This window comes from Malus domestica, chromosome 06 (genome assembly GCF_042453785.1).
Source record: "Malus domestica chromosome 06, GDT2T_hap1".
Classification (NCBI taxonomy): Eukaryota; Viridiplantae; Streptophyta; class Magnoliopsida; order Rosales; family Rosaceae; genus Malus; species Malus domestica.
In genome coordinates, this window is record NC_091666.1 from 2757011 (window position 1) to 2829099 (window position 72089).

General features: G+C 38.5%; 3 protein-coding genes, 1 long non-coding RNA gene, 1 other non-coding gene and 1 pseudogene across 6 annotated transcripts; 3 read left to right on the forward strand and 3 right to left on the reverse strand.

Annotated features, from left to right (window-relative positions):
• Nucleotides 1-2749: 2749 nt before the first annotated feature.
• LOC139197186 (protein PHR1-LIKE 2-like) lies at nt 2750-4258 on the reverse strand. Its single transcript, XM_070823970.1, has 3 exons — nt 3942-4258; nt 2944-2987; nt 2750-2790 (listed from the first exon to the last, which is right to left on the reverse strand). Exons 1-3 carry the CDS (start codon nt 4256-4258, stop codon nt 2750-2752), a joined length of 402 nt encoding a protein of 133 aa, XP_070680071.1.
• A 20884-nt stretch (nt 4259-25142) lies between these two features.
• LOC139197187 (uncharacterized) lies at nt 25143-26746 on the forward strand. The gene is made up of 5 exons (XM_070823971.1): nt 25143-25371; nt 25479-25612; nt 25733-26031; nt 26158-26257; nt 26600-26746. The coding sequence occupies exons 1-5, from the start codon at nt 25143-25145 to the stop codon at nt 26744-26746; spliced, it is 909 nt and encodes a 302-aa protein (XP_070680072.1).
• Nucleotides 26747-37460: 10714 nt separating this feature from the next.
• Nucleotides 37461-50775, forward strand: LOC139197188 (uncharacterized; annotated as a pseudogene).
• A 10212-nt stretch (nt 50776-60987) lies between these two features.
• Nucleotides 60988-61092, reverse strand: LOC139197269 (small nucleolar RNA R71). The gene has a single exon (XR_011582508.1). It is a non-coding gene; the product is annotated as a small nucleolar RNA R71 (small nucleolar RNA).
• A 95-nt stretch (nt 61093-61187) lies between these two features.
• LOC139197189 (uncharacterized) lies at nt 61188-62625 on the forward strand. The gene is made up of 4 exons (XM_070823972.1): nt 61188-61266; nt 61383-61438; nt 61522-62295; nt 62500-62625. The coding sequence occupies exons 1-4, from the start codon at nt 61188-61190 to the stop codon at nt 62623-62625; spliced, it is 1035 nt and encodes a 344-aa protein (XP_070680073.1).
• An 839-nt stretch (nt 62626-63464) lies between these two features.
• On the reverse strand, nt 63465-65018 carry LOC139196980 (uncharacterized). 2 transcript variants are annotated; one of them, XR_011581906.1, is made up of 4 exons: nt 64560-65018; nt 64366-64440; nt 64179-64273; nt 63465-63764 (listed from the first exon to the last, which is right to left on the reverse strand). It is a non-coding gene; the product is annotated as an uncharacterized lncRNA (long non-coding RNA). The 2 variants fall into 2 exon arrangements; XR_011581907.1 differs by having other exon boundaries at nt 63585-63764; nt 64366-64443; nt 64560-64701.
• Nucleotides 65019-72089: the final 7071 nt, after the last annotated feature.

Sequence of the window (72089 nt, forward strand, 5' to 3'; positions counted from 1 at the left end):
ATTCCAGAAGAACGATGAGAAAATATCATTTCAGAAGAATGATAAGAAAATACCGTTCCAGAAGAACGAAAAGAATTTGTCTTATTTTAATTCACGAAGCAATCAACATGAAAATGAAGTAAGAATAATTGAATGATGCAATGATACATCAATCAAATGCCATATGCATTTAATGATGCAACGAAAGTGATGAAATCACATATATTTGCTGCAAATGTGCTTACAAGAATTGATGTCCTTGTTGGACAAAATAATGAGACAGTAAATGATTTATTCGAAAGAAGGGATTTTTAGACTCAAAAGGTTCAGTTATTTGAAAAAAGAATAATATGGCACTACTGACCTATTGCATTCCCGAAGCATAACTGTTGCATGCCAGAAGCATGACAGTCGCCGCATGGATACACGTCCCAGATAGGACAATCCACATACATGGGAATATTGATGTCTCATGCATGTAGCATGATAAGACGTATAGGTTCCAATGACTCAACTCCCCGGAAGTGGAGATTAAAATCCAAGCTCTATAACGCTCAAGAGGAGGTTATGATCCACATTCTCTAAATTATGACTATCCTGGAAGAGATAGTGCATGCACTTGAAGAGGCAATGGATATCCAAAGAAATGAAAAGCTTTTATACATGCGCATGCACATGAGAATATGAGATCACAGATTGATGATAACCAATGGTAATTTTGGTTTTTACAAGTAGCTACTAAATTCATCAATGAGCTGTGTTAATATTGAGTCACGTTCTTTTGTTCGTTGACAAAAGGAAAACCATTGGCCAAAAAATGGAGAAAGGAAATTCCATTACAATTTTGTAAGAACGTGGAAAAATGGACCTATTTATATTTGAATACAATACAAATAGTCAGAAGATGTTGAACCAATGAGGTTACATATGGGCATTTGTAATACAGTGTAATACACTCACATGATATGACACAAGGTTACTAATTGAAACCTGATACTCCTGTAAACGAGTTCATATGAATAAAGAATTATATACGAAGGGTTGTGAGTTGCCCACATCATATCTCCATAAGTAAATCCCTCAAATATACATGGGAGCAAATAGCTCTGTATAAATTCTAAAGGAAAATGTAGAAGTGTAGAAAATCCCTGAAGGATTCAAATTGCTTGAAGTAAGCCCCCGAAGGGTAAAGCATAAAATATGTACTTAATACCAATAGATGGTATAAATTGCCTTAGTGAGTACTATCATTATGATATTGTTGCAACATACTAAAATCTCTTGCAAGAGTCAATGACATTAAATTAGAACTCATGAAGAGTTGATGATATTAAATTGAGACTCCTGAAGAGTCAAGAAAGATTATAAAGTGTTGAGAGAATTATTGTCTCGAGCTGCAGATCGAACAATCTACCAACACGAATCTTATCCATGATGTTTATGATATTAAAAGAACCATATGGATTGAAGATTATGAGTTAAATACTCAAATGATGTAGACACTAAGAATAATCATTTATCTTCGTGAGGGTAAAGATAAATTAATATTTGGTCCAGAAGTAAAATATCTTAGTGAAGTATATGCTTTATTGTATTTGGCACAATACATTGAATGAAATAAGGCTTATCTATTAATATCTCCAAGAAATTATAGATATGTACATACACATGAGTTAAAACAAACAAACAAACAGGATGAAGCCTTCACAAATGTTGCTCATGTGAAGCCTCAATACTCGGAAGTACCCCAGAAGGGGGCGGCACTGGAGATTGATCATGTGGCACCCCAGTACTTAGCAAAACACCAGAAGGGGAAGGCATCAGTTGCTTTCGGAATCTAGCAACGAACCTCTGGTGATCACTTTGAATCCAACTTTCGGATTCCTGCAGTTGGTTGAGCTTTCTTTTCATGCTCGTAGAGTAATTATTTGCAAGCACATGTAACACTCTATTCTCGTGCTTGAGCCCTTTGATCTCTTGTTTAAGACTTACCACCTCAGCCATCAATGATTCAACTTGGCGAATTTGAGCAAGTCGGCGTTGTCCTATATTGGATACAGAACCCGCACACTGAACACTGAGAGCCAAAGAGTCTTGAACGGCCGACTCATCAGACCGTTTTGAAAGGATCCTGTTATCCTTTGGAGTGAGAAGATTCCTAGCTACCACAGTAGTGGTTATGTTAGATGGGCAAGTCATTTTCAGAAATGATGAAGAAAAAAAAAAGGTCAAATAAAATTTCAGAAGTGCAAGATGGGGGAAATTTCTATAGGCAGCAACTTTCTGAGCATACTCTTGAACACAATTGATGTCTCTATAAAAGAAGAGGCAACATAGCCACTTGTTAAGAGATCGAAGAGGCACCGCTCTTTGAATTTCAAAAGCCAGATTTTCCTTAATAAAGTTCGTTGGCATTTTTCAGACGCAATCTCAGCTTTTTCGGATATCGCGTGCAACTTTGTCAAAGATCTCTGACAAAGTTGAAAACGCGTAAATCTTACTATTCTAATTACACCACAGTTGCTGACAAGAGTAAAGGCACAGCACCACTACTTGCTATTGAGAAATCTCTATATATGTCGACCTCTGTTCTCCATAACAAGGAAAACCTGCAAGAATGTCCAACTCTTCCTCATCTCCGAGAATGCATCTTCAACACAGCATCTCGAAATACTCAGTTTTCTTCCTCTCCGAGAATACCTCTTCAAACAAGTCACACCAGAGCCAGATTATCTCATATCTTTAGGGACGAGAGCAAGAGTATCTCATATCATGCAATCTCCCTGTCATTTTCTTTGTCCTTGTTCTTACCTGCAAAGACAAGGATAAAGAAAGTAATATGTCGAAACCTCCACTCAAACTCCCGGTCAGGAACTGACTGCCTGGAACCTTTCCTGATTGCTTACCTAGTATTGCTCTCGAGTAGCCATCTTCAACTGTTGTTGGAGCAGGATCTCCAGTCACCAAGAAGTGATGAACCATCCAAATGCAAAGGTTGCATTCCACTCCTGCATCAGAAGGCAAATATTACAGGAGAAGATGCCACACATGCATGGGGGAAAACCAGGGAAAATACTACTTAAGTAAGGGGAGCAATTAAGGCAAGTGAAAATGATACATTGAAGCATATGGAGACAAGCGCAACAAACATGTGTTGATTCATCCCCGACAAAACCGAAGATCATTTTCCACGTGAAGCTCCTCATGGTCCAATTTCATTCAAGATCAAGCTTCGAAGGTTCTTGAAGAAATCACAAGTCCGATTCAATATCAAGTGTCCAGCACCCTTGAATCAAATTCCGCTCCAGATAAAAGAAGTAAATTCAGACCTTTGGAGCAGGTCTAGTAGAAGCCCCTCCAGCCCAGTTCAAGAACAAGCCTGTGGAAAGTTACAACAAGTAAAACAGCTCTTTCGGCAACTCTTCTTACTAAGAGACTAAAGCAGAATGATCAACGATCAGCCTAAATGATTTGAAATCAAGGGGAGCATCCAAAGCAGATCAAGATTTTAACGAGTCAATCGAAGACTTGTGGCCATCCAAGGGGGAGTGTTGTAGAACAGTGGATGTCTACTTAAAGAATTAAATAATGGGGAAGTGGCCCTTCCATTGTCTGCCAAAACTTGCTTCATACGATTCCTATTTCCTATATATATACAAAGCCCACACAACACCAAAGTGGTTAGAAGTTCACAGGAAAGAGGAAGGAAAAGAAAGAAAGAGGAAGAGAGAAAAGGAAGAAAGGAAGAGAGAGAGAGAGAGGAAAGAAGAGGACGAGAGGAAGAAGGGGAAGATGAGGGGAAGATAATAAAGAGAGTTATCTTTGTACTCCTGTTATTCCAAATTATAATAAAAGCACCACTGCTGCCCCGAGGACATACTCCAGTCACACTGACTGTAGAAGAACCTCGTAAATTTTGTGTCTTGTTTCATTTATTTCACTGCACCCACCGTCGATTTTACAACAAGTTATCACCACGAGAAGCTCTCATGTCGGTGGAAAGCACAATATCTTTATTTTCTTCCCTTATTCCGTGTTCATAAATCTGAAAAGTTGATCCACTGTTCTTCTTATAAGCATCATTCATCATCTCTGTTGTGTTTCCTCCTCGATCTTGTTCGCTCATATTCTCCATAAAATTCGATAGAGCTAAATTGAAATCCGATAATTGGACTCTCGTTGCTTCTATATTATCGGGCCCTTTTAAGTCGAGGGCGAGGTCCTTTTGCGCCTTCTCCAATATGGCTTGCAAGTACTTCCCTTGAGCTTCAATTCTCATTTGCAACAACTTTTGAACCTATTTTAAAAAGTAGCGATAATGATTAGTAGATATGTTGAGGTTCTATCCCAAACCAATTAGAAATGAGAAGTTACCCTACTTAAAAGTCGTTGTAAGGTTTATTAAACCTCCGATGTAGGACTTTGCCTTCCACATCCATACAAGTGAAAGTTAGAATATTATTTGGCCACTAAATTTGGATTTAGGTAAACGATAGCAAAGCAACTTACCTCAAGCTGATCTTGCAATCAGTTTTGTACTTCAGTCTGACACTTGAGAGCCTCCGACAGTGGAGTTGTTTTATTATCGTTAATTAGTATCCAGGCGCTCATATGGAGAGCAAGGTATTAAATATCGATGATATCGGAAATATCGGTAGTTCAAAAACACGGAAATATCGATGGAAATATCGGGATATTATCGATATCGATAAAAATAATATGGAAACCACGGAAATTATAAGAAAAACTTGGAAATTTTTATTGAAACTTTGCAGAATGTTTATTTAGTCAATTATCTATTAGTTTATCACAAAAAATTGGAAGAAAATGCATTGCATGATGGATTTAATTGATTTAAATTGATTATATAGTGAGCTGACAAACATTGTGAGCGTAGATAATATGTAGTAATTATGACGTTTTTCCCAATTGGCTTTGGATTCTTTTGCCTTTCTTATACGTACACATTACCATGCCATAAAACTAACAGAGATCAGAGTGAGTGGTTCCCAGCGAATACAATTTTGAATCTCTAATTATGACTTTTTCCCAATTGGCTTTGGATTCTTTTTCCTTCCTCACTGATTTTTTTTCCTTTTCTATTGTTTTTGACCGTTGCTCGTGATTCACGCCAACCGTTTGATGCTGACGGTCATGGGCGGGGACTAGTAAGTGTATGTACACGTGTACGGTGGATGATGCTACCGCACGGGTGTTAAAAAGTCCCTTGGCATCACTTCTTTGTTGTTGCTGCCCGTGGATTCCTATATTTTTATACCCTCTCTCTTTCTCTTTCTCTTTCTCTCTCTCTCTCTCTCTGCATACTCTCTCTTCCTTTATTTGCTCACAGATGGCAAAGCTGCAGAAGCTCGCCGAGATCGGAAGTTGCAGATTTAGAGTTGCTGCACGTTTGGGATTTGGAATCGCCTAGATGGGTACGGTCCGGCCGGGACTTGGGTGCCCCGGAGCTTCACGGAGACGAAGGGAGAGAGGGTTGACGTCAGTGATGATTTTGGTACCGTCGTCGATGGGTGTGGGTGTGTAAATGGGTGCGTGAGTGTAGATCGGGGTGAGAGGGAGAGTCTGTGCGAGAGAGAGGGGGAGAAAGAAGGAGTGAGCTGAGAGAGAGGGAGATGTTGGCGTGGGTAGGGAAGGGGTGGGGGGTTGCAGGGAAGGGGAAGGGGGAGATGGGAATGGGTTCTAGGGATGCAGAGAAGAGAGAGAGGCGAGAGATTTAATATATCACGATATTATTGATAATATCGATAATATCGCGATATTATTGGTAATATCGTGATATTATCGATAATATCGCGATATTTGAACGAAAACCATTCAGATACCTATTTAAATATCAATTGAGCGAAAAACCGATAATATCGGCGATATTATCGGCATTTTCTTCCATGATGGAGAGTAAGTAGAATAATCTTAAAAAAAAAAAAACATTTTGTTAGAAAGGTGCAAAAATAAAAATAGGCCTAATGGGGAAATAATCCAAACTGAGAATGTGCTTATGCATATTTTGTGAATGGTTGACCTTTAAACAAATAAAATGTAAAAGAACAAAGACAATAGCAAGTAAATTTTGGGAGTGATCCGAAAGACATGGATTGCAATAATTGTATTGCAATTTTAATAGCAGTGAAGTACTGGTAATCCAAGCTATAATCGAAGCGGAGCTGATAAGTGTTGGTTTCACTTACCCTTGTTCGGTATTCCCACCTCTAGATGATTTGATGCTAGAACTTGTGCAATGATGATTACTAAATGTACATATTTTATTTTTAGAAAACTTCGACGCTATGAGGAGAATTTTATTGATATATATATATATATAGCGGTACACCTCATAATACTACAAAAAAGGAGAATGAAAAAGAAAGGGGGGACATAAATCTAACCCCTTGCAACATGAAAAAGAAGGGTGGACATAAACCTTACCCTTCTAGAAACAAAAATAACAAAGATGTTTGGATTAAAACTTGAACTTTGGGCTAAAAAAGGAGCTGGCCCAAAGGGAGGCCTAGAAGGAGAGATGGCCGAAGCCCAGCCGAAGCCCAGAAAGCAGAAAAGGCCCTTTCCGACTTGGTGTAGCTCATTTGAACCACTTGCTTACCTACTTAGAGGCCAAGTGGTGTAGACCAGCCAGCTAATCTACAGTGGCAGTACGAGTAAATAGTTGTTGAGTCATTGCCCTTCAAGCTGCATTTGGGCAAGGTTACTACTACATAGGGCCAAGCCGAAGTGTTTATAAAAGAAGAAAGAGAAATCAGAAATAAAGACACTCAATCAAACAAACAAATACAAGCACAGACACTCAAACAAACAAACAAATACAAGCACAGACACTCAAACAAACAAACAAATACAAGCACAAACTCTGCTCAAAACTAGATTTTCCTTCAAATGACGCTGTAGTCAGCCCAAGCCTTCATCCCTTTCGGGATAAACCCTCACCAAAAGTCTTTGTAATAGCTCTGCTATCTTGTCAAAAACCTACTGTAGTATCGATTTCTCTCTGTAAACTCATCTCCCTACCCCCCTTTCTAAGCTCTCAAACCCCTTGATAAACAACAAAGATAGGAAGTTGCAAGATGATCAGCCTTGCCCGACCCTCTTTGTTTTTGTCTTTTCATTCATTAGCCTAGAAATATGTTGTATACTTCCAATTATATTCAAGTTATTTCTAGTAAGATGACTATTAAAAGACTCTCTCAGCTCTTGAATCCGATTTGAATATGTCTTCACAGTTCAAACTAGATCTAAGTTCTAAGCCCTCGGGCATGTAAGATTGATCATTTAAAAGTCCTTGGCCTCAAGGCATAAAAAAAAACCTTATGTGGACTTAACCCATCCACGACAAGCTTTGATAAACAAGAAGTCCGAAGTTACTTGGGATGCAAGTAATCGACCTATCTCTTAGTTTTATTTCTATTATATTATGATTATCGTAGAACGTTTGAGTATAGAAGGAATTCTGATGGGAAGCCTCAAGGCCTATAGCTAAGGCCCCACAAAGGCACCTATTTGGATTCATTCTACTCTTCGGGCTCGCACAATCAGAAGTATAATAGTCATAATACTTCTGCAATCAATAAAACAAGCATTATATGTTCGAGTACTGGGTTAGTTATTGACGGGAAGCCTCAAGGCCTACACCTAAGGCCCCACAAAGGGACCTGTCATAGCTAACACGGTCCCTCGGGTATATATACAACTAAAACTAAACATCCGTTTTACATCTACTATGCTGAAGATGGCAGTGGCACGCCTGAGCACTTAAAAGTTAATCTTGATTGTGAGCCTCAAGGCCTACACCTAAGGCCCCACGAAGGCACCTTTCAAAGTTAACTATGTCCTTCTCTTTCAGCTTTGCCCGACAAGCCTTGCCAGATAAGCCCGCCAGTGAAGCAGAAGCCCGACAGAAAGCATCAACCGGCGCCAACCTCTCGGGGAGCTGTGTGCTCATCGGCTAGGAAACATCCCCAGCGGAAATTCTAACCACGAACAAAAGATACAAAGAAAAAGAGGGGGGAGGGGACATGCAACTTAACCCTTCTAAAGCCGAACCTAAATGTCTAAACCTGCAAAACCAACCAACAACATGACAAGGTTACGAGAAAAAAACTAAGAATGTAAGACAAACATGTACGCTGAGATGCACATTAAGTTGAGAAGTAGAAGCAGGAATGCCAGCACAGTCTGAAAACAAAGCAGCACGAATCACCAACGGAGGGTTATCATGCCATATTAAAGTTGGAAAAAAAAAAGGTGTGGAAGTCACATTTGTTTTGGTCACTAGTTTTTCTTATTTTTTGTCTTTAAATATTTTAGTTTCACTGTATTGCATTTGTTACCAACCAACAACATGACAAGGTTACGAGAAAAACACTAAGAATGTAAGACAAACATGTACGCTCAGATGCACATTAAGTTGAGAAGTAGAAGCAGGAATGCCAACACAGTCTAAAAACAAAGCAGCACGAATCACCAACGGAGGGTTATCATGCCATATTAAAGTTGGAAAAAAAAAGGTGTGGAAGTCACATTTGTTTTGGTCACTAGTTTTTCTTATTTTTTGTCTTTAAGTATTTTAGTTTCACTGTATTGCATTTGTTTTAAACCACATATATGGTTTTTTGTTTTTAAAACACAAATTGCTTCTGTTAAAGATTGTGAGGCCTTCCATAGTGGGTTGGAGAATTGATAGTGATGCCAATAATATAGGAATCAAACTTCAACAGTTGGTCAGAACATTTCTTATGAGTTCAATATATTTAACTCAAAAGTATGATACTAAACCATAAATTACAGGACAGAGAAAATAACTGACCAATCATATAACTTTACCACTAAAACAGACATAACCTATGATCAGATCAAGATAACGATACCCTTGTGTTGGGTACTATAACCTATAAAGACACGAATTTGACTGACACCAAAGACCCTAAGATGTGAGTATGGGGCACGGTTAAACAAGATAGAGTAAGGGGTGGCCCAATTAAGGCCCTGAGTGGGAAGCAGATTGATGAAATAAACATAAGAGTGGGCAACCTCAATCAAACAAACAAATACAAGCACAGACACTCAATCAAACAAACAAATACAAGCACAAACTCTGCTCAAAACCAGATTTTCCTTCAAACGATGTTGTAGTCAGCCCAAGCCTTCATCCCTTTCGGGATAAACCCTCACCAAAAGTCTTTGTAATAGCTCTGCTACCTTGTAAAAAACCTGTTGTAGTATCGATTTCTCTCTGTAAACTCATCTCCCTACCCCCCTTTCTAAGCTCTCAAACCCCTTGATAAACCACAAAGATAGGAAGTTGCAAGACGATCAGCCTTGCCCGACCCTTTTTGTTTTTGTCTTTTCATTCATTAGCCTAGAAATATATTGTATACTTCCAGTTATATTCAAGTTATTTCTAGTAAGATAACTATTAAAAACTCTCTCAGCTCTTGAATCCGATTTGAATATGTCTTCAGAATTCAAACCAGATCTAAGTTCTAAGCCCTCGGGCATGTAAGATTGATCATTTAAAAGTCCTTGGCCTCAAGGCATAAAAAAGAACCTTATGTGGACTTAACCCATCCACGACAAGCTTTGATAAACAAGAAGTCCAAAGTTACTTGGGGCGCAAGTAATCGACCTATTTCTCAGTTTTATTTCTATTATATTATGATTATCGTAGAACGTTTGAGTATAGAATGAATTCTGATGGGAAGCCTCAAAGCCTATACCTAAGGCCCCATAAAGGCACCTATTTGGATTCATTCTGCTCTTCGGGCTCGGGCAATCAGAAGTATAATAGTCATAATACTTCTGCAATCAATAAAACAAGCATTATATGTTCGAGTATTGGGTTAGTTATTGACGGGAAGCCTCAAGGCTGATGCGAAATATATAAGCACACAAATTAAACCCTCTTTTTATCAAATGTAATAAAGTATGTAAGTAGGGATCGTTCTAGGTCGGGGATTAGGAGGGATTGCTAAATCACTTGGAAACTGACTTGAAAACGTAAAAAAAAAGTTTAAAACACTAAACTAGACTCAAAGAATGCAAAACTATACTTTAAAATACTAAGATAAACAAAAAGATTTCCAGTTGCTTTTCGATAAACTATGAATACTCAACGCCCCAAATTAATCGTGAATTGCACTAATTAACCCTCAGTTTTTCCACAAGTTATTGGGTTGGATGATTGCATACGACAACGCAAAACATTCCCTACAAGTTCCCTACATGAATTGCATAATAGAGATACAAGCAAGAATCATTAAGTTCTATGAAAAACATAAACATTGACGAGGCACTCGTTACTATGATTTGCATGAAACTTATGCCAAGAATTTACTTAACGTGATTGTGACTAGCAACCTTCACTACTTGTGAATATAAGTTCATAACGATTAGGTGAAACTCCCTTATATTCTAGCGTCAAATTCATGCATGAAAATTAATCGTGCACTCTCAACCAACATACACAAATCAGTTTTTATACGAACGGATAAGTAAATTGAATTCACAACTTATGAATCACAACTGGATGTAATCAAATCATATTGTAAGCATCAACATAGTTTCGAATCACCCCCTAACTAAGAGGGGTTTAGTTCCTTATGCTCGCAATTACACAAAGATAACTTAAATTAAACATTGCAATCAAAGATAGAAAACACCTAGAAACGCTCCAACATTCCCAAGGCTTGGGCATAGGCACGGCACAAGATGTTCCTTCTCCTTCCTTCCTTGCAATAGTCACGGCATAAGAGATTTAGAACAGGTTTTTGGTGGTTTTTATGGTGTAGAATGGATGGGAATGGTATGGAAAGGTTTAGGGTTGATGGGTGGTGTGGCTAGGGGTGGTGTTTGGCTGAATTTTTAGAGAATGGTGATGGAGAGGTGCGGCTAAGGTAAGGGATCAAAATATGTTTTCTTTGATAAATATGAGAGGTGGTTTTTATAGGTTTGAAAGAGGACCACTCCATTTCCTTTGCATGTGCAGCTTGTGTGGGTGTGAGTTGTCATGTTTCCCCTTTACATTTACACACACATGCTTCATCATTTCAATCACAAAACACCCACAATTTATGCCCATGCCGTGTGCTCCATGTGCTTGCTGCTGCCATGTTCTTTTCTTTCCATGTGTTTGCTTTCTTTGCCATGTGTTTGCTACCATGTTCTTTGCTTTACCATTACACTTGCACACACACATGTTCTTTGCATCATTTCAACTACAAAACACACACATGTTTCATCATTTCACCACAAAACACATCATAATTTCTGCCATGCCGTGTGCTCCCATGTGTGTGCTGCAACATTTTTTTCTTTGCCATGTGTTTGCTTTCTTTGCCATGTGTTTGCTCCCTCTCTTGCCGTGAGTATGAGTTGTCATTGTTTACCCTTGCATTTGCACACACACACTTGAACACACATATGCCCAAAACGTCCATCCTCATGCATGCAATCCATTTCAGCCCAATATTGATCCAAAATGCACCAACATTTGCCTCAGGGATTTCCAATGCACATGACATGTTAAAAATCATCATCCCCACAGATTTGAGTCATCTTTACACTTGAGCACATACTTAATCATAGTCACTACTTACTAGTTCACATTTAAGCAATTAAAACAATGTTTTGAATGTAGTAACATGCCTTAGATAATTCACTCAATTCCTTACAAGATATGCACTCAATTTTCACTCAGATTTTCTGACTACACACCCTATACTAGTTTTATGTGAGAAGATTGATGTAGATATGAAAACGAACGCTCATATATATGTATCACAAAGAAATCAATTTCTGGAGTTAAATAAGCATGTTTAGATATGATCTCATGAATGGAATGCTACTACTTAGATGCGAGAACCAGTGCACCATATGCTCATACCAAATTCAAACTCCACAAATTGAAACACATCACACTCAAGATTGAAGTCAAAGGTTGTAACGGGGCTTGGGGTGTTGGCTAACAAATGAAGGTAAGGGAAAACAAACGTTCTTAAAGAAATAGTAAATAAAATAAAGAACTTGAACTTAGAATTCATTTAGATTGCAGAAATCAACTTTTAGACATAAGGGAAAGATTTAAACAACTCTTAGGGTTAAATTCAACTTTTTGTTTTTAATACCCGTGCCTATGGCACACTACTTACATGAGAAACACTTCCCCCACACTTATTTTCTGCCATACATAATCAAAAGGAATTCAATTTGAATCATGCTTTACTATGCTTTAAAAACAAGGGTATGGATGGTCCTAATCTAGGCTAGGTGAGGATAACGTGGGTTAACAAAGAACGTAGGCTAACAAGGCTCAATGGGGTTAACTTAAACATATAATGAAGTAGGATACATGGCAATTTGGTTTTGGTGGTGGTCACTACACAACTTCAACTTGAATATGTGTTATGCAAATCAATAACATGCTTTGAATGAAATGGGCATGAGTTCTAGCATTTGGGACTAAATGATGAAACGCCTTCTAAGTAGTAACCAAGCAAGGAATAATGAGATCATGGAACGACTTTAGAAAACAATAATGCACAGATTTTAACTCTCCAAATAAACGTTTAGGCTCAAGTCTCACAAGGTTGTAGCGTTTGTTTGAGTTTCTTCCTTCAAACATGTTACAAAAACTAATTTTTCCTTTATAATTGCATGTGAATTCATAAATTATAACCACAACCAAGCATACACCAAAGAGTAAATCAAATGTTCATCCATGTTTATAACTCTCTTTAACAGTCATGTAATTAAAAACCAAATCCTCATCATTGTGTTGGAAGGTACCCTAAGACACAAATAAACATACAAAAACAACTCTTTTTGGGTTTTTCAAAACAATTTTTCAAATTTTTATGAGATTTTTGGATTTTTATGTCAAAACACACTGAAACACTCCAAAACAGCTTGAAAACACTTAAAAGAGTAAGGAACAACATTAGAAGTAATGGGTGATAAACTCCTACGAATTTCATGCAAAACAATGGTTACCCCCCCCCCCCCCACACTTAAATCAAACATTGTCCTCAATGTTTCAAGCATAAACTCACACAAAAACAAGCAAATAAACAAACAAAGAATAAACATGACAAGTATAGCAAAGTAAACAGAAAATAGACAGAGTAGAGTTTAAGAACGCAAATCTGGTTTTGGAGATAGATGATCTTGTTGACTTTCCACAGCTTTGATCTCGAACTGGTTTGGAATTCTGAGTGAGGAATATCAGAGTTCCTTGGTTGTGCAGTCTGCATTCTTCTCTGCTTGTTTCTTTTGCACGGCAAGCAGATACGAGGTAGAGGTGTTGGTCTGTTTCTTTCTTCAATCTTTCCAAGTGCCCACCTCTTGCTTTCTTTCTCCTTGTCCCTAGCTGAGGATGAATTGGTAAATTGTCTCCACATGCTTCGAGGTATCATTTTCACTTCCCTTATCTGTTCCCCAGGCAGATGTGGTAGACGAAGCGAAAGCATAAGATGATGAAGATGAGTACTCGAGAGCAAGGCTACGTAAGCAATCAAGAAAGGGTTATAGGCAGTCGGTTCTAGATCGGAAGATTGATACTAAGTGCTGGCTGATTACTCACTTTCTCCTTGTCCTAAAACAACGACAAGGAGAAGGACAGGGAGAAAGCATGATATGAGATACTCTTGCTTTCAACCTTCATGATATGAAATACTTTTGCTTTGGATGGGTTGTTTGCAGAGGTACCCCAAGGAATAAGGAACACTGAGTGACTCGAGAGGGTTTTTTTGGAAAGGCATTCTCGAAGATGACGGAAGGTTATGTATGTCTGGCTTGCCATGGAGGGTGAAGGTCGACATTTATAGGAAATAATAACCGGTACTGTTCTTTCACTCCTGTCGGCAACCGTTGGATGATTGAACAGTAAACTTCACGTGTTTTCTACTTCAACAGAAATCGTTGACAGATTGCCCGTGATTTTGGCAAAGCTTTCTCTGCATGTGACAAGTGCTGACGAGGCTGAGAGAGACAGGCGCATCTTTGCTATCTGACATCGATGCTTCAACAAATTTTTCGTGATTTTCGCAAAGCTGAGTTTGCGTGTGACGGGTACTGACGAGGCTGAGAAAGCTGACACTCTTCGATATCTGGAATCGGTGGGTTGTGAGTAAGCCCAACTTTTGAGAAAGCTGGCGCCTCTTCGATTTTTGAATTGGCTTTTTCGATTTCTGAGCTCGCCTTTTCGATCTCTGAAATCCCATCGCGTGCTGATTTTTATAGAGATATGCAGGACGTTCAAAGCACATTTGAATTTCTGCCTGTAAAAACTCCCGCTTTGCACTTCTACGATCTTGACTTGTCCGATCTCCTCTTTCTTTAACACATCTGAAAAATGTCTGGCCCTTCTAACCGTCGTTTTGACTTGAACCTTGGTGAAGAAGCAGCCCCGCCTTTTCCAGACAACATATGGCGCCCATCCTTCATATCCCCTACTGGTCCCCTTACCGTTGGGGATTCGGTGATGAAGAATGATATGACAGCTGCGTTGGTGACCAGGAACCTTGTCACTCCCAAAGATAACAGATTACTTGCCAAACGGTCTGATGAGCTGGCTGTTAAGGAATCTCTGGCTCTCAGTGTGCATTGCGTAGGTTCCGTGTCCAATATGGCCCAACGCCTATTTGCCCGAACCCGTCAAGTTGAATCATTGGCGGCTGAAGTGATGAGTCTCAAGCAGGAGATTAGAGGGCTTAAGCATGAAAATAAACAATTGCACAGGCTCGCACATAATTATGCTACAAACATGAAGAGGAAAATTGACCAGATGCAGGAATCTGATGGTCAGATCTTACTTGATCATCAGAGGTTTGTGGGTTTGTTCCAACAGCATTTGCTTTCGTCTTCTGGGGCTGTGCCGCTTACTGAAGCTCCAAATGATCAACCTCCGCTGCCTCCTCCTTCTGGGGCTCCGCTGACTGCTGAGGCTCTGCCGACTACTGAGACTTCTCCTAAGCAGCCTTTGTGAAAGCTTTCTCTTGTAATTTTCTTCTTAATGTTCCTTTTTTACAAAAATCAATGAAAAAGCATCTTGTTTACCAAAAATCCACACCAAAAGAAATCAAACAAGCAACAACTAAAAATGACAACAGGGTAAAAAAAACGTAGTAAATGGAAGGTTTTTAGAAACGCAAAACCGATTGTGAAGCGATTCATAGATCTTTCTTATTTGAATACATGGGTTGCCTCCCAAGAAGCGCTTGTTTTAACGTCGTGCAGCCAGACGAAAAGCTCAATTACTCCCCAATGGAGTCCACGACATACTCCTTGAAATATTCATACTTTGGCTCTATGAAAGGAAGGGAGTAGTAATCCCTCATGATTGGGGCGCTTTGCTTCCAAAAATCAATGTACACTTCCCCACTACCTTGCATTTGATTAGGTACCTGCACCAAAGAAGGTAACAACCTATTAGTTGAAATTGGAATCGAAATTGGACTAGGTGGCTTACCAATGTGCTGTGATGGAGTGGCAGCAGTGTGAACATTCTTTCCCATGGTGCTTTCGGCCAATTTAAGCACTTTAAGGGCAGTGGCCGTATAGTCCTTGTGCTCCACTCCAATTCCCTCGTCTTGCATGGTTCCTGATGCATCCTTTGTGCTTGGTGCTGAACGGTCTGGTCCTATCTTTTTTATTTTATCAATGGCACAACAAGAACGAACAACATTAAGAGTCTCAATGGATTCAGAAATCTTAAAACTAATCATGTCACCACCAAATGGCATAGTTACTTCTCCTTTGGCCACATCAATCCTGGTTTGAGCCGTTTTCATGAAAGGCCTTCCAAGGAGGATGGTCAATGAAGGGGTATGGTCCGATTCATCCATTTCGAGAACATAGAAATCTGCCGGAAAGATTAAGTGATTTACCTGCACAAGAACATCTTCCAAAACTCCCTTTGGATAGGCGTTAGATCTATCGGCCAATTGTATGATTACACCATCATTTTTCAACTTGCCTAAGTTCATAGATGCATAAATTGAATATAGCATAACATTTATTGAAACCTAAATCTAACATGGCAGATTCAAAACGAGTGTTGCCAATGACACAAGGAATTGTAAAAGTACCCGGATCTTTGCATTTGGGGGGTAGTTTTCGTTGCAAGATGGCAGAGACATTCTCACTTACATGTACCACTTCTTTCTCCCGAAAACGTTTCTTTGTTGTACAAAGCTTTTTCAAAAACTTGGCATACTTCGGGATTTGCTTGATTGCATCCAAAAGGGGTATGTTGACTTGAACTTTCCTAAATGTCTCTAGAACATCTTTTTCCTCCTCTTCGTTCTTGGATTGCAAAAATCTGCTAGGAAATGGTACATTGGGTGGAATAACATTAGTATAAACCGAATTGGACACATTCTTGCCTTTGTTGAACAAATTGGATTGTGGTTGTGCCATGGGAACCGGCGGCAAAGGTGTTTCCACCCTTGCCATGGGTTGGTTTGATTCTCCCTCCTCAATTTGAAGTTTCTCATCCTCTTTGTGACCTGTTTTTGATGAAGAACCTGCCCCAACCTCCTTGCCACTTCTTAGGGTGATCGCTTTGGCTGTTTCAAACCCTCTTTTTGGATTTTGAATGGTTGAACTAGGGAGTTGGCCTGGGTCTCGAAATTTGCTCACAAAGTCTGCAATCTGCCCAATTTGTTTCTCCAATTGATCCACCCTTTTGTCTTGGTTTTGCATTGCTTTGGCTCGATTTTCTTGCCCCTGAGACAAATTAGTTAGTAACTTAAGAAGTGTATCATTGTCTAGAGATGTACCTAAAGCATTTGGGGCAGATTGTTGTGGGACTTGTGGGGGTGCGTATGGATTGGTGAAAAACCCCGGGGGTTGTTGCCTAAAACCTCCTTGTTGTTGGGGTTGTTGGGCCTCCCTCCACTTGAAGTTTGGATGGTCTCTCCAACCTAGATTATATGTGTTTGAATATGGATCGTTCCTCAGTTGGTTTTGGCCTTGAAATCCAATTGCGTTAGCGCTCTCCCATCCACCATTCTCAATGAGTTGAGGGCACTTTTCCGAGGCATGTCCTTGGATAGAACATACGCCACACACCATTGGCCCTTGCATTCTCATTCATTCGGCCATCTGAGACACAATGGAAGTAAGAGTAGCTAATTGTGAATGAATGTCGGATGTCGAACTTACCTCATGCACTTGTTGTCGTGGGGGTCCTCTTTGGCCAACGCCTTCGTATTGTTGAGCGTTCAATGCTCGATTAGCAATCAAGATCTTGGCAGCCATGGGTGTTTTGTCCACCAATGCTCCACCCGCCGAGGCATCGAGCATTTGACGTTTAAGTGGTAGGAGCCCCTCGTAAAAGTATTGTAGAAGTAACTCCTCCTTCATCTGATGCTGTGGACAAGAAGCAACAAGTGATTTAAAACGTTCATAATAAGTAGGAAAAGACTCACCTTCCTCTTGCTGAATACCACTAATCTTTTTACGTAGGAGAATGATTCGAGAAGTTGGGAAAAACTTCTCCAAAAACGCCCTCTTCATACTCTCCCAAGATGTGACAGTTCTGGGAGCTAACTCGTACAACCAATCTTTGGCTTTATCCATTAAAGAGAATGGAAAAGCCTTCATCTTCAAAATACTTCCGTCGACGTTAACCGGAGTTATGCTTGAACACACTACTTCAAATTCTTTTAAATGCTTGTTCGGATCCTCCATAGACAGCCCATGGTATTTTGGAATGTGGTGGAGCAAACTTGACTTTAACTCGAACTCTTCGGTCTTACCTTGTGCAGCCGTGGGATATTGGATACACAAAGGTGCGGCATTATCTAATCCCGAAGCGTCTTCAAATTCAGATTCGGCCTCTGAACTTGAACTAGGTTCACTAGGTTCTGGATGCCTCTTATTTCTTCTCAATGTTCTTTCAAAATCGCCGTCGAACTCTGAGATGTTTGCACTAATATGTTGAGAACTACGAGTCATAAACTAGTACCTGAAAATAAGAAATAAACCCAATCAGCAAACTAAAATAAAAACACACAAAAAATAAAAAAATAAAAAGAAACAACGAGGGATTAGCAAAGTTGCTAATCCCCGACAACGGCGCCAAAAATTTGATGCGAAATATATAAGCACACAAATTCAACCCTCTTTTTATCAAATGTAGTAAAGTATGTACGTAGGGATCGGTCTAGGTCGGGGATTAGGAGGGATTGCTAAATCACTTGGAAACTGACTTGAAAACGTAAAAACAAAGTTTAAAACACTAACCTAGACTCAAAGAATGCAAAACTATACTTTAAAATACTAAGATAAACAAAAAGATTCAAAACAGCAAATAAACACTTAAAACTGCCTTAAAAATACTTTCTGGGCAGTTTTGAACACCTAACACTAAATTGGACGAGATTGGGTTATGACTTGACTCAAGACACTTAAAAACACCAACTAAAGTGATTACTAAGTAATCTAACACTTTGAAATAAATGGGAGATTGGTTCTTGACGAATTTGAAAACAAAACAAACTTTGTACAACAAAACAGATTGTAAATGAATTTGAATGAAACTTATGGATGGAAGGCTAGGTAGGAGGTTCTTCTCCGCACATGTCACACTTGCATACAAAACGATTTCCAGTTGCTTTTCGATAAACTATGAATACTCAACGCCCCAAATTAACCGTGAATTGCACTAATTAACCCTCAGTTTATCCACAAGTTATTGGGTTGGATGATTGCATACGACAACCCAAAACATTCCCTACAAGTTCCCTACATGAATTGCATAATAGAGATACAAGCAAGAATCATTAAGTTCTATGAAAAACATAAGCATTGACGAGGCACTCGTTACTATGATTTGCAAGAAACTTATGCCAAGAATTTACTTAACGTGATTGTGACTAGCAACCTTCACTACTTGTGAATATAAGTTCATAACGATTAGGTGAAACTCCCTTATATTCTAGCGTCAAATTCATGCATGAAAATTAAGCGTGCACTCTCAACCAACATACACAAATCAGTTTTTATACGAACGGATAAGTAAATTGAATTCACAACTTATGAATCACAACTGGATGTAATCAAATCATATTGTAAGCATCAACATAGTTTCGAATCACCCCCTAACTAAGAGGGGTTTAGTTCCTCATGCTCGCAATTACACAAAGATAACTTAAATTAAACATTGAAATCAAAGATAGAAAACACCTAGAAACGCTCCAACACTCCCAAGGCTTGGGCATAGGCACGGCACAAGATGTTCCTTCTCCTTCCTTCCTTATAATAGTCACGGCATAAGAGATTTAGAACAGGTTTTTGGTGGTTTTTATGGTGTAGAATGGATGGGGAATGGTATGGAAAGGTTTAGGGTTGATGGGTGGTGTGGCTAGGGGTGGTGTTTGGCTGAATTTTTAGAGAATGGTGATGGAGAGGTGCGGCTAAGGTAAGGGATCAAAATCTGTTTTCTTTGATGAATATGGGAGGTGGTTTTTATAGGTTTGAGAGAGGACCACTCCATTTCCTTTGCATGTGCAGCTTGTGTGGGTGTGAGTTGTCATGTTTCCCCTTTACATTTACACACACATGCTTCATCATTTCAATCACAAAACACCCACAATTTATGCCCATGTCGTGTGCTCCATGTGCTTGTTGTTGCCATGTTCTTTTCTTTCCATGTGTTTGCTTTCTTTGCCATGTGTTTGCTGCCATGTTCTTTGCTTTACCATTACACTTGCATACACACATGTTCTTTGCATCATTTCAACCACAAAACACACACATGCTTCATCATTTCTCCACAAAACACATCATAATTTCTGCCATGTCTTGTGCTCCCATGTGTGTGCTGCAACATTCTTTTCTTTGCCATGTGTTTGTTTTCTTTGCCATGTGTTTGCTCCCTCTCTTGCCATGAGTTTGCATGTGTATGAGTTGTCATTGTTTACCCTTGCATTTGCACACACACACTTGCACACACATATGCCCAAAACGTCCATCCTCATGCATGCAATCCATTTCAGCCCAATATTGATCCAAAATGCACCAAAATGCACTTTTCTTGCCAACGTTGTTATTAAGACTTACAAACATACGAAAATGACTTTAAACGCTAAAATAACTAAGGAAACACAACGTAAACGCACGAGAACAAGCCAATTAAGTCGCATAAATATGCTCCTATCAAAGGCCTACACCTAAGGCCCCACAAAGGCACCTGTTTTACATCTGCCATGCTGAAGATGGCAGTGGCACGCTTGAGCACTTAAAAGTTAATCTTGATTGTGAGCCTCAAGGCCTACACCTAAGGCCCCACGAAGGCACCTTTTAAAGTTAAATATGTCTTTCTCTTTCAGCTTTGCCTGACAAGCCTTGCCCGATAAGCCCGCCAGTGAAGCAGAAGCCCGACATAAAGCATTAATCGGCGCCAACCTCTCGGGGAGCTATGTGCTCGTAGGCTAGGAAACATCCCCAGCGGAAATTCTAGCCACGAACATAGTTTTGGCATGCTCGGTGAGATTTACTTGATCAGAGAAATATGTCAAAATTACCAGAGGATTTGCAAACTACCTTGTTGCAAATGCTGCAAAGATTGGAGAACGCCTTTGCAGGCTCCAGAAAGGAAGCTGACCCGATTATAAGACCAACTATTCCTATATCTTTACCTCAACTTGGGGAAAAAGATGATAGGGAGAAAAGGGGATTTAAAATCAATCAGCCAGAGGAAGCAGTGATGGATAAACCTATGGATCCCTTCTCAGAGGCCCCAATAAATATGATCAGTATAGCTTGGGCTGAGAAGGGGAAAGAAAAAGTCATAAGGGAAGAAGAAAGAAGATTGGTTGACAAACCCACAAAAGGGGTGGTCAACTTGCCCAAATATCCAAAAGCAGCCATAATAAAAGGGATGGTTCTATGCAGTAAATGCCAATGCGAGTGTGAGCTCGAAATTCCCCCAGCAGGAGTCCTCATTGATCATGAGCTGATTAGGAGGAAAAAAGCCCGTGAAAAAGCTAGGCAGGCAACAGGAAGAGATACTTCTCGAAGTGTTTTTCAACGATTGGGAGGTGATTCCCAACCTAAAGCCTTATCAGAAGTATTTCGAAACCGTGAGGTTTTTGAGGAGGCAGAAGATAAGGATGCTAAAAAGACAAAAGGGAAGGGTGTACAACATTCTCAATATGGCCATATGGGAAGAGAAGTCAAGAAGAGTGATAGGATGACAAATCCTGTCCAGAAACATAACCCTGCCCGCCTCGGGAGAAAATGGTGCGTGGTTGGGAAGAATGGACAACCCGTTAAACAAATGGGAGCCTCTATGGTTAGAAGGGTCCAAATGCAACACAAAGCTACATGAACTCCTTAAAAACCCCTGCGACATCGGAAACATCCAAGAATCAAAAGTTGTAGAAAACGTCATCTAGGGGGAGTAGTCAGTTCCGCTGGAGGAGTAAAAAAGAGGTGGAAAAGGATAATAGCAAGACATAAGGCGAGGGAGACCATGTACCACAAAGCCTACACCTTGGGAAATATAGGATCTTGAGGAGAGCTCAAGAAGATATGATCATGGTGCCAACTCCCGGATGGAAGACAGAGCAACTTATTTGTTTTGGAACTGTTTCACCTGAAAGAAAACCACATTCTCTGTCAGTGGTGGATCCTTTCGGTGAGGTTCCAAAGCAAACACCATATTCAAGCAGGAATCAACAAGAGGGGGCACCAGAACCTCTGATTCCAGCAGATGCGATGGCTTGGCTAGATGAGTTCATGGACCAGATTGGGAGCAAGAAAGAAGAACTGCCCGAGCCTAGCAATTTTCATATCAACATGGCGTATGTACTATCCGCCATGTTTGGTGCCAGACCTAATCAGCCCGCCACTATGGAAGGAGACTACATAACAATTGAGCCAATGATGACCCATGTCAATGTGGAGATAGCTGAAGAGGGAGAATCGAAAAAAGCTAAATCATCTGAAACATCAAATGATGGTCCTTTAAGGATCTATACAGACAAGGTGGTGTTCAGCCGCCCGAACATTTCGCTTGCCAATCATCTGAAGCCCATATATGTTACAGCTCATTTGGAGAGGGTGCCCTTCAAAAGGATTTTAATTGATGGAAGAGCAGCTGTTAATGTACTACCGGCCAAGCAAATGAAAAAGTTGGGGAGAGGCACAGAGGATCTTATTCCTACAAACCTCACGGTTTCTAGCTTCTCGAGCGCTATCACCAAGACTCATGGGATATTGCCTTTAGAAGTGGATTTGGGGTCTAAACAGATCCTGCTGGCATTCTTTGTGGTGGACTGCACTTCCACCTATGGAGCCTTACTCAGAAGAGATTGGATCCACCAAAGTCTTGCCATACCCTCCACTCTACATCAAGAAGTGGCTGTTTATCATGAGGCAGGTGTAGAGGGACCAGGCTTTTGAGAGATGGTAGAGGCCGAAATGGAGCTCTTAGACAGAGAAGAGAAGGAATGGCAGGTAGGAGCTTCGACCAGCCAGGATGAAAGCAAGGAGGAATCTTGTAGAGAAGAATTGGAGAGAGCCATTCAAATGGCCGAGTGCATATATGACCTAGATGGGCCAGACGACTTGCCCGAGAGCTCGGAGCTAGTCGAATTTTTGTGTGCAGAACCGGATAAGCCACCACCAGAAGTCCCAGATCCACTGGAAGTTATTGATCTAGGGACAGAGGAAGATCCAAGACCAATACAAATCAGTGGTTTATTGGAGATTAATGATCGGGCAAAACTTATCTATCTTTTGCAAGAATTCAAAGATTGTTTTGCTTGGCATTATATTGAGATGCCAGGTTTAGATTCAACCTTGGTGGAACACAAAATGCCCATCAAGGAGGGATGTAAACTTGTTAAGTAAGCACTGCGAAGGATGTCAAAGGAAATAGAAGAGAAGGTCAAAGAAGAGATTAAGAAGCTAGTAAAACCTGGATTTATCAGGCCAGCCAAATATGTTGAGTGGTTAGCCAACATTGTACCCGTCTTAAAGGCCATAACAAAAGCAATACGATGTTGCGTTGATTACAGAAATATTAATGGCGCTACACTAAAACATGAGTATCCCATGCCTATGCCAGATCTATCCATAGATGCAGTAGCAAAACACAAAGTCTTATCTTTTATGGATGGAAATGCCAGGTATAATCAGATAAAGATGGCTCTAGAGGATATACATAAAACAACTTTTAGGTGTCCTGGGCATGTGGGGGCATATGAATATCTGGTCATGCCATTCGGGCTTAAGAACGCTGGTGCGACCTACCAAAGGGCAATGAATGCCATCTTTCATGATTTGATTGGCCAAAACATGGAAGTGTACATTGATGACATCGTGGTGAAATCTAAAACAGAACAACAGCATCTGGTAGACCTCAGGCAAGCATTGACAAGAATGAGGATCCACAAATTGAAGATGAATCCAAAGAAATGCGCTTTTGGAGTAAGAGCGGGCAACTTCTTGGGATTCCTGGTGCATCAAAGAGGTGTAGAAGTGGACAAGAACAAATCTCGGGCAATAATGAAGTTGCCCCCGCCCACCAACAAGGTGCAATTCCAGAGGCTGATAGGCAAAATTAATTTCTTGAGAAGATTCATTGCCAATTTAGCGGGCAAGATCCAGCCGCTGACTCATTTGCTAAGACAGAAGGATAAGGAGAATTTCGAGTGGGGACCACGACACCAAAAGGCTTTCGACAATATTAAAGCTTATTTGACTTCTCCACCAGTGTTGGTACCACTTCAAAGGGGAAAACCCTTAAAGCTATATATCTCTGCTTCAAATAAATCAATCGAGAGTTTGCTAGCTCATAATAATGAAGGCAGGAAAGAGCAGGCAGTGTACTACTTCAGTAGAATTCTGACCGAGGTAAAAACAAGATATTCCCCAGTAGAGAGATTGTACTTAGCTCTGTATTTTACTGCCAATAAGCTGAGGCATTATATGTTACCTTGTCACGAGCACATCATCGCCAAGACAGATGTGATAAAGTACATGTTGTCAAAGCCAATGCTAACAGGGAGGATTGGGAAGTGGATTCTAGCATTATCAGAATTCAGCTTTCAGACAGTTAAAGGCCAAGCAATTGCTGATTTCTTGGCAGAGCATCAAGAATCCCAAGATGAGATAATCAATATCCCGAGAACTCTGGAAGTTACTAGTGTTTGGATCCCGCCAAGCAAGGGAATCTCGGGCAAAGAGGAGTAGGTCCAGCAACAGATAAGAAGAGTGACGGGTCTATGGATTACTTCTTAGAAGCTATATTTTGATGGTTCTTACACTCACAAGGCTTCAGGAGCTGGGATTGTAATTATCAACCCTCAAGGGGTTTACCATTATTACTCATTTCTTCTAGATTACCAAAGGAATACCAATAATCGGGCAGAGTATGAGGCTTTAATAATTGGTTTGGAAATCTTGATGGACCTGGGGGTATTGGAGGTAGAGGTCTTTGGTGATTCAGAGTTAGTAATAAACCAGCTAAATGGGGAATTCAAGTGCAGACATATTACCATGGCGGGGTATTACTTGGTGGCCACGCAATTGCTGAGCTATTGGCATTCTGAGATATCAGTTAATCATATTACCAGAGGATCCAACCCAGCGACCAACGAGATGGCGCAATTAGTCTCAGGCATGCTAATACAGGAAAGAAAATATGGGTTGGATGTCGAGATTCAAAGAAGAAATCTTCCTTTTATCCTGGAAAGAGGATTTAGTCTGGATGTAATGGTTCTAGAAACTAGATAGAAGATTGGAGGTCGCCCATCATCCATCATTTAAAAGACCCATCTTCACCCGTGAGCAAGAAAGATAGACAGCAATCAACTAAGTATGTCTTATGGGCGAAAGACCTGCTAAGGAAAACTCTAGACAGGTTATTATTGAAATGCTTAGGCCAAGAGGAATCTATGAGAGTAATGGCCGAAGTACATGAAGGAGTATGCGGAGCACATCAGGCTGGAACGAAGATGAGGTGGTTGCTTAGGAGGTATGGTTATTTCTGGCCTGACATGAAAAAAGATTGCAAGTTCTATGCCCGAGGATGTGAAGAATGTCAAAGGCACTGTCCTCTCCAATATGTACCCTCAGTACGTTTAAATCCAGTGGTCAAGCCTTGGCCCTTCAGAGGATGGGCAATGGACTTCATCGGGCAGATCTATCTAGCTTCTAGCAAGGGGCACACTTTCATAATTGTAGCAACGGATTACTTCACCAAATGGGTAAAAGCCTCGGCTGTAAAATCCATAACCTCAGCTGCAGTCAAGAATTTTATTGAGACCAAGATTCTGTATAGATTTGGGGTGCCCGAAACTATCGTAACGGGCCATCTTTTATTTCAAAAGAAGTTGAAGAGTTTGCAAGCAAGTACAAAATAAAGATGATCTAGTCTAGTCCTTACTACCCACAGTCAAATGGCCAGGCAGAATCTAGCAACAAGATTTTGGTAAACATTATCAAAAAAATGGTGATAGATAGTTCGGAAAAGTGGCATGAAAAGCTGGGGAATACTTTGTGGGCATACAGAACTTCCAAGAGGGCAGGAACAGGGGCAACTCCTTACGCTTTAAATTTAAGGCAAGATGCAGTGCTTCCCATGGAGATCAATGTAAGTTCTGTCAGAATTCAAAGTCAGTTTGGGTTACACAGTGAAGAGTACATCGAAGCCATGTGTCAAGGGATTGAAGACTCAGATGTAGCCCGAATTGAAGCCTTGAACTAGATTCAGGAAGGAAAGAAAGTTGTTGCCCGAGCTTATAACAAAAAGGTGAAGATAAAGTCTTTCAAGGAGGAAGATTTAGTGTGGAAAACAGTCATTCCTCTAGGAGCTCAGCTTAGGGGCTTTGGAAAATGGAGCCCAACATGGGAATGTCCTTTCACGATTAGTCGGGTACTAGACAAGGGAGGATACTACTTGGCGGACCTCGAAGGAAATTGGCAGAAGCATCCCATTAATGTTAAATTCTTGAAAAGGTATTGTCCTACATTATGGGATGTTAGAGATTGTTACATTGAAGAGGGTGCAAGGTAAAGCAAGCTTTGGGATATCAAAGTGCAGTGTATGTTCACCAATCACTCAAGAAAACAGAAAGAAAAAAAAATTGCTAAAATAATGTATATTTCATTTCGGCAAATTGGTGAAATTTACAACAGATTCAATTCCGACGTGCTACGTTTGATTCCTTCTGGATGCAATGTTATTTTCAGCTGGTTTTCCGATGTCTTCATGGATAGAATCCGATCAGGTGATCGGGTTGTGCGGCTAAGATGAGCTTGGTAGAGGATCCTCAAACAGAGTCATCACCATATATGATGGTGAAGCCTGACTTATCATGGCAGCGAGCAGGAAGGCAAGCCTTCATGAGAAAATCACCTAACCAAGGGTGTTGGGGATAGTGGGGTGTTTGACCAAAGGTGTTGAGATAGTAGTTATCTGATGAAAACTTTTTTTTACGAAAAAGGAGTTTTAGAAAACCCCACTTGAACCCTGAAGAACTCATTTCACAGTTTTAGAAGAAAACTAAGGAAGCAGAAACACTTGGGGTGGATAGAGATGAGATCGATGATGATTTGTTAAAAGAGTCGGAATTTATAGGAATATCAGGAGGTTGTTCAAGAGTCACGAGAAGATCAAGAGACTCTGGGTGGCGTTGATCTCAACCAGAAGATACAAATTCCAAGAACAAGAGTGCAGACGCATGCAGCTATTCAATTAATATTGGCGCTTGGAATTCAAGGCTGAATATCAATTGAAGGGGGTACTATTTGGATTAGAACTTGAACTTTGGGCTTAAGAAGGAGCTGGCCCAAAGGGAAGCCTAGAAGGAAATATGGCCGAAGCCCAACCGAAGCTCAGAAAGCAGAAAATGCCCTTTCCGACTTGGTGCAGCTCATTTGAACCACTTGCTCACCTACTTAGAGACCAAGTGGTGTAGACCAGCCAGCTAATCAGCCCAAAAGCACTTTACAGTGGCAGTACGAGTAAATAGTTGCTGAGTCATTGCCCTTCAAGCTGCATTCGGGCAAGGTTACTGCTACATGGGGCCAAGCCGAAGTGTCTATAAAAGAAGAAAGAGAAATCAGAAATAAAGACACTCAATCAAACAAACAAATACAAGCACAGACACTCAATCAAACAAACAAATACAAGCATAAACTCTGCTCAAAACTAGATTTTCCTTCAAACGACGCTGTAGTCAGCCCAAGCCTTCATCCCTTTCGGGATAAACCTTCACCAAAAGTCTTTGTAATAGCTCTGCTACCTTGTCAAAAACCTACTGTAGTGTCGATTTCTCTCTGTAAACTCATCTCTCTACCCTCTTTCTAAGCTCTCAAACCCCTTGATAAACCACAAAGATAGGAAGTTGCAAGACGATCAGCTTTGCATAACCCTCTTTGTTTTTGTCTTTTCATTCATTAGCCTAGAAATATGTTGTATACTTCCAGTTATATTCAAGTTATTTCTAGTAAGATGACTATTAAAAGACTTTCTCAGCTCTTGAATCCGATTTGAATATGTCTTCAGAGTTCAAACCAGATCTAAGTTCTAAGCCCTCGGGCCTGTAAGATTGATCATTTAAAAGTCCTTGGCCTCAAGGCATAAAAAAGAGCCTTATGTGGACTTAACCCATCCACGACAAGCTTTGATAAACAAGAAGTCCGAAGTTACTTGGGGCGCAAGTAATTGACCTATCTCTCAGTTTTATTTCTATTATATTATGATTATCATAGAACGTTTGAGTATAGAAGGAATTCTGATGGGTAGCCTCAAGGCCTATACCTAAGGCCCCACAAAGGCACCTATTTTGGATTCATTCTACTCTTCCGGCTCGAGCAATCAGAAGTATAATAGTCATAATACTTCTGCAATCAATAAAACAAGCATTATATGTTCGAGTATTGGGTTAGTTATTGACGGGAAGCCTCAAGGCCTACACCTAAGGCCCTACAAAGACACCTGTCATAGCTAACACGGTCCCTCGGGTATATATACAACTAAAACTAAACATCCGTTTTACATCTGCCATGCTGAAGATGGCAGTGGCACGCCTAAGCACTTAAAAGTTAATCTTGATTGTGAGCCTCAAGGCCTACACCTAAGGCCCCACGAAGGCACCTTTCAAAGTTAACTCTGTCCTTCTCTTTCAGCTTTGCTCGACAAGCCTTGCCCGATAAGCCCGCCAGTGAAGCAGAAGCCCGATAGAAAGCATCAACCGGCGCCAACCTCTCGGGGAGCTGTGTGCTCGTCGGCTAGGAAACATCCCCAGCGGAAATTCTAGCCACGAACAAAAGATACAAAGAAAAAGAGGGGGGAGGGGACATACAACCTAACCCTTCTAAAGCCGAACCTAAATGTCTAAACCTACAAAACCAACCAATAATATGACAAGGTTACGAGAAAAAAACTAAGAATGTAAGACAAACATGTATGCGGAGATGCACATGAAGTTGAGAAGCAGAAGCAGGAATGCCAGCACAGTCTGAAAACAAAGCAGCACGAATCACCAACGGAGGGTTATCATGCCATATTAAAGTTGGAAAAAAAAAGGTGTGGAAGTCACATTTGTTTTGGTCACTAGTTTTTCTTATTTTTCGTCTTTAAGTATTTTAGTTTCATTGTATTGCATTTGTTTTAAACCACATATATGGTTTTTTGTTTTTAAAACACAAATTGCTTCTGTTAAAGATTGTGAGGCCTTCCATAGTGGGTTGGAGAATTGATAGTGATGCCAATAATATAGGAATTAAACTTCAACAGTTGGTCGGAACGTTTGTTATGAGTTCAATATATTTAACTCAAAAGTATGATACTAAACCATAAATTACAGGACAGAGAAAAGAAGTGACGAATCATATAACTTTACCACTAAAACAGACATAACCTATGATCAGATCAAGATAACGATACCCTTGTGTTGGGTACTATAACCTATAAAGACACGAATTTGACTGACACCAAAGACCCTAAGATGTGAGTATGGGGCACGGTTAAACAAGATGGAGTAAGGGGTGGCCCAATTAAGGCCCTGAGTGGGAAGCAGATTGATGAAATAAACATAAGAGTGGGCGACCTCGACTCATAAATTACGAGAAGATGACCATTGACGATAGAGGCCGAATCATGGAGGCATTGTGTCGGTGTTTTTGTTAATGCAAGCCCATTTTGTTGAGGATTATGAAGACATGAAAAGTACTGTTGTAGAATCCCCAAGTGAATACTAAATTTAGAAAACTCATTATTAAAATACTCAATGCTATTATCGCTTTTGGAGAACATGAATAGGTACGAAAAATGTCATGACAACAAGAGATTGAAAATGTGTGAAAGCTTCATTTTTAATCACATGGGATAAATCCAGGAATATCGAGAAAATTCATCAGTAAATAACACATAGTAACGGAATCCACAACTGAAGGCACATAGGACATCCATACATTGGAATGAATAACACAAAAGGAGAAGTTGCACAAGGATGAGGATCTGAGTGAAGGAGAATCAATGGCCTAGATAATGATAGATGTCACAAGATGCAAAGGCAGTTATAAGGGTTGTTAAGACTGTTAGAATCTATTGCTAGTTGGTTAGGATATCAACCCAAGTGTTTATGGTTCAATCAATTCACCAGTTCTCAGTCACAGGTTCATCACTGCATTCTCAACCCAAGTCATTACCATGCATTACATTAACCAATCAAGTCATATAACCATTTCATACTCATGCATCTTTATCACGGGCTACAAATTCAATATCTACAAATGCATCTAGTGCCTCATATTCTTTGCCTGCATCTAGTGCTTCATCTTCTTTGGAAACATATGCATCTAAGGCCTCAAAATCTATTCAATCATTACCAATATATACCTCTGAACATATACTTTTACATCAACCTCCAAATTCTGTAATACCAGACAACACACCTACACAACATCTCATCCCTGGGGATCCTAATTTCCAACATGAACAACTTCATGTTGTTCAACCAATTCCAATGAATGTGCATCCTATGCTAACAAGATCAAAGAATGGTATTACAAAAAGGAAGGTTTTCTTAGCTACTATTGGTTCTCAGTCACTTCTCTCAGAACCAAAGACATTCAAAGCAGCATCATAGTCCTAATCAATATAGAAGTGTAGTTGGAGCCCCAAAATACCTTACATTCACAAGGCTTGACATAGCTTCCTCAGTGAATCAAGCATGTCAATTTATGCACAACCCTATGAAGGTGAAAGCTATAATGTTCGAGGCCTCAAATATATGAAAACACTTTTTCAAATGGATCAATACACAAACCTTATGTTTATTATCTATACAAGGAACACAAATGTTATGTTTATTATTTATACAAGCTGTACTACTAGACTTTTGTAACATAGAAAGCATGATTTCCTGTGTAGGGTGTCCCAACCTCTGATGCCAAATCTCAGTCTTTATAGCTTTTCCCAAATATGTTGCTGGACTACTTGTAATAGATTGCACTCCTCTTCTCTGTTGAACCACAGGAATTTGAAACAATTATTCAGGCTTACTCTTTCCTTGATACACTATTTCCCTTGTCCTCTTGTCCTGCACAAAGAATTCAGATTCATCACATATAAATTAGCTTTTATTGTCAACACAAAGTTGTTTCACAGATAACAAACTCCTAGCAATATAAGGAACATGTAATACTTTGTTGAGAATAAGAGAATGGTTATTGGTTTGTAAAGTAGTTGAACCAATGTTATGTACTGATAAGCTTGTACAATTTCCGATGGTTATTTTCTTTCAAAAGGTGTAACATGAGTCAAAGCATTGATGTCAGTAGTCATATAATGAGATGCGCCTGAATCAACAATCCAAGATGGAGATATGGCGAGTTTTGGGAATCAAATTAAGATGGACAAGAAAGCAACTGTATTTATAATATCCTTTGTACGGAAGGAGAGTAATTTTCAGTGAGTAAGCTTTTGTTAATTTTAAGAAGAAAAAGAGTTGAGGAGTTTATGATTTTAAAAGAAATGAAGTTGATCAAGAATAGATGGATAAATAGAATTGGTGTTAAGCTTTTGAATACTTATGGCATTGGTAGAAAATGATGGTGGTACGAAAGATGGCATATTCTTTGAAGAAACAAAAGCTTCTTTTTGAAGATGCATGGTGATGAAAATAAGAGCAAAGGACCTAGAGGGAATGAAAATCACAAGTATACACTCTTGGTAATCGATGTATAAAGAAAGAGTGAAAGACAGTAGAGAAAGGGAATGTGGGAGTGCCATAATTTAGTGACTTGGAATTTCATAGGATTTAATAGGAGATTGGACTATTAAATCCTGACGTGGACTACTACTTGACTGGAATGAGAAATGTGTTGAAGTTGTCGTGTGATTAGAATTCAAATGAAAGAAAAAGAAATGAGTTGAAGGAAAAGTGGAGTTAAGACTTACTACTGAACCAAAAGAAATAATGGGAACAAATTTATGAGGTTTTTAATATTCGTTAGGTATATGAACTATACAACAACAACAACAACAACAAAACCTTTTCCCACTAAGTGGGGTCGGCTATATGAATCCTAGAACGTCATTGCGCTCGGTTTTGTGTCATGTCCTCCGTTAGATCCAAGTACTCTAAGTCTTTTATTAGGGTATCTTCTAAAGTTTTCCTAGGTCTTCCTCTACCCCTTCGGCCCTGACCCTTTATCCCGTAGTCACATCTTCGAACCGGAGCGTCAGTAGGCATTCTTTGCACATGTCCAAACCCATTTTGTGTACGTGTTGATGCTTCACCACCTATCATTCTGTGCCATACAGCATTGCTGGCCTTATTGTCGTCCTATAAAATTTTCCCTTGAGCTTTAGTGGCCTACGACGGTCACACAACACGCTGGATGCACTCTTCTACTTCATCCATCCAGCTTGTATTCTATGGTTGAGATCTCCATCTAATTCTCTGTTCTTTTGCAAGATAGATCCTAGGTAACGAAAACAGTCGCTCTTTGGTATTTCTTGATCTCTGATCCTCACCCCTAACTCATTTTGGCCTCTATTTGCACTGAACTTGCACTCCATATATTCTGTCTTTGATCGGCTTAGACCTTTAGATTCCAACACTTCTCTCCAAAGATTAAGTTTTGCATTTACCCCTCCTGAGTTCCATCTATCAACACTATATCGTTTGCGAAAAGCATACACCAAGGAATATCATCTTGAATATGTCATGTTAACTCATCCATTACCAACGCAAAAAGGTAAGGACTTAAGGATTGTTGATGCACACAATCAGTGAGGACTTTGGTACAACAGAAAGTATTAAGTTTGTGATCTTCGCTAGATTGCTCTGGTCATTAGTGTGGATAAGTATGTAAATGGATAGAGACAGGAAAGCAAACACAAGATGTACGTGGTTCCCAGATTGGCTACGTCATCGGAGTAGAGGAGTTCTCATTAATTGTGAAGGGTTTACACAAGTACATACGTTCAAGCTCTCCTTTAGTGAGTATAAGTGAATGATTTAGTACAAATGACATAGGTTCAAGCTCTAGTCTTCACTTGCCTTATCTGTCTCATAGGTAGATGTGGCATCTTCTCTGGAAGTACTCTTCCTCCATCCAGGGGTGGTATCTTTAACTGGTGGAGATGCACAAGGTAATGTATCAATTTCACTTGAAGCTTACTTGTAGTTTCAGGCTTGGTCAAGCGCGATACAAACCATATAGAAGGAGTCCCCCCAAGTCGCCGAGCTAGAGGATCTGCTGAAAAAGGTGACAGACAAGGTAAGCAATCAGAGCTCCAAGAAATCAGTCCCAGATCAGAAGTTTGATTTCGAGTTCCGGCTGATTGTTCTCATTCTCCCTATCTTGCAGGCAACATGATAAATAAAGAGAAGAAATGGAGAATAGATGATATGAGATACTTTTTCTTTTGAAGAAGTAACTTTCCACATGCTTATTCTTGAACTGGGCTGGAGGATTTTCTGGTTTCCTCCAGAGTATAAGGCCGACTGAAGAATTTAAGGGTCAAAACAAGTCCATCAAATCTAGAGTACGTTCGACCCTGCTGATATGGGATACTTTTGCTGTTGACAAAGTAGTGGATGTATCGGCACGTGTTCTATTACCCTTGTCTCCACATGCTTCCTTGTATCCTTCTCACTTTCCCTATCTGTTCCTCAGGCAGATGTGGTATCTTCTCTAGAAGCATAAGATGTTGAAGATGAGTACTTGAGAGCAATGCCAGGTAAGTAATCAAGCAAGGGGTTCCAGGCAGTCAGTTTCTGACTGGAAGCTTGATTCCAAGTGCTGACTGATTGCTCTCTTTCTCCTTATCTTGTAGGTAAGAATAAGGTTAAAGGAAAAGACAGGGAAAAAGCATGATATAGGATACTCTTGCTTTTAACCCTGATGATATGAGATATTCTTGCTCTGGTGTAGCTTGTTTGTAGAGGTATTATCGGGGAGAAAGAAAGCTAAGTATTTTGAGAGGCTTCGTTGGGAGTGCCCTCTCAAATATGAGGAAGGGTTGAGCATTTTTGCAGGTCTGCCTGTCTGTTGAGGATGGAGGTCGACATATATAGGAGTTTCCCTAACAACAAGTAGTAATGTTATTCCTTTACCCTACTTGGTCATAGCACGGTAGTGGGAGCTGCCAGCTTAACATGTGTCAGAGCATTTTGAAAAAGTGGTCTGTGGTATCTGGAAAGCTGATGTTGCATGTGAAGATTACGCTCTCGAAGTTGAGAAAGCGATGCCTTTTAGGTTTTCGAACAAGCAATCCTTTCGAGGATCTGGCTCTCGAGATTCGGAGAACGGTGCCTCTTTGATTTTTGAGAAAGTAATCATGTTGGGAGTCTGGCTCTCGAGATTCGGAGGACGGTGCCTTTTCGATTTTGGAGCAAGCAATCTTGTTGGGAGTGTTTTCTTGAATGTGAGTAAAGGTTGGGCATGTTTGCTAGTCTACCTTGCCACGGAGCACAGAGGTTGACACACAGAGACTTTCCAATTATCCAGCAGTGGTGTTGTTTCTTTACCCTTGTGGGTAATAATATGGTAGCTAAACCTTCAAAATTTATGTGTCTAAACTTTGTTAGTGTTGTTTCTTTGCTATTCTTTTACCCTTTTTGGTCATAGCGATGTTGTGGAAGCTGCAAGCTTCACGTGTCTAAACTTTGTCAGAGATCTTTGGCAAAGTTATCTGTGGTACCCATGAGCTGATGGTGTGTATGGAAAGTGGATGATTGAACAGTAAGATTCACGTGCTTTCTACTTCACCAGAAATCTTCAACAGAATGCCCATAATTTCAGCAAAGCTGAGTGTGCATGTGACAGGTGCTGACAAGGCTGAAAAAAGCAGGTGCCTCTTCGATTTCTGAGATCAGCCCTCGTGGTTTCTGAGCAACCCAGCTTTTGAGAAAGCAAGCGCCTCTTCGATTTCTGAGATAGGCCTTCGTGGTCTTTGAGCAGCCCAGCTTTTGGGAAAGCAAACGCCTTTTCGATTTCTGAGATCGGCCCTCGTGGTCTCTGAGCAACCCAACTTTTGAGAAAGCAAACACCTCTTCGATTTCTGTGCAGGCGCCTCTTCGATTTCTGAAGCTCCGTCGAGTGCAAATTTTTATAGAGGCTGGCATTAAGTTCCAAAGCACACTTGAATCTTCACCAGTAGAATCTCCCTTCTTGCACTTCTAAGATCTTGATTTGTCCGACCTCTTCTCTCTTCAACACCTTTGAAAATGTCCGGCCCCTCCGACCGTCGTTTTGAGTTAAACCTTGTTGAAGAGGCAGCCACGCCTTCTCCAGACAACATATGGAACCCATCCTTCTTATCCCCTACTGGTCCTCTTACCGTTGGGGATTCCGTGATGAAGAATGATATGACTAATGCGGTGGTGGCCAGGAATCTTCTCACTCCCAAAGATAACAGACTACTTTCCAAACGGTCTGATGAGTTGGCTGTTAAGGATTCTCTGGCTCTAAGTGTTCAGTGTGCAGGTTCTATGTCTAATATGGCCCAACGCCTATTTGCTCGAACCCGCCAAGTTGAATCATTGGCGGCTGAAGTGATGAGTCTCAAACAGGAGATTAGAGGGCTCATGTATGAGAATAAAATGTTGCACCGGCTCGCACATGACTATGCTACAAACATGAAGAAGAAGCTTGACCAGATGAAGGAATCTGATGGTCAGGTTTTACTTGATCATCAGCGGTTTGTGGGTTTGTTCCAAAGGCATTTATTGCCTTCGTCTTCTGGGGCTGTACCGCGTAATGAAGCTCCAAATGATCAACCTCTGATGCCTCCTTCTTCTAGGGTTCTGTCTAGTACTGAGGCTCCGAATGATCCCCCTCCGGTGCCTTCTCTTTCTGGGGCTCTACCGACTGCTGAGACTTCTCCTAAGCAACCTTTGTGAAGACTTCCTCTTGTTTATTTATTTTGACTCATGTATATGTACATATTTGTAACTTATCGGAGATATCAATAAATAAGCTTTGCTTCATTTCAACGTATTGTGTTAAATACACCAAAGCATTCTTCACTGAGTAGGGTCAGCTATATGAATGGGGAAAATAAGACTATTAGAGAATTCTTTTTGGCTTGACATGTATTCAAGTCATTGAATGTTGGAATTGGAAGATTTCATTTTAGTAGTTTAATTAGTATGCATAAGGTTATCCATAATTGGAATACAAAACAAAGGGATTTTGTTGTTTCTATAATTATTTCCCCTATATTGATTGTCATTTCATCCTCGAGCCCAAAACTGAATTCCCCCATTAGACTGCACACCTGAATTATTTTCATCACTAAGATTGCCAGCAAAGCCATATCCATAGGATTCACCAGGGAACAAAGTAGGTGGTGGTGGTGGTGGATAGAATGGTTGGGATGGAGAAGGATAGAATGGCTATTGAAAATTTGGTGGTGGAAGTGAATTATTGAAAAAAAATTCTTGAATATGAGAAGTAGTACCATAAGGCACAACAGTGATTGTCCCCATAGTACTACTAGGAATATGATTATGAGCCTGAGTATTTGAGGAAGATGCAGAACTAATACTAGCATTAGAATTTTGAACGTACATTGCAGATAAGCTCTGAGATAAGACATTAATCTCCCCTTCAATTTCCCTTTTTGCATCCAATAATTGTGCTCGAAACTCCTTCAAGGTAATCGATGACTCCCTAGCCAATATAACCATACGAATGACACCATATTCCTTAGGTAAACCAGTAAGACCAGCAATCATTACATCATTATCAGACACAGATTCTTTTTGAAGAAACAAAAGCTTCTTTTTGAAGATGCATGGTGATGAAAATAAGAGCAAAGGACCTAGAGGGAATGAAAATCACAAGTATACACTCTTGGTAATCGATGTATAAAGAAAGAGTGAAAGACAGTAGAGAAAGGGAATGTGGGAGTGCCATAATTTAGTGACTTGGAATTTCATAGGATTTAATAGGAGAATGGACTATATGTGGTGCAAATAAGACTATTAGAGAATTCTTATTGGCTTGACATGTATTCAAGTCATTGAATTGTTGGAATTGGAAGATTGCATTTCAGTAGTTTAATTAATTAGTATGCATAAGGTTATCCATAATTGGAATACAAAACAAAGGGATTTTGATGCATAGTACTTATTCTCTCTTTGTTTTGGAAGCTAAGTAGTGATTGATTGGTAAAAGTTTATATGACTAAGGGAAGTAATCATTGGAGCTAAGAGTGCCTTGTACACAAATATCTTTGAGGCTTAATGAATAATACTGGTGAGTCATGAACCAGATGACCTAGTTCCTTGGGCATGAATATATATGACATCTGTGTATTACCAACTCAAATTGAGGAACTCCAGTACGATGAATTATCTCTATGGAGTGTTGGATTCATAGGTTCAAGGAATAAGTTTACGGATGTTAACTGGAATTTAGTCTCGTAATAGAAGCACATAAGATAAGTAATACATGTACGAATTTATAGAAATACTTGAAAGAGTATTCACTTTAAGTTGAACTCCTTGGAGGATATTTGAGATGAGATCTGAAAAATTGATATTGATGACGTAATTTTTGGAAGACGTTAGCGGATAATAGTATTGTGATAGACTTGTGGGACAAGGATTTTAAATGGTGTTTTGATACAGAGTGAATATTGCATATTGGAGGAATGCAAATGGTGAAATTTCTTAAAGGAATGATAATGGAATGTTTCCAAGTTTCAAGGGAAGAAGAGTTATCAAGTATGGATTAATAAGCTGAATTGTCAAATTTGACTTCTGGAGAGAAATATTATGAGGTTAGAGTTGAAGGTTATAAAATGTATTTTTGTGGTATCATGAGCTTGATGATATTTTACAGTCAAGAGAAGTACTTGGATTATAGGTATGTGTTGGCTTTTAGTCCAATGGTTAAGCCTACAACCATTCGGCTTATAGTTGCATTAACTTTTCAGTTCAAGTGGCAACTCAGACAATTAGATGTCAAAAATGCCTTCTTACATGGCATTTTACAGGAAGAAGTTTACATGGAGCAACCTCCAGGTTTTCGAAACTCCAAATATACATCCAATTATGTTTGCAGACTACAAAAATCATTCTATGGGTTTAAACAAGCTCCAAGAGCATGGAATGAAAGGTTCACTACCTTTTTACCGGGCTGGGGCTTCAAATATTCTCAAGCTGGTACATCCTTGTTTGTTCAACACTCTTCACATGCCATTGTAATCTTGCTTCTCTATGTTGATGATGTGATTCTAACTGGTAGTCTATCTCAGTTGATATCCGAAGTGATTAAAGAACTCACTAGAGAGTTTGAAATGAAAGATTTGGGCAATTTGCATTATTTTTTGGGTCGGCAAATAAGCTACATATCAGAAAACTTGTTTGTGTCATAGTCAAAATATGTGAATGAGTTACTTGACAAAGTTGATTTATAGAATTGTAAACCATGTGCTACTCCATGCCTCCCATATCACAGGTTACTTAAGGATGATGGCAAGCCATACCATAGTCCTGATCATATAGATGAGTAGTTGAAGCCCTACAATACCTCACATTCACAAGGCCTCAAATAGCTTCCTCAGTGAATCAAGCCTATCAATTTATGAATAACCCTATGAAGGCGAAAGCTATAATATTTGAGGCCTTAAATATATGAATCCACTTTTTCAAATAGATAGGTACATGTATCTAATCTAATTGGAAATGCAGTTCTAGACAATTTCCCTTGGATACAAGGAACACAAACATTATGTTTATTATCTATACAAACTGTAATACTAGACTTTTGTAAGAAGGCATGATTTCCTGTGTACGGTGTCCCAATCTTTGATGCCAAATCTCAGTCTTTATAGCTTTTCCCAAATATCTTGCTAGACTACATGTAATAGATTGCATTCCTTTTCCCGGTTGAACCACAAGAATTTGAAATAATTCTTCAAGCTTACTCTTTCCTTGATACACTATTTCCTTTGTCCTCTTGTTCTGCACAAAGAATTCAGATTCATCACATATAAACTAGCTCTTATTGTCAGCACAAAGTTGTTTCACAAATAATAAACTCCTAGCAATATGAGGAACATGTAATACTTTGTTGAGAATAAGAGAATGGTTATTGGTTTGTAAAGTAGTTGAACCAATGTTATGTATTGATAAACCTGTACCATTTCTAATGGTTATTTTCTCATAACCCCTCAAAAGGTGTAACTTGAGTCAAAGCATTGATGTCAGCAGTTATATGATGAGATGCACCTAAATCAACAATCCAAGTATCTTGAGGATAGGGGCCTAGTTGTAGTGCCACTACAACCAAGAAAACTCCCACCTCACCCAAATTTGATTCCCCCCCCCCCCCCCCACCCCCAAATTGAACTAATGAAAAAAAAAAAAAACACAATCCAAGTATCTTGTTGAATGAACTGTGTAGTCTATTAAGCATTCATAGCAGGCAATAATGGTGGTGGCGGCTAACCTTGAAATGAATAATTGCTTCTCTGATAACAATCAAGAGCTAATTGTCCCCTTATTCCACAAATTTGGCACTCAACAACAAAGCTTGAATTAGAAGAGTTACTATTTCTATGGTAACAATTAGCTGCAGTGTGCCCCATTTTGTTACATATTTGACACTCTATCACAACATTATATTTGTATCACCAGACCAAGAAATGTTACCATTTTGTCTTGAATTGCTTGAGCCATATCCTCTTCCCATTAAGCTATTGTTGTTCCTGTAATTATTTCCCCTATATTGATTGACATTTGATCCTCTAGCCCCAAACTGATTCAGCAGTTAGTTGTTCCCTAATACTTTTCAACATCAAAAGATACTTATCAATTGTATCTGTTCCTTTATGAATCGCGTGCAACTCTGTTTTGTGATGCTTCATGAGTAGTCCTACAAAATTGGTTGATGCTTCATGAGTAGTCCTACAACCAAGAACATACTCCATTGCCTCATTAGTTAAGGTAGCAAGTAACAAACTCAGTAGTGCTATATTTGTAGATTCCCAATCCATAAAAGCGTAACCCCAGCTTCCACACTAAAAACATACTTTGATGGACACACAGTTGTACCATCGAAATGACCAAACAATTTGTGCCCTCTTAAAATAGATTGAAATTGAAATGCCCATTTGGCAAAATTATCATCTCTTAGCTTTAGGGTAAACATACCCAAAACTCCATCAACTTTAAAGTTTGAAGTACTCATGATTATCTTCAAAAACAAACAACTAAACACCAAGTCGAATTATACTCAGAGATTGACACACTGATTGGAAATAACCACGGAAGAATGATACTTTCCTGAACAAACAGTTTCTTGACTTATAAAGAATGACGCTTTCTTGAAAGATTAACACTTACTTGAATTCGTGAAAGAATACCACTTTCACAAGAATGATACCTGGATACTGTTGTTGCCATCCATGTCTTCGGATCACCCCGAAAATTTGCTAGCTTTGTCTTTGTTCTTTTACATTTTATTTGACTAAAGTTTAACCATTCACCAAACATGCATAAGCTAGTTAGTGATCACACATTATTAAGCCTATTTTTATTTCTGCACCTTTGTCACAAAATGACTTTGTTTTATAACTATTCTACTTATTCTCCCTACGAGCGTCTGAATACTAATTAATGGTAATACCCTGAAAACAAAACAATTTCATTGTTCGAGGCTCTCAAGTGTCAAATTGAAGTACAAACTAGATTTGCAAGAACAGCTTGCGGTGTGTTGCTTTGCTATTGTTTACCTAAACCCGAACTTAGTAGCCAAATAATATTCTAGCTTTCTCTTCTGAGAATGTGAAAGTTGAAGTCCCACGCAAAGGTTTAATAAACCTTGCAATGACTTCTTTGGAGGGTGGTAGGATTTTAAGCACACCACAAAGTAGCACACAAATATCCTATTAATTTTCCTTATTAACACTAGGATTTGTCAATTGTAGCATATGAAAATAAGGGTCTTTCCCGCAGAAGATTGTTTTATCTAACTACTTAAAATGTCACAAAAACTGGTTGCTGTCCCTACTGACCAACCACCAAAAAATAATTATTAGACTGACTTACACTGGTCTAAAGTCTATGAAATTTTATATGCAAATACTAGACACACAGTACGACAGTCTCACAAATATTTGAGATTTTTGGAGTTGATTTTCTATTTAAATTAAATCGTACAAAAACAATACAGAAACAGATTTTGAGTAGATCACAAGTTTGAGAAAAACGAGTTAGGGGAATTGTTATCCACCACCAAATAATCATGCAAACATGTTATGTTTCATTCAAATTCCTTTTATTTCTGGATGAAGATGCTCAAGTTGGCTCAATGTTAGAACACAACCTATTACTTTTTCTTACGTAGTATGTTAAGAGAATGGCGTTTTCAACTTAACGTAGTCCCTAGCATGCAATCTAGAATGGCGTGTTCATAGATTTAACAAGTAGAAATCATTAAGAACGAAAAGAGTTTGAGTCATCACAAGGCATGGTAAGTACTGGCATTGTCTTACTTATCCTAGAAATTTGTTCACATGTTAATCACAATTAACAAGTACTACTCTAGAACATATGTAGGTCCTCATTCAACAAGGGCAGGCATACATATATTCATAGCATTTGAATCCTAAATATGCTTACTAAGTATGCATCCATAGAAAACATATAAAGAATTCATCACTGACATAAGTAGTAAACAAATTTTCATCCATTCATAAAAGCAATTCAATGAAATGTCATAACAAACTTGCAATCATATTTGGAGCTTCAAAACAGCCCCTAACTACTTAAAATTTAGTTACACATAATTCTCAAATTAAACCAAAAGTAAAACATGGGTTTGAGAAGATAAAACCAAGAAAAATAGAGTGAAGCCTCTTCTTCTCTCCTTCTGCGCCCTCTGCTTCTGTCCGTCAATCTCTGCCTAACCCCTGCCTTCCTCTCTCTGTTTCTCGTCTTCTCCGCCAGCCAGTCCGAGTCCTCTCCTTCTTTATTCCTCTCCTTTTCTGCTGTCCGTGTCAGCCTCTCACTCCCATTTATTTCTTTTCTTTTATTTTCTTTTCAGCTCATTTTCTTTGAAATTGATCCTAAAATAAAATTAACTGTACATTAACACAAGGTAAGGTAAAATGCCACAACTTTAACACAAAAACATCACAAAGACTTTAGAAATGTGATAGGAGCATATTTATGCGACTTAGTTAGCTTGTTCTTAACACAAAAACATCACAAAGACTCTAGAATATCTGATTTCCTCGCCTTGCAAGGCATTCTAGAAGGCTCATCTCTAAACCCTAACCCAAGCCGCACCTTAGGCCTTATTCCCACTAAAAATCTGATTGTTTTAACCTAATTTCTGGTGGATTTGGGCTTCTAGAAACCCTAATTTGATTACCCTAGGGTTTTGGATGCCTATATATACTCATTATAACCCCTAGATCAGATACCACCCCCTCCATAATTCAGAAATTCGTCCAACACATTCAGTCCCCTTTGCCGCAGCCTTCCTTCACCAATCTGCCATATTTCCACACTTTGCCGCAACCCCCATGTCCCCAAAACACTACCATATCATCCCTTACCTACTCATCCATCCAAATAACCCCTAGAACCTGTCTCTAGTCCTTGTGCCGCAGCCAAGAGGAGGAGAGAAAGCTTGGGACGTTCACGCCATTCAATTGAGGAATGCTGGAACGTTTTAGGTGTTGTCTTTCCTTTGATTTCCATGTTTAATTTTGATACTCTTTGTGTTGTGAGTATGAGGAACTAAACCCCCCTTGGCTAGGGGGGAATTCGAAACCATGTTTATGCTTGCTATATGAATTGATTACCTCTAATTGTGTTTCATAAGTTGTGATTTCAATTTATTTATCTTTATGAACTATAACTGATTTGTGTATGTTTGTTGAGAATGCACGCTTAATTTTCATGCATAAATTGAATGCTAGGATATAAGGGAATTTCACCTAATCGTTATGAACTTATATTCGCAAGTGGTAAAGGTTGTTGATCACAATCGTGTTAAGTAAATTCTTGGCATGAGTTTCATGCAATTCATAGTAACATGTGCCTCGTCAATGCTTATGGTTTTCATAGTACTTAATGATTCTTGCTTGTATCTCTATTATGCAATTCATGTGGGGAACTTGTAGGGAATGTTTGGGTTGTCATATGAAATCATTCAATCTAATAACTTTAGGAAAATCTGAAAGTTAACTAGTGCAATTCACGGTTAATTTGGGGCGTTGAGAATTCATAAGTTATTGAAATACAATTAGAAATCGTTTTGTAAGCAAGTATAACATGTGTGGAGAAGAACCCCTTAGCTAGCTATCCATCCTTTTCATCCAAAAACGTTTTACAATCTGTTTTGTTTTAAAGTTTCTGTTTTGTTTTCAATTTTCGTCCAAAACAAATCCCCCTTTATTTTGAAGTCTTAGATTAGTTAGAAGATGTTTTGATTTGTGTTTCTAAGTGTTTTGATTCAAGTTTTCACCCAAATTCGTCCAAGTTCTTGTTAGGTTCTCAAAACTGCCCAGAAAGTGGTTTTTAGGCAGTTTTGAGTCATTAGGTTGCTGTTTTGAGTTTTAGGTTTGTTTAAGTGTTTTAACCTTTAGTTTTGCATTCTTTGAGTCTAGTTTAGTGTTTTAACTTTGTTTTTGAGTTTTTAAGTCAGTTTCCAAGTGTTTAGCAATCCCTCCTAATCCCCGGTCCAGAACGATCCCTACTTACATACTTTACTACAATTTTCAAAAGAGGGTTTAATTTGTGTGCTTATCTATTTCGCATCAAATTTTTGGCACCGTTGCCGGGGATTAGCAATTTTGCTAATCCCTTGGATTGTTTTTGTTTCTTTTATTTTACTTTGCTTCAGATTTTATTTTAGTTCTGACCTATTTTGTTTCTTGTTTCTTAGGTACTAGTTTATGACTAGAAGTTCTCACAAGGTTCGTGAGAACATCTTGGACTTTGACGATGACTTTGAGAGGAATTTGAGAAGAGCTAGAAATCAACAAGAGCCCATTCCCGAACCTGACCTTGAAGAAGAAGTCCTAGAAAAGGAGGAGGAGCCCACGGCACAAGTGGGTGAAGAGGATCAAGGCATGGCGGTGGACAACCGTACACTCAAAGAGCTCTCGGCCTCGGGATTGGATAATGTCGCGCCCTTGTGCATCCAATACCCCACGGCTGCCCAAGGTAAGACGGACGAGTTTGAATTAAAGTCAAGTTTGCTTCATCATATTCCTAAATACCATGGCTTGTCCATGGAAGATCCTAACAAACATTTGAAAGAATTTGAAGTAGTTTGCTCTAGTATGACTCCCGTCAATGTTGACGGAAGTATTTTGAAGATGAAGGCTTTTCCATTCTCTTTGATGGATAAAGCCAAGGATTGGTTATACGAGTTAGCTCCCGGCACTGTCACTTCTTGGGAGAGTATGAAGAGAGCGTTCTTGGAGAAGTTCTTTCCAACTTCTCGCATCATCCTCCTACGCAAAAAAATAAGCGGAATTCAGCAAGAAGAAGGTGAGTCTTTTCCTACATATTATGAACGATTTAAATCACTTGTTGCTTCTTGTCCACAGCATCAGATGAAGGAGGAGTTGCTTTTGCAGTACTTCTACGAGGGTCTCCTACCTCTAGGACGTCAAATGCTTGATGCTTCGGCGGGGGGAGCATTGGTGGACAAAACACCCATGGCTGCCAAGATCTTGATCTCTAATCGAGCGTTGAACGCTCAACAATATGATGGAGTAGGCCAAAGGGGACCCCCACGGCACCAAGTACATGAGGTAAGTACAAATTCCGATCTTCACTCACAATTGGCTAATCTTACTTCTCTTGTGTCTCAGATGGCCGAGGGCATGAAAATGCAAGGACCAATTGTATGTGGCGTATGTTCCATCCAAGGACATGTCTCTGAAAAGTGTCCACAGTTGATTGAAAACGGTGGATGGGAAAGCGCCCATGCAATTGGGTTTCAAGGGCAAAACCAACCAAGGAACGATCCATATTCAAACACATATAATCCCGGTTGGAGAAACCACCCAAATTTCAAGTGGAGGGAGCCCCAACAACCTCAAAACCAAGGAGGCTTTAGGCAACAACCCCCGGGGTTCTTTCCCAAAACCTACGGCCCACCCCAAAATCAAGCCCAATCCGGCCCAAGTGCCTCAGGTACGTCTCTTGACAATGATGCACTTCTTAAGATACTAACTAAGTTGTCTAATGGGCAGGAAGATCAAGCTAAGGCTATGCAAAACCAAGACAAAAGGGTGGATCAACTTGACAAAACAAATTGGGCAGATTGCCGAGTTTGTAGGTAAGTTTCGAGATCCCGGACAACTCCCTAGTTCCACCATTCCAAATCCGAATGGAGGTTTTGAAAGTGCAAAGGCAATACTTTTGAGAAGTCGTAAGGAAGTTGGGGCAGGTTCTTCATCAAAAATAAGTCCCAAAAGTGATGTAAATGTGCAAATTGAAGAGGAGGAATCAAGCATGCCCACGGCAAAGGTGGTTCCACCTTTGCCGCAAGCTCCTAATGCCCCAAATTTGTCCAATTCATCCAACAAGGGTAAGAATGTGTCAAATTCGGTTCATACTAATGTTTTTCCTTCGAATGTTCCTTTTCCTAGTAGGTTTATGCAAATGAAGAAGGAGGAAGCCGAAAAGGACATCCTTGAGACATTTAGGAAAGTTCAAGTAAACATACCTTTGTTGGATGCAATCAAACAAGTCCCGAGGTATGCGAAGTTCTTGAAGGAGTTGTGTACCACTAGGAAGAGGATGTCGACTAAGGAAGTGGTAAAGGTAGGTGAGAATGTGTCTGCCATCTTGCAACGCAAACTACCTCCCAAATGCAAAGATCCGGGTAGTCTTACCATTCCTTGTGTCATTGGTAACACTAGATTTGAATCTGCCATGCTTGATTTAGGTGCCTCTATAAATGTTATGTCATATTCCATTTATGCATCTATGAACTTAGGAGCATTGAAAAATGATGGGGTAATAATACAATTGGCCGATAGATCTAACGCCTATCCAAAGGGAGTTTTGGAAGATGTTCTTGTGCAGGTTAATCATTTAGTCTTCCCAGGGGATTTCTATGTCCTTGAAATGGATGAATCGGACCATGCTCCTTCGCTACCCAGTCTACTTGGAAGGCCATTCATGAAGACGGCCCGGACAAAGATTGATGTGTATAGTGGAACTTTATCCATGAAATTTGATGGGGAAGTTGTTAATTTTAATCTTTATGATTCCATTAAGTACCCTAGTGAGGACCATTCATGTTTCTCTATTGATATAATTGACTCTTTGGCGCAGGGATATCTCGACGATTTGAATGCCGATGCGCTTGAAAAAGTCATTACGAGAGGCATGGAATTCAAAACCAAGTGGGCAGATTCTAGAGTAACCCACGGCATACAAGAATCATCCCATGCTGTGCCCCCTAATGAGGAAATAATTGAAGTTGTGGCTGCCCTTGAGTCCTCACCTAAGCTTGATGGTAAGTATACTAACCGTGAGTCCATTCCCATTTCGACTAACAAATTGCTTCCATCCATAATTCAGGCACCTATCCTTGAACTCAAGCCTTTGCCAAGCCATTTGAAGTACATTTTCTTGGGAGAAAATGAAACACTACCTGCCAGCATTTCCTCCTCCCTCACGGCACAAGAAGAGGAGAAACTAGTGCTGGTGTGAGAATTACTTGACACACAAATTAAACCCTCTTTTTGACAATTGTAGTATAGATGTAAGTAGGATATCGTTCTAGGCCGGGGATTAAGAGGGATTGCTAATCTATTCTAAATTAATTTAAAAATATTAAATAAGACTCAAGGACACAAAACTAGGCTAAAAACTCTAATAACTCGAAACACACTTAGAATGACTCAAATGGTAATGGAAACAATCAATTTAGACACTAGGAACTGAAATGGACGGAAATTGAATTAAAAGACTAACAACAATGAACACTAACTAAATAATATAATTTAATAATGGGGGGGGTTTGGTTTTGACGAGAAGTAAATTAAACTTAAATAAATTACAGAATTGACAAAAGCATGAAATTAAGGTGAAAGGATAGGTGACGGACTAGCTAGAGGGTTCTTCTCCACACATGACACATATGCAACCTAAATTGATTTTCAGTTGTTCTTTCAATAAATTGTGAATGACAATGTTCCAAGTTAATTAGGTCCGCTTAAATTAACTCTTAGATTTCCCTAGATTCATTGGATTGAATGGAATACGCATTACAACCAAATTATTCCTCATCAAAGTCCCTAACTATGGAATACGCATGATAGAGACATTCAACAAAGATCATTAAGTTCAACGGAAATCATAAACATTGACTAGGCATTCATAACTATGGAATACGCATGTTAATCCAGCCTAGAATTCACTTAACACGATTGTGGATAACAACCTTCACTACTTGTGAATATAAGTTCATAACGATTAGGTGAAATTCACTTATATTCTAGCATCAAATTCATGCATGTAAATTAAGTATGCATTCTTAATCGACATACAAAAATAAGTTATCAATCAAGCAGTTAAGCAAATTAAATCACAACTCAGAAATCACAACTGAAGGTAATCAATTCATATTACAAATATATATTCATGGCTTTGAATTAACCTCTAGCCAAAATAAATTTAGTTACACATTATTAAAACAGAAATAAAATATAAGTTTGGAAAGATTTAACCGAGAGAGAAAACAGCTTGCTGCTTCTGTATGTCCGTGCCTTTTCTGATTAAAACTGCCCAAGGCAGCTTTGCTGCTTTCTTCACTGGCACTGTACTTCCCGTGCCTCCCCGCCAGGCTATCTCTCCCTTTTCCTGCACGCTGTCTCTCCCGTCTGTCCTCTTTCCTTATTCTTTCGTTTCTGCTTTCTCTTTTTTCAAAGCTGCTTCTCTCTGCGCCTTGCGTCTATCCTCTCTTCTTTGTTTATGTCGTGTCTTTCTCCCCGCAAGTCCATCCACTGCATTATTCTTTCCACACTGCCTCAGTGCTCTCTTTCCACTCTCCGCACTGTCTCCCGCGCTCCTCTCTCTTTCTTTATTCAATTTCTGTTTTTCTCCTCTGTGTATTCCTTTCCTCATCCACTTCTATTTTTCAATTTTATTCTTTTGTTTCTCCACTCATTCCATGCCATCCACACCTTTCCTTTACAGTCTGCCGTGTCTCTCTCTTCTATTTTCTGTTATGCCTTTCTTCCTTCCATAAAACATGAATCATGATGATGTTTCAAACATCATCATGATTTATCATTATTATTTCTTTTATTAATTTTATTTAAAAGTTGATCTACACAGACAGTTTTGACGAAGTTATTACATAAAATTTCACTTGTTCTATTTTTATTTTCTTTGCATAACAAATCCTATAAACACAAAAATAACGTAAATAGCTCAAAAATATAAGGAACTAACTAAGAAAAGACGAGTGAATTCGAAGTAAAAATATATATAAATATGATCCGATCAAGTGCGTGTCTTGAAGGAATTCAAATCTACCCTAGGTTGGACATTGGCCGACATCAAAGGTATAAGCCCTACTACTTGTATGCATCACATATTTCTTGAGGAGGGGGCCAAACCAACTCGAGAGGCTCAACGCCGTCTCAACCCTCCTATGATGGAAGTTGTGAAAAAGGAGATCATAAAGCTTCTAGATTGTGGGGTTATCTATCCAATCTCGGATAGTAGGTGGGTTTCGCCCGTTCAATGCGTACCAAAGAAATCCGGAGTGACGGTGGTAGCTAATGCCGAGAATGAGCTTGTCCCTCAACGTATTCAAACCGGTTGGAGGGTGTGCATTGACTATAGGAAGCTAAACGCCACCACGAGGAAGGACCACTTCCCATTGCCGTTCATTGACCAAATGCTTGAGAGGTTAGCGGGTTATGCTTTCTATTGTTTTCTTGATGGTTATTCTGGTTATAATCAAATTGTCTGCACCCGAGGACCAAGAAAAAACCACTTTTACATGGCCGTTTGGTACATTTGCATATCGTCGCATGCCTTTTGGTTTATGTAATGCACCTGCTACATTTCAAAGATGCATGATGAGCATATTTTCTGATTATGTAGAAAAGATAATTGAAGTGTTTATGGATGATTTTAGCGTCTTTGGTGATTCGTTTGATAGTTGCTTGCATAATCTAAGTTTGATCTTAAAACGTTGTGTTGAAACTAACCTTGTCCTTAATTGGGAAAAGTGTCATTTTATGGTTAAACAAGGCATCGTTTTAGGTCATATAATCTCTTAAAAGGGTATTGAGGTTGATAAATCTAAAATAAATCTTGTACGTCACTTACCCTCTCCGACTTCGGTTAGAAAGGTTCGTTCGTTTCTTGGCCATGCAGGATTTTATCGTAGGTTTATCAAAGATTTCTCGAAGATAGCACAACCTCTTTGCCGACTCCTACAAAAAGAAGTGGCGTTTGAATTCACCAAGGAGTGCAAAGCATCATTAAATCAACTCAAGGAGTTGTTGACCACGGCACCCATCATTGTGCCACCGGATTGGAGCCTACCTTTCGAGCTTATGTGCGATGCATCCGACTACGCGTTAGGAGCTGTTTTGGGACAAAGGAAGGAAAAGAAGCAGCATGTCATCTATTGTGCCTCACGGACGTTGAATGATGCACAATTGAACTATTCCACTACGGAAAAAGAACTTCTTGCTGTTGTTTTTGCTTTAGATAAGTTTAGATCATATCTAATTGGTACTAAAGTAATTGTTTTCACTGACCATGCAGCGTTGAAGTACTTACTCACCAAAAAGGAGGCCAAGCCACGGCTAATTCGTTGGATTTTGCTACTTCAAGAGTTCGACATCGAGATTCGTGACAAGAAAGGAAGCGAGAACGTAGTGGCTGACCACCTAAGCCGAATGGTGCATAATGAGGAGTCTTTGCCGATTTTGGAGACATTCCCCGATGAACAATTGCTATCCATAAAGGTTAGTGAACCTTGGTATGCTGATTTGGTGAACTTTTTGGTGACAAAACGAATTCCAAGCACTTACACTAGGCACCAACGTGATAAACTTAGGCATGATGCACGGTTTTATGTGTGGGATGATCCGTATTTGTGGAAATTTTGCCCGAATCAAATTGTTTGTCGTTGTGTGCATGATTCTGAATTTCGTTCAATTTTAAGTTTTTGTCACACATATGCATGTGGTGGGCACTATGGCACACAAAGAACTGCACTTAAGATGTTACAATGTGGATTTTATTGGCCTAGTATTTTTAAGGATGCTAGAACTTTTTGCTTAACATGTGATAAATGCCAACGAATGGGTAACATAGGTGCTAAGGACCAAATGCCGCAGGTTTCTATCCTAAATGTTGAAATTTTTTATGTTTGGGGTATTGATTTTATGGGTCCTTTTCCTTCTTCGTATGGTTTTACATATATTTTTCTTGCGGTTGATTATGTGTCGAAGTGGGTGGAAGCAAAGGCCATCCGGACTAATGATTCTAAAGTGGTTGCAGATTTTATTAGAACTAACATTTTTGCAAGGTTTGGCATGCCACGAGTGATCATTAGTGATGGAGGGTCACACTTTTGCAACCAGACCATTAAGGCATTATTGAAGAAATACAATGTCAATCATAAGGTTTCTACGCCTTATCATCCTCAAACTAATGGGCAAATCGAGGTTTCCAACCGTGAGATCAAGCAAATCCTAGAGAAGACCGTTGGGCCAACGAGGAAGGATTGGAGTATACGACTTGATGATGCACTTTGGGCGTATCGTACGGCGTACAAAACACCCATTGGAATGTCACCCTTTCGGCTTGTCTATGGCAAGTCGTGTCATCTCCCCGTTGAGTTGGAGCACAAAGCTCATTGGGCCGTCAAGAAGTTCAACATGCACCTAGATGAAGCGGGGGGCATAGGAAATTTCAATTGAATGAGCTTGATGAGATACAGCATGAGGCATATGAGAATGCTAGCATTTACAAGGAAAAGACCAAGGCATTCCATGATAAGATGATTAGAGGCAAAACATTGGCAATTGGGCAGAAAGTGCTCTTGTTCAATTCCCGTTTACGTTTGTTTCCCGGTAAGTTACGTTCCAAGTGGATTGGACCTTTTGTTATTACTAATGTTTTTGTTCATGGTGCAGTCCAAATCCAAAGCTTGAAAACGGGACATGAGTTCAAGGTGAACGGGCATCGTTTGAAGCCGTACTACGAGCATTTTGAGGAGCATGTCGTGGATGACATCCCCTTGCATGCCGTGGGCTCCATTGAGGAATGACTGAGCTCTTCGTCCGGCTGTACGACGTTAAAGCAAGCGCTACTTGGGAGGCAACCCATGCATGCAACAAAGGAAGACCTAGAGAGCACTCCAATTCCAGATTTGCGTTCCTTAACCCGTCTCTTTGTTGATTATTTCGTTATGCCATGCTTATTGTGTTAGTTACTGTTTTGTTATTTGTTTGTTATTTGTGTTAGTTTATGCTTGAAACATTGAGGACAATGTTTGATTTAAGTGTGGGGGGGGGGGGGGTAACTAAGTGTTTTAGATGCAAATTCGTGGGATTTTATCACCCTTAACTTGGAGACTTGTTCCTTGCTGTTTTTAAGTGTTTTTGAGCAGTTTTGGTGTGTTTTAGTTAGACCTGGCATTCGTGTCGTGTTTTCCGTGTTCGTATCGTTTTCGTGTCATACCCGATATCTTAACGGGTCGTGTCGTGTAACACCCGTTAAAATAAACGGGTAAATTGACCCGACCCGAAATCGACCCGATAATATTAACAGGTAATATGACCCGACCCGTTACCCGTTAAGGAAAATATATTTTAAACCAATAAATAATCAAATGAAAAACATAATACTAAATAAGTATATACATTCCATATTATCACATCCAAAACATAAAAACACAATTTTGTTTTAAGTATATTTTCGCTTACCTAAAGTCTTTAATAGTTTTTTAATTAATGTAGAAGTGTAAAAAAAATATAGAAAAAATATATAAACACTCATAATGACAAGATTTTTTCAACGATCCAACCGTCATACTTATTTGTACACATTCCAAGATTGCATACGTAAAAAATTGTAAAAAAACAAACATTCAAATATTACGTAACGAAACAAAAGTTATCGACGGTTATAAACGAAAAATCACAATTTAACGGTTATTTTAGCTCCGATTTTGATGATTTTTTTACAAATACACTCCTCGACCCTATAAGAATGTAATGAATAAATTTGATCTTTAATTTAAAGTATTTACATTAGTAGATACCACAAAAACTTATTTTATACTTAATAGAAGTCTAATATTAACTTTAAGTGTTTGTTTAATCTATTGTTTTGACGCAATATGCATTCTACGAAACTTTTTTCAACGATCCAACCATCAAACTTATTTGTACACATTCCGAGATCGCATACATAAAAAATCTTAAACAAAAAACATTCAGAGATTACGTAACGGAACAAAAGTTTTCGACGGTTATACACAAAAAATCACAATTTAACGGTTATTTTAGCTCCGATTTTGATGATTTTTTTACAGATACACTCCTCAACCCTATAAGAATGTAATGAATAAATTTGATCTTTAATTTAAAGTATTTACACTAGTATATACCACAAAAACTTATTTTATACTTAATAGAAGTATAATATTAACTCTAAGTGTTTGTTTAATCTACTGTTTTGACGCAATATGCATTCTATGAAACTTTTTTCAACGATCCAACCGTCAAACTTATTTGTACACATTCCGAGATCGCATACATAAAAAATCGTAAAAAAACAAACATTCAGAGATTACGTAACGGAACAAAAGTTTTCGACGGTTATAAACGAAAAATCACAATTTAACGGTTATTTAAGCTCCGATTTTGATGATTTTTTACAGATACACTCCTCGACCCTATAAGAATGTAATGAATAAATTTGATCTTTAATTTAAAGTATTTACACTAGTAGATACCACAAAAACTTATTTTATACTTAATAGAAGTATAATATTAACTCTAAGTGTTTGTTTAATCTACTGTTTTGACGCAATATGCATTCTACGAAACTTTTTTCAACGATCCAACCGTCAAACTTATTTGTACACATTCCGAGATCGCATACATAAAAAATCTCAAAAAAAAAACATTCAGAGATTACATAACGGAACAAAAGTTTTCGACGGTTATAAACGAAAAATCACAATTTAACGGTTATTTAAGCTCCGATTTTGATGATTTTTTACAGATACACTCCTCGACCCTATAAGAATGTAATGAATAAATTTGATCTTTAATTTAAAGTATTTACACTAGTAGATACCACAAAAACTTATTTTATACTTAATAGAAGTATAATATTAACTCTAAGTGTTTGTTTAATCTACTGTTTTGACGCAATATGCATTCTACGAAACTTTTTTCAACGATCCAACCGTCAAACTTATTTGTACACATTCTGAGATCGCATACATAAAAAATCGTAAAAAACAAACATTCAGAGATTACGTAACGGAACAAAAGTTTTCGACGGTTATAAACGAAAAATCACAATTTAACGGTTATTTTAGCTCCGATTTTGATGATTTTTTACAGATACACTCCTCGACCCTATAAGAATGTAATGAATAAATTTGATCTTTAATTTAAAGTATTTACACTAATGGATACCACAAAATCTTTTTTTATACTTAATAGAAGTATAATATTAACCTTAGGTGTTTGTTTAATCTACTATTTTGACGCAATATGAATTCTACAAAACTTTTTTTAACGATCCAACCGTCAAATTTATTTGTACACATTCCAAGATTTCATACATAAAAAATCGTAAAAAACAAACATTCAGAGATTACGTAACGAAACAAAAGTTATCAACGGTTATAAACAAAAAATCACAATTTAACGGTTATTTTAGCTCCGATTTTAATGATTTTTTACAGATACACTCCTCGACCCTATATGAATGTAATGAATAAATTTGATCTTTAATTTAAAGTATTTACACTAGTGGATACCACAAAAACTTATTTTATACTTAATAGAAGTATAATATTAACTCTAAGTGTTTGTTTAATCTACCGTTTTGATGCAATATGCATTCTACGAAACTTTTTTCAACGATCCAACCGTCAAACTTATTTGTACACTTTCCGAGATTGCAAACGTAAAAAATTGTAAAAAACAAACATTCAGAGATTACGTAACGGAACAAAAGTTTTCGACGGTTATAAACGAAAAATCACAATTTAACGTTTATTTTAGCTCCGATTTTGATGATTTTGTACATATACACTCCTCGACCGTATAAGAATGTAATGAATAAATTTGATCTTTAATTTAAAGTATTTACATTTTTTATATATGAGTGATTTTATATATATTTTTTTACATTTTTTACACTTCTACAATAATTATTATTAATTTTATTAATTTTTCCCTCAAATAAAAACCATTATTCATGAGGGTTTGAAGGATTTTAAAAATCTAAACGATAATATAAGTGTAACAATTATCTATTCGTGAAGGAATAATGATAAATCACGAGTGTTTATATATTATTTCACATTTTTCATACTTGTATGTATGTCTTCTTAGTTCTTGCATATACAAATACTATACTAGTATATTTTAATTTTGGACAAGAATATGTTATGTAAAATTTATCCTAGTAATGATAATAAGGAACTCTCATAATAAAAATAAATAATGACTAAAACTTTTTTTTATTTTTTTATATAGAACAATAATACAAAACTATATATTTAATGTAGAATATATTGTATATATTAATATGACTATTGTATTTTATTATAAATCTTTTAGTAATTAAACTTTAAAATTATTAAAATAATTTTTTTCTTAACGGGTCGAAACGGGTTACCCACGTGTTACCCGCGTGTATACCTGTTAAGAACCCGTTATTAACGGGTTCTTAACGGGTCACCCGATAGTGACCCGATAAGTTATCGTGTTGACCTGAAACCCGTTATTTTCGTGTCGTTTTCGTGTCGTGTCACCGTGTCGTGTCAAAAACTGCCAGGTCTAGTTTTAGTGTGTTTTGATGCAAAAATCCGAAAATCACATAAAAATTTGAAAAATTTGTTTAAAAAACCCAAAAAGAGTTGTTTTTGTGTGTTTGTTTGTGTCTTAGGGTACCTTCCAACACAATGATGAGGATTCGGTTTGTAATTACATGGCTGTTAAAGAGAGTGATTAACATGGATGAAAGTTTGATTTACTCTTTGTTTATGCTTGGTTGTGGTTATAACTTATGAATTCACATGCAATCATAAAAGAAAAAAAATCAGTTTTTGTAACATGCTTGAAGGAAGGAACTCAAACTAACGCTACAACCTTGTGAGACTTGAGCCTAAACATTATTTGGAGAGTTAAAATCTGTGCATTCTTTGTTTTCTAAGTCGTTGCATGATCTCAGTATTCCTTGCTTGGTTACTATTTAGAGGCGTTTCATCATTTAGTTCCAAATGCTAGAACTCATGCCCATTTCATTCAAAGCATGTTATTGATTTGCATAACACATATTCAAGATGAAGTTGTGTAGTGACCACCACCTTAGCCAAATGCCGTGTGCCCTATGGCATTATGTTTTGTAGGTTTTTAACCCCGTTGAGCCTTGTTAGCCTTCATTCTTTGTTAACCCACATTACCCTCACCTAGCCTAGATCAGGACTATCCATACCCTTGTTCTTGAAGCATAGTAAAGCATGATTCAAATTGAATTCCTTTTTATTTATGTTGGTAGAAAACAAGTGTGGGGGAAGTGTTTTTCATGAGGAATTGTGTGCCATAGGCACGGCAAAGAAAAGAAAAGAAAAAAAAATTCGTGGAAAAAGAAAAAATTGAAGAAAAAAGGATGAAAAGTTGAAAAAACAGTTGAAAATTTGAGAAAAAGAGTTCCAAAGTATTGTTTGTTGAAGTAAGGGTCCAAAACAATGAATTCGGCCCTAAGGAGTTGTTTAAGTCTCCCCCTTTGTGTGTTAAAGTTAATTTCTGCAATCTAAGTGAATTCTAAGTCTCAATTTCATTGCTTTGCTTACTAGTGCTTGAAGAACGTTTGTTTTCCCTATCCTTTCTTTGTTAACCAATACCCCAAGCCCTGTTACAACCCTTAACTTCTATCTTGAGTGTTGTGTATTTCAATTTGTGGAGTTTGAAATTGGTATTAGCATATGGTGTCACTGGTTCTCGCATCTAAGTAGTAGCATTCCATTCATGAGATCATATCTATACATGTTCTTAACTCCGGAAATTGCGTTCTTTGTTATACATATATGTGAGCATTCGTTTTTATTTCTACATCAATCTTCTCACATATAACTAGTGTAGGGTGTGTAGTTAGAAAATCTGAGTGAAAATAGAGTGCATATCTTGTAAGGAATTGAGGGAATTCTCTAAGGCATGTTACTATGTTCAAAACATCGTTTTAGTTGGTTAAATGTGAACTAGTAAGTAGTGACTATGATTAAGTATGTGCTTAAGTGTAAAGATGGCTAAAATTTGTGGGGATGATAATTTTTAAACATGTCATGTGCATTGGAAATCCCTGAGGCAATCATTGGAAGGTTTAGGTTGTATTTTACTTGTTGGTTTCATGTTGTTTCTTTTGTGTTGTTTTGTTTTGCTCGAGGACTAGCAAAAGCTAAGTGTGGGGGAATTTGATAGGGGCATATTTATGCGACTTAGTTGGCTTGTTCTTAAGCATTTATTTTGTTTTTCTTTAGTTATTTTAGTGTTTAAAGTCATTTTCGTGCAATTTCAGGTTTAGAGACAAAGTATGCAAAGAAGTGCAAAAGGGAGTATTTTAGAGCAAAATTGAGCTGGAATGGAGTGTATGCTAATGGAGCACAAGGAATGGACGAGTTTGAAGGTCAAAGGATCTTAAGAAATGAAGAAATGAAAGTGAAGAACAAAGAATTCAGATTTGGAAACCAAAGTTTCTAAAGTTGGAAGTTTCTATTCTTGGAGGTTTCCATTTTCGAGAGTTTTTATTCTTGGCTTTGGGCTTTTAGATGACCTAAACCCTAATTCCTTGTGGACCCTAACCCTAGCCGCACCTAGGCCTCTAGAATATCTGATTTCCTTGCCTTGCAAGGCATTCTAGAAGGCCTATCTCTAAACCCTAACCCAAGCTGCACCTTAGGCCTTATTCCCACTAAAAATCTGATTGTTTTAACCTAATTTCTGGTGGATTTGGGCTTCTAGAAACCCTAATTTGATTACCCTAGGGTTTTGGATGCCTATATATACTCATTATAACCCCTAGATCAGATACCACCCCCTCCATAATTCAGAAATTCGTCCAACACATTCAGTCCCCTTTGTCGCAGCCTTCCTTCACCAATCTGCCATATTTCCACACTTTGCCGCAACCCCCATGTCCCCAAAACACTACCATATCATCATTTACCTACTCATCCATCCAAATAACCCCTAGAACCTGTCTCTAGTCCTTGTGCCGCAGCCAAGAGGAGGAGAGAAAGCTTGGGACGTTCACGCCATTCAATTGAGGGTTGCTGGAACGTTTTAGGTGTTGTCTTTCCTTTGATTTCCATGTTTAATTTTGATACTCTTTGTGTTGTGAGTATGAGGAACTAAACCCCCCTTGGCTAGGGGGAATTCGAAACCATGTTTATGCTTGCTATATGAATTGATTACCTCTAATTGTGTTTCATAAGTTGTGATTTCAATTTATTTATCTTTATGAACTATAACTGATTTGTGTATGTTTGTTGAGAGTGCACGCTTAATTTTCATGCATAAATTGAATGCTAGGATATAAGGGAATTTCACCTAATCGTTATGAACTTATATTCGCAAGTGGTAAAGGTTGTTGATCACAATCGTGTTAAGTAAATTCTTGGCATGAGTTTCATGCAATTCATAGTAACAAGTGCCTCGTCAATGCTTGTGGTTTTCGTAGTACTTAATGATTCTTGCTTGTATCTCTATTATCCAATTCATGTGGGGAACTTGTAGGGAATGTTTGGGTTGTCATATGCAATCATTCAATCTAATAACTTTAGGAAAATCTGAAAGTTAACTAGTGTAATTCACGGTTAATTTGGGGCGTTGAGAATTCGTAAGTTATTGAAATACAATTAGAAATCGTTTTGTAAGCAAGTATAACATGTGTGGAGAAGAACCCCTTAGCTAGCTATCCATCCTTTTCATCCAAAAACGTTTTACAATCTGTTTTGTTTTAAAGTTTCTGTTTTGTTTTCAATTTTCGTCCAAAACAAATCCCCCTTTATTTTGAAGTCTTAGATTAGTTAGAAGATGTTTTGATTTGTGTTTCTAAGTGTTTTGATTCAAGTTTTCACCCAAATTCGTCCAAGTTCTTGTTAGGTTCTCAAAACTGCCCAGAAAGTGGTTTTTAGGCAGTTTTGAGTCATTAGGTTGCTGTTTTGAGTTTTAGGTTTGTTTAAGTGTTTTAACCTTTAGTTTTGCATTCTTTGAGTCTAGTTTAGTGTTTTAACTTTGTTTTTGAGTTTTTAAGTCAGTTTCCAAGTATTTAGCAATCCCTTCTAATCCCCGGTCCAGAACGATCCCTACTTACATACTTTACTACAATTTTCAAAAGAGGGTTTAATTTGTGTGCTTATCTATTTCGCATCAAAATGGATGATATAAATGCATGAAATATATGAGTGATCAAATACCCCCAAACTTACATTTTTGCTAGTCCTCTAGCAAAACAAAACACAAAACAAAACCATTTAACTAAGACTAGATTCAACAACTTGGTAGCCAACTTCTCAATTTCGATTTCAGAGATAAGTGTTAATCATGAAACAAACAACCAAGAACTAATCAAGAGATCAAAACATCATCCAATAGTTAACCAAATTTCCTTCAAACAAAAACATTGAAAAGCCATGTGTGAGCTAGCCATGTCAATGCAACTCCAAGCTCCTTTAAATCATCATATGCAAACATGTGAGTTTCTCACAAGACATATGCTCATTCACTTATAAGTTTTGGTTAATGTGTTTCACTCAAGTGATCTCATTGTACATGCCGCCATATGCTTGCTTGTCCAGCTAACTCGCTTATCAATATTTAAGTAATACCTTTGGTTCAATGGGACTTTATTACGGTTGTAATGGGGCTAAAGGTGATAGGCTAATGAAAGAAAGGATATGGAAATCAAAAATTTTGAGAAAGTATACTTTGGTAGTTTTCCAACATCTCAATATCACACCACCTCAAATTGAAAGCAAAATAATAAAACTTCGAGCACCTGTTACTCCCCAAATTTAACTTCAAAAGGAAATTTATACTCTACCAACACATTTTCAACAAATCAACACTCTCCAATTTTCATATATTTCGCTTTTTTTTTTTAATGAAAGAAACAAATCTGCAAAAGCTACATCACCCATCAAATTCACATTTCATTGTAATACACATGCTTCATCCATCTTTCTACATAAATGAAACCCCCAAAAGTACAACCCATGTAATACTTTCTCAAAACAATAAGGAATCGATTTTTGTGTTATGGGCTTGATGAGTAGATTTTATATTATATATTTTACCCTAATCTTAGTATATTTTGGTTAATATTTTAGAAGAATTTTGATACTTTGAATTGTATTTTCAATATAGGACTTTCGACTTCCTCTGGAGCAAAACAGGACCAAATGGACGAATTTTGGAGTAATTCCAGTTGGAGGACGTTCGTGAGTCACTTAGCTTGATCGTATCAAAATTTGGGATTTTTCCACCAAGCGGTGGTTTTCTGGCGATGAAATAGAAAAGCAATGCGCAGTGCTGGAAAGTGACGTTTTTGGGCTTAAATTGCGTTTTTGGAGCCCAAGATGACCTCGGATGGGTTCGTGGCCTTCTGGAAAAGTGTTCAGAATAGTCCAAACATTAAATCCTGCTATATTGGGCCAGTTTTGGAGCAGCTTATGGGCCAAAACGTGGCTGTTCAAATTTTAGACGAATTTTTATCATTTAATTTAGGGTTATGTTTTCTAGGGTTTTGTGTGGTGGCTTGGCAAATATATTGCTGAGCCTTCTACAGTTTTAAGGACACATTATTTTTATGCAATATTGGAGATAGAGAGAAGTGCTAGGGTTTTGAAGATTTTCTACTTGAAGGTGCTTTCAATCCTTTTCTTGAATAATTTTTCTATGATTTCAATTATGAGTATGCGGAACTAATTTCTTTTGCTAGGGCGAAACCTTGAGCCTTAGCATGAATATGTGATTTTTATTTAATTTCTTATGATCGATTGCATGCGTACTTTGAATTGTTAATCACCGGGATAAAAACTATCTAATTGTTTTAATGCCTGATCACCATTAGGATTTTTATTTAATTTCTCATGTTCATATTTGATCCGAACGTCCGGACGGATTGCATGTTAGATATACATTCTATGTTGGAGGTTCCAAGTAGAATATGAATTAGGAAAATCTAACCCTCAAAATGGCATGTGTAGATCATAAGTAATTGGTAAAAATTCAAAGGATTGTTAGGTGATGGTGGAACCCTTTCTTAATTTGATTTCTCTCAAAACTGTTTTCTTTTCTCTCTAGTTCTAATATTGCAGATTGTCTTATCATTAATAGTTAAATTCGTTTTTAATTTAAGTAGGATATAAAATCAATCATCTAAATTTCTACTTTACAATCATTAATTGAAATCTGAATTGTTTCAAATTATTTAATAATCCCTGTGGAGAATGACCTTACAAGATCCGTTTATACTACAATAACCTTGTGATTCTTGCAAGAGGTTTTTATCGCATTCACATAAGCAGTAAAAATCCTATCAAGAAAATGGCGCCGTTGCCGGGAATTATTTAAAATAATCCCTACGAATCAGATTTTCAATTAGTTATTGCTGTTTATACATATAATAAAAAAAATATTTAATTTTCGCATTCATTTAATTTTTACAGATTACAACAGTACAGATATCAGTAATCTGTGCATGTCAGCACCCATTCAACAGTGCAGAAATTGACTCCACTTGATCCAGAGCTTGAGCAGAATTTAAGGAGGAAGCAGAGAGCAAAATTTGCAGCGTCCTCTGCAGGAGACATTTCTGGAATCAGTCTTTACTGGGGACCTGCACAACAAAGAAAAAATGGCTTCCAGAGGCAGGTCTGCCCCTGGGTGAATCACTGACTGCCCATACCACAAATAAACCCAGTTGCATTACATACCCGGCAGTGGAAGAAGGGACTGCATTTGAAATAAAACAGCACATGTTGAATATTCTTCCTACGTTTCATGGGTATCAGATGATCCTAACATGCACATTGCAGAATTTTTAATGGGGTGCAAAAACATTTTGGTGGGGGGATTCACGTCTGAATCTATTAAGCTGCGGTTAATTCCACACTCTAAAAGATCAGGCAAGGAGATGGCTCCTCACACTCCCATCTGGAAGCAATATAACTTGGGCCCAACTCAGTGAATATTTTTTAAACAAGTATTACCCGGCATCTAAGACCCTTGACATGAGAACTCAGATTTTATCTTTTGCCCAAAAGCCAACCGAAGGGTTTCATGAGGCGTGAGAGCGATTTAAAGAGTTGATTAGAAAATGTCCACATTCGGGTATTAACACTTCTGATCAAATGCACATATTTTTTAGAGGGTTGAATATGACTACAAAAACTCTTGTCAACGCTTCATGCCACGTACAAAGACAAAAATGCACAAGAGGCTTGTTTGTTATTTGAAAAAATGGCAGAAGATACTTAGCAGTGGGCAGTTGAGCAGCCACAATCTAGGTCTGTTTTTGAGATGTCAAATGGTTCACCATACGTGTCGGCACAAATTGAAAAAATTGAGAAAAAGCTTGAAAGATTTGACGCAAAATTTGACATGTTATTACAAAGAATTTCAGGTTCACAGGTTGCTGTACAGCAGCCTTTACAAGCTGCTTGCAGCAATTGCGGCGTGGCAAATCATGATTTTTTGAGCTGTCCACATAAAGATATCGGGAGTTTACAGCGGAGCAAGTTAATTCATTTATCAATTTCCAGCGTACCCAATATGACCCGTATTCTAATTTCTACAACCCAGGTTGGAGAGATCATCCTAATCTAAGGTGGGATAAGGAACAACACACTAGCCCTCAATTTCAACAGCAGGTACAGCAACCTGCTGCACCTAAGGCTGCTTGGGAGGTTGCAATTGAAAAATTGGCAAATACTACCACTCAAGAAATTCAAAATTTACATGCAGCAATGAAAAACATGGAAAAACAAATAGGGCAGTTTGCTTTACAGGTTTCAGAAAGAGCCCCGGGTACATTTCCTAGTCAAACAGTACCTAATCCAAGAGGACGAGAAGAATGCAATGCTATACGGACGCTACAGTCTGGCAAAAGTTACAACAACAGACATGAAAATTCTGTTGGGGATTCGCAGGCAGCAGAACTACCCCAAACTAAATTTACAATTTTTGCAGATTCTGAAATTTCTGCAGATTCTGGGCAGTCCCAAGACAGTTCCGAAAATACTGCAGAAGCTTCCACAAAAACTGCAGAACGTGTTTACAAGCCCCCTATGCCGTATCCAGAAAGATTGAAACCTAAAGCTAAAGATCAACAGTTAACAGATTTTATGAAAACTTTGGCTAAAATTCAAATTAATCTGCCACTAATTGATGCCATCAAGAACATTCCGTCTTATGCCAAGTTTTTGAAGGATGTTTGCACAAAGAAAAAGAAGCTTGTTAATTTCGAGAAAGTGATTCTTACAGAACAATGCAGTGCGGTCTTATTTCATAAATTGCCTCCAAAGAAAAAAGATCCGGTAAGTTTTACTATCTCTTGCACCATTGGAAATTGTGATTTTAGTAATGCTTTAATTGACTTAGGTGCTAGTGTGAACTTAATGCCATATTCTATTTTCAAACATCTAGGTGAAGGGAAGCTAAAGCCAACCTCCAGCATTATTCAATTGGCTGACCGTTAAACTACCTACCCTAGAGGAGTCATTGAAGATGTTATTGTGAAGGTTGATGATTTATATTTACCAGCTGATTTTATGGTGTTGGACATGGATGAGGATTTGACAACTCCCATTATTTTGGGCCGCCTATTTCTGGCAACAGCCCGGACGACGTGGAAGCCGGAACATTAACATTCCGGGTTGAAGATCAAACTGTTGTTTTCAAGTTGTTTGAAGCAAGCATACATTCATGTGACAAGCAAGAATGCATGCGTGTTGATGCACTGGATGGTTTACCAAGTCCTAAACTACAGCACCAAAGGGTGCTACATGAAGACCATCCAATTAACACTTTGAAAAAACATGAAAATTTGCCAAGCAGCCCAAATTTTAAGAAAATACACCCCGGTAAAGAAGTGTGGTTATTAAGTTCAGATTTCAAGTCATTTCCAGGGAACCAAGAGTCTCGATGGAAAGGCCCTTTTCTGGTTACTAAAGTTTTTCACAATGGTAATGTGGACATTAAGGCTAAGGGTACAGAGTTCTCATTGAAGGTGACCAAACATCAACTAAAGCCATGCATAGAGAAATTTGGTGTAGGCGAGTCTTTGACTCTGAAGGCAGCAGTGATCTAGCCACCGGACTTCTGCAACGTCTAGCTACAGACTTAAAATAAAACGCTTATTGGGAGGCAACCCAATTTTTCTAAACTCTTCCCTAATTTTAATTTTCGTTTAATTTTCTCTTTAATATAAAAAAAAACATACATAAAAAATTTTAAAAACAATAAAAAAAAAAAAATTTAAAAAAAAATTTTTAAAAAATGAAAGATTGCATATTGATTTTATTTACCCAGTTTATTTGATTTTATTTTAATTTTTTTACGCATATTGGTTAATTGCAGGTTGCGAACGTGGAAAATAAAACGCGACCTATGCTGGAATCCTGCACCCAGCAGCAAGTCTATCGCTCACATCAACATCTACACTATGCTGGAAATTTAAAGCAGTCAACATAAAAAGCCATTCACAGATGCAAGTTTGGGGGTGATTGTTGTAGATCCAGCACATAAACAGAGTTTAGAGCAGTTAATTTTCTGCAGCTCAGTTGTGCGATGCATGGAGGAAGCACAATTAAATCACAGATCCATACACCACAGAATTGAGTACAGCTATTATTACCAGATCTGCAACAATTCCACTTGCAAGGATATGAAATTTTACCACCCAGATTCACCGATCTGGGCTCTTGGAAGCTTGTGCTGTTTGTTTATTGAAGCTAATATTTGTCCACCCTTCTGTTCCTTGGCTATATCATTAATCCGTATACCCCTGCACGAAGAGCACAAATATGAGTACATGCAGGACATCAAATGAACATCTATACATGTCAAAACCGAACTATCCAGATTCGTGAGTTCGCAATCAGATTATTTTTCACCAGATTTATTATTCATGCATTGAAGTTGACTAGTATGTCATTATTCAAGTCTGGGCTGGTTCTTCATTATGTCCTCGAACGGTTCGTGTTCATATGGTCTCCGGTATGTTCTCAGATCAGATCTTGGGCGTACTTCAATTTCTTTCTGGGAGCCCATGTGTTTTAGTTCGCAGTTGTTACCAGTTCAGAGATCCAAGTTATTCAAGTGATTATATGTGTTCAGTTCGTATGGCATCATAAATAAAATGTAGTTGAATATGTAAATGTTGAGTAGTCCAGCAGAAGCAGAAGTACAAGATCGTTACCTTACTTATTTGCAGAGGCCGAGACATTTGTCATTTATGCTGCCTTCAGGAACCACTAGACCGGAAGCTCACAATTTTTGTCTCTCGGTTGTACGCTGGAGTTGAGGGAAAAATTTTCAGTCCCAGTAGGGGTTATTATTCCAGTATCAGATCTTAATCAATCAATCAAAAGGGTTATGGTTTCTACCTAAAAATTTGCAGATCCGTGAGTTTGGAAGCTTTTCGACTTTGTCTTTTCTGTCTCTTGGTGCATCTCGGACACCTACTACGGAGAAAAAAAATCTGTGTAAGCTTCTACGGCGACTTATCACGCAAATATAACTTGCAAAAAAATTTCGCAAGCTAAGAGACATGGATCTTGAACTAGGAAAGAGTGATTACCGGGGCATGTGCAAAATGGTACTCAAATTTCTGATGGCTTGAGGCTTGGGAGACATGATTTTGTGGAGTTGAGATGGCGATTCAGGGTGATGTTGTCTCGGATTCGAAATTATTGGGGGCCTCACACCGATAAAACCACATGCATGTGTTAGTTTTTGTTCCAGTTCTCTAAAACACATAAATCTAAACAGGAAATCCACAAGATTTGAGCAGGGATTTACCTTCCTGCTTATCAGTTTTTCCACTTCCTGTCACCATGGTTGTGTTCGAGAAACACGGAGGTATGTTGATAGCTGGGCTGTTGATTGCAGCATAGCTGCCATATTTAGAGAGGATGAAGATGCAACTGTGGAAAGAAAAAAATTGTGGAAAAAAAAAAAGGTATTTGTCATTTTTTTAGACAAATGGGGTCTGAGACGCCATGATTTAGAGAGAGCAGAGGAATGGGGTTCTAAGGCAATGCGACTAAATGGGACGGAAGAAAAATGGGGTTGAGGAAAATGGGAGGTTTAAATGGAGAGTAAGAGCATTTTCAGATCTACGAGAAAGAGAGAGATATGGACACATGGGATTGATCTTAACCGTTTATTTGGAATCCTAAACTGTTTTGCACGGAGGAACTAAAGAGCCGTTTGGCTCTTGGTTTAATCACACAAAGAGAGCAGGAGGGCTCTGTGCTCGAGGTCAGTCAGAAGAAAAAAAACAATATTACATTTCAAATTGCACGCCAGTTGGATCCTTTCCATTTCCCAGGAATCCAATGTTTGTGTATGGTGTTCGAGGCACCATGTTGGTCAGGCCATGCTGGGCCACGTGATGCCTGCTGGTTTTCAATGAAAGGCTAGGCGTGGCTTTTGTTGGGCCACTCCTTTCTCCACCAGCATGTCGTTTTCAATGCCAGGTTTTGTTCTTTCTTTTCTTTTCATTTTATTATATATATATATATTTCATTTTATTTTCTTCTTTTCGTTTCTTGGTTCTTTTTAGTAATAGTTTTTTTTGTGTGTTTTATTTTATTGTTTTGTTTTTTTTGGGTTCTTTTATTTTAGTTTCCACACCTTGAGGACAAAGTGTGAAATAAGTTTGGGGGTGGGAACGTAAATTTTAGTTTTTTTTTATTGTTGTGTCCGTTTAAAAATTTTCTTTATTCCTAAGTTAATATCCATAGAGTATTTTAAGCGTTAGAACAAATGGACATGGTGAAAGTTAATCTCATATTAGAGTCATTTCTATTTATCGTTGCTTAGACACTAATTCATGAATTATACTTTGAACTTTGCACATCACACCAACATGGTTTGTGGGGAGTGAGATTGAAATACTTGCTTTTAGTCTAAGTTTATTTTTAATTTTTAATTTTTGTTTTAAGTAAAGTCAGTTATTATTGTGAATAAAGTAATAATTGTCTCACCCGAGGTTTTGCTTAGTAACCGGGCCAGTCCTGCCTAATCAGCAGTGATTCTCGCGTCAAACGGTAGAGTTTTGGCATGGGGCAGGGTGGTTAGTTGGTTTCGTAGCCTTTTCAGCTCGGGTTAATAAGTCCTTAGGGGTGTTCTACACCTAGTGCCCTAAAGCCCTAGTGGTTTGGGAGTCATTGACCTAAAGCTCGCTACATGGGTTGGATTGAAAGCTTAAGTGAACTGACATTGCACGACCACTACTGTTACTGAAAAAAAAAAAGTTATATATGAAGAAAAAAAAAAGAGAAAAAAAAAATTTGAAAAAGAAAAAAGAAAGAGAGTTATATTTAAAGTTATTATGTGTGAAATAAATAAGGACGAGAGGTAAGGGTTTTAGTCAAGTCTCCTTAATTATATTGGTTCACTTTACACCAAAGGAAGTTTATGAATTTTTTTCTATTTGATTCTAAATGGCTTAGACTCTGTGGTGGGATTAGTTGGAACTTTTGAAAAGATGTTCTAGTTTTTAAAATTTGCTATGGAAGGCAACTTTGAAGGTGAAAATTTTTGTCAGTTAATTTTAGCTAGTTGTTTAGTTTGTTAAGTTTTTATTTTTGTTTGAGTCTTGTTTTGCTTGAGGACAAGCAAAAAGCTAAGTTTGGGGGTATTTGATGAGTAGATTTTATATTATATATTTTACCCTAATCTTAGTATATTTTGGTTAATATTTTAGAAGAATTTTGATACTTTGAATTGTATTTTCAATATAGGACTTTCGACTTCCTCTGGAGCAAAACAGGACCAAATGGACGAATTTTGGAGTAATTCCAGTTGGAGGACGTTCGTGAGTCACTTAGCTTGATCGTATCAAAATTTGGGATTTTTCCACCAAACGGTGGTTTTCTGGCGATGAAATAAAGAAGCAATGCGCAGTGCTGGAAAATGACGTTTTTGGGCTTAAATTGCGTTTTTGGAGCCCAAGATGACCTCGGATGGGTTCGTGGCCTTCTGGAAAAGTGTTTAGAATAGTCCAAACATTAAATCCAGCTATATTGGGCCAGTTTTGGAGCAGCTTATGGGCCAAAACGTGGCTGTTCAGATTTTAGACGATTTTTTATCATTTAATTTAGGGTTATGTTTTCTAGGGTTTTGTGTGGTGGCTTGGCAAATATATTGCTGAGCCGTCTACAGTTTTAAGGACACATTATTTTTATGCAATATTGGAGATAGAGAGAAGTGCTAGGGTTTTGAAGATTTTCTACTTGAAGGTGCTTTCAATCCTTTTCTTGAATAATTTTTCTATGATTTCAATTATGAGTATGCGGAACTAATTTCTTTTGCTAGGGCGAAACCTTGAGCCTTAGCATGAATATGTGATTTTTTATTTAATTTCTTATGATCGATTGCATGCGTACTTTGAATTGTTAATCACCGGGATATAAACTATCTAATTGTTTTAATGCCTGATCACCATTAGGATCTTTAGAAAAGTAATTTGATGCAATTTTGGTCGGAAGGTTCCCTGAAATTGACGCTGGCTTCTTGTGATTAATAATTGTAATTTCGCTTAGGATGAATATCACGTCTTAAGGATTGCATGGTTTTTCAAAGGATTTTCATAAAGCATAATGAGTCTTTCATGTTCATATTTGATCCGAACGTCCGGACGGGTTGCATGTTAGATATACATTCTATGTTGGAGGTTCCAAGTAGAATATGAATTAGGAAAATCTAACCTTCAAAATGGCATGTGTAGATCATAAGTAATTGGTAAAAATTCATAGGATTGTTAGGTGATGGTGGAACCCTAGTGCTTTCTTAATTTGATTTCTCTCAAAACTGTTTTCTTTTCTCTCTAGTTTTAATATTGCAGATTGTCTTATCATTAATAGTTAAATTCGTTTTTAATTTAAGTAGGTTATAAAATCAATCATCTAAATTTCTACTTTACAATCATTAATTGGAATCTGAATTGTTTCTTATTATTTAATAATCCCTGTGGAGAATGACCTTGCGAGATCCGTTTATACTACAATAACCTTGTGATTCTTGCAAGTAAAATAGGAGGTTTTTATCGCATTCACATAAGCAGTAAAAATCCTATCAGGGCTCAACTCCAATATTGAAGCAAGGTAAAGAGATGTGGCTAACAAAGAAATGGCTTAGTTAAAGGCTCAATGGGCTACTACAGATAAACATAGCATATAAGGTAGGCATGAAAGGCTCAAACGATCCAAAGATGGCCTATGTCACTTCCAAGTTATCACATGAATTGATTAATGAATCGAGTAGTATAAAGCAAGTTCTAGAGATACATGTACAGTGAGATCATACGCACAAGAAGGAATGAGATTGATGCATAATGGTTCAATCATGTATAGGCTCAAAAACTCACAAGGTTTACATAATCTCACATGATTCACATATGAAACGCTAAATCATGCTCTAGTTTCAGATTGACAAGACTAGGCACATTTATTTTTCAAGTTGATTTCTGGAAATCACCGTTAACACAAAGACATCGAAAAGAACTTAGACTTCTTGAAAGTAAGAAGAAAATTAAGATCAAATCTCATCATTGAATTGAGAAGTAGCTACAAACAACAATAAAAATGCAAAAACTCTTTTTTTTGTTGTTTTTTTATTTATTTAATAAATAAACTAACGAAATATATTTCCACCCCCAAACTTAATTATAGCATTGTCCCCAATGATAATGGAAGGAATTTTTGAACAATAAGACATAAAAATGGAATGAAAGAAATATAAAATGAAATAAAGACATAAAGAAAAGGAAAGAACACACCAATTTGTGTAGGCGAATCTCGAACTGGTTTGGACTCCTGAGCGAGGAATATCAGAGTTCCTTGGTTTCAAATCAGACTCATTCTGCTGGGTTGATTTGATTGTGCAGTCTGCATGCTTCTCTGCTTGTTTCTTATGCACGGCAGGCAGGCACGAGGTAGAGGTGTTGATCTGTTTCTTTCTTCAATCTTTCCAAGTGCCCACCTCTTGCTTTCTTTCTCCTAGTCCCTAGCTGAGGATGAATTGGCAAATTGTCTCCACATGCATCGAGGTTTCATTTTCACTTCCCTTATCTGTTCCCTAGGCAGATGTGGTAAACGAAGAGAAAGCATAAAATGATGAAGATGAGTACTCGAGAGCAAGGCTAGGTAAGCAATCAGGAAGGGGTTCTAGGCAGTCGGTTCTAGATCGGAAGATTGATACCAAGTGCTGGCTGATTGCTCTCTTTCTCCTTGTCCTAAAACAACGAAAAAGATAAGGACAGTGAGAAAGCATGATATGAGATACTCTTGCTTTCAACCTTCATGATATGAAATACTTTTGCTTTGGATGGGTTGTTTGCAGAGGTACCCCAAGGAATAAGGAACACTGAGGGACTCGAGAGGGTTTGTTGGAAAGGCATTCTTGAAGATGATGGAAGGTTATGTATGTCTGCCTTGCCATGGAGGGTGAAGGTCGAATTTATAGGAAATAATAACCGGTACTGTTCTTTCACCCTTCTCGGCAACCGTTGGATGATTGAACAGTAAACTTCACGTGCTTTCTACTTTACCAGAAATCGTCGACAGATTACCTGTGGTTTCCGTAAGCTGAGTGTGCATGTGACAAATGCTGACACGTCTGGATAAAGCAGATTCCTCTCTGATTTCTGAGCTTGCCTCTTCGAAATCTGAGCTCCGTCGAGTGCAGAGGGTGCATGTGACGAGTGCAGACAAATCTGGAAAAGAAGATTTGCCGTGGTTTCTGAGCAAGCTCAGCTTTTGAGAAAGCGAACGCCTCTTTGATTTTTTTAGTTGGCCTCTTTGATATCTGGAATTGCCTCTTCGATCTCTGAAATCCCATCGCATGCTGATTTTTATAGAGGTATGCAGGACGTTCAAAGCACACTTGAATTTCTGCCTGTAAAAACTCCCTCTTTGCATTTCTACGATCTTGACTTGTCCGACCTCTTCTTTCTTTAACACCTCTGAAAAATGTCTGGCCCTTCCGACCGTCGTTTTAACTTGAACTTTGGTGAAGAGGCAGCTCCGCCTTCTCCAGACAACATATGGCGCCCATCCTTCATATCCCCTACTAGTCCCCTTACCGTTGGGGATTTGGTGATGAAGAATGATATGACAGCTGCGGTGGTGGCCAGGAACCTTGTCACTCCTAAAGATAACAGACTTCTTGCCAAACGGTCTGATGAGTTGGCTGTTAAGGAATCTTTGGCTCTCAGTGTGCAGTGTGCAGGTTCTGTGTCCAACATGGCCCAACGCCTATTTGCCCGAACCCGTCAAGTTGAATCATTGGCGGCTGAAGTGATGAGTCTCAAGGAGGAGATTAGAGGGCTTAAGCATGAAAATAAACAATTACATAGGCTCGCACATAATTATGCTACAAACATGAAGAGGAAGATTGACCAGATGCAGGAATCTGATGGTCAGATTTTACTTGATCATCAGCAGTTTGTGGGTTTGTTCCAACATCATTTGCCTTCGTCTTCTGGGGCTGTACCGCGTAGTGAAGCTCCGAATGATCAACCTCTGATGCCTCCTCTTTCTGGGGCTCCACCGACAGCTGAAGCTCCGCCGACTACTGAGACTTCTCCTAAGCAACCTTTGTGAAGGCTCCCTTTTGTATTTATATGCTTAATGTTCCTTTCGTTTTTATGAATGTAAAAATACCTTGCAAGAAGTTGTGGTAGAGATTGCAAAATCATTACCTGCATAAAGGAACATAAATAGGACTTAAACACAAAAACCAGAAAACAAGAGAAAAACAGAACAAGAACATTTAAAATTATTCAAAATAAAGATGAAAGATAGAAAGCTTGGGTTGCCTCCAAAGAAGCGCTTTCTTTAACATCTTGCAGCTGGACGATGCCTCCAGTCACACTTCCCTAGGTTCCATGGCATGGAAGTGAACTTCGAATGGAAGGTGATACTTGAAGTGATCCGGCATTTGGACTAAAAACTTCCCCAATTTGCAGTGAAATCAAATGATGACCCCCAAACTATAATTCTGCAATCAACTCCAAGGGTGGACATAACCCAAATTCAAAGAAAAGAAATAATTCAGTTTAGCACGCAAGAAAATTGAAAATGACAGAAAAAAGGCAATGAATATAAATATTGGGTTGCCTCCCAATAAGCGGTTGCTTTTACGTCCGCAGCCAGACGGTACCAAGAGTAATCATCCAAAGGGAACTGGTTCTTGGAGAGGGACAACCTCCACATCATGCTCCGTAAAAGACTCGTAATTTGGCTTGAGTCTATGCCCATTCACTTTGAACATGTATCCGGTCTTTGCACTTTGGATTTCCACTGCACCATGAGTAAAAATATTTGTTATAACAAATGGACCAACCCATCGAGAACGAAGCTTACCTGAAAATAACCGAAGGCGATAATTAAATAGAAGAACTTTCTGTCCAATAACAAAGCTCTTCCTTAAGATCATCTTGTCATGAAATGCCTTTGATTTCTCCTTGTATATTCGACTAGACTCGTATGCATCATTCCGGGTTTCATCTAACTCATTTAATTGAAGCTTCCTTTGCTTTCCGGCAACACTTATGTTCATGTTGTAGGATTTGATCACCCAATAAGCTTTGTGCTCTAACTCTACTGGAAGACGGCATGGTTTCCCATAAATTAACCGAAATGGGGACATTCCAATAGGAGTCTTATAGGCAGTCATATAAGCCCACAATGCATCGTTCAAGTGCATGCTCCAATCCTTCCTACTAGGACTCACAGTTTTCTCCAAAATTTGCTTCACCTCACGATTTGATACTTCACCTTGACCGCTAGTTTGCGGATGATAAGGTGTAGACACCTTATGTGTGACATTGTACTTCCCAAGCAACGCTTCAAATGTTCGATTGCAAAAATGACTCCCTCCATCGCTAATGATTGCTCTAGGTATTCCAAATCTTGCAAAGATGTTACTCTTAATAAAATCTGAAACAACTTTTGAATCATTAGTTTTGGTGGCTTTTGCTTCCACCCATTTAGAAACATAATCCACAGCCAATAAAATGTAAAGAAAACCATTTGAAGATGGAAAAGGTCCCATGAAATCAATGCCCCACACATCAAAGATCTCAACAACCAACATAGGG

Coding starts and splice junctions, on each gene's coding strand:
- LOC139197187 (XM_070823971.1), top strand. CDS start 25,143: ATGGACTTCATCGGGCAGATCTATCTAGCTTCTAGCAAGGGGCACACT. Junction 25,613..25,732: donor TGCTTCCCATGGAGATCAAT/GTAAGTTCTGTC, acceptor AACTAGATTCAG/GAAGGAAAGAAAGTTGTTGC. Junction 26,258..26,599: donor GAATCCGATCAGGTGATCGG/GTTGTGCGGCTA, acceptor CGGAATTTATAG/GAATATCAGGAGGTTGTTCA.
- LOC139197186 (XM_070823970.1), bottom strand. CDS start 4,258: ATGAGAATTGAAGCTCAAGGGAAGTACTTGCAAGCCATATTGGAGAAG. Junction 2,988..3,941: donor TCTCGTGGTGATAACTTGTT/GTAAAATCGACG, acceptor CTTCTGATGCAG/GAGTGGAATGCAACCTTTGC. Junction 2,791..2,943: donor GGATGGTTCATCACTTCTTG/GTGACTGGAGAT, acceptor TTGTCTTTGCAG/GTAAGAACAAGGACAAAGAA.
- LOC139197189 (XM_070823972.1), top strand. CDS start 61,188: ATGCACAAGAGGCTTGTTTGTTATTTGAAAAAATGGCAGAAGATACTT. Junction 61,267..61,382: donor GTTGAGCAGCCACAATCTAG/GTCTGTTTTTGA, acceptor AAAGAATTTCAG/GTTCACAGGTTGCTGTACAG. Junction 61,439..61,521: donor CTTGCAGCAATTGCGGCGTG/GCAAATCATGAT, acceptor ATCAATTTCCAG/CGTACCCAATATGACCCGTA.